General features: G+C 37.9%; 1 protein-coding gene, 1 long non-coding RNA gene and 1 pseudogene across 3 annotated transcripts; 1 reads left to right on the forward strand and 2 right to left on the reverse strand.

Moving 5' to 3' along the window:
- The first annotated feature begins 5566 nt into the window (after positions 1–5566).
- On the forward strand, positions 5567–23217 carry LOC110051496 (uncharacterized; annotated as a pseudogene). Its single transcript, XR_016204603.1, has 5 exons — positions 5567–5636; positions 15592–15702; positions 16191–16364; positions 19881–20795; positions 21617–23217. The product of XR_016204603.1 is annotated as an uncharacterized LOC110051496 (transcript).
- Positions 23218–32546: 9329 nt separating this feature from the next.
- Positions 32547–37527, reverse strand: LOC149096239 (uncharacterized). The gene is made up of 2 exons (XR_016204607.1): positions 37104–37527; positions 32547–34281 (listed from the first exon to the last, which is right to left on the reverse strand). It is a non-coding gene; the product is annotated as an uncharacterized LOC149096239 (long non-coding RNA).
- Positions 37528–60612: 23085 nt separating this feature from the next.
- LOC110051511 (uncharacterized) lies at positions 60613–68202 on the reverse strand. Its single transcript, XM_089281350.1, has 4 exons — positions 68088–68202; positions 64819–64920; positions 62674–63564; positions 60613–62594 (listed from the first exon to the last, which is right to left on the reverse strand). Exons 2-4 carry the CDS (start codon positions 64898–64900, stop codon positions 62437–62439), a joined length of 1131 nt encoding a protein of 376 aa, XP_089137476.1. The 5' UTR covers positions 64901–64920; positions 68088–68202; the 3' UTR covers positions 60613–62436.
- Between the last annotated feature and the right edge of the window lie 3887 nt (positions 68203–72089).

Consider the following 72089-nt stretch of genomic DNA (forward strand, 5'->3'; position numbering starts at 1 on the left):
AAAATAATCATAATAATTGCAAGTTTGAGTTTCGCTTGAATTGTAAGCAACGCTTAATGATTTATCAATTGAGGCCCAATAAGTGACAAGAAAGTTTATGTCTGTAGATGCTGCTCTGTTGTCGATGAATGAGAGCGCCCGCCGATGCGTGTTTTGTACAGTCAATACCACCTTTTGCTGTTCATTTACAGAAAATAAACATTCATTTGTGTCCAAATTTCTTTCTTTATGGTCAATAAACTCTCATTAACACCAATATGACCTTCATTTGCGCGTAAGGAACGTTCAAGAATAACATTTACATATGCATTAACATTCAAAATCATCAAAAGAAAAACAATACCTTCATTTGACATTCATTGACTGTAAATGTATTTTCATTTTGGTCGAAAAAAAATTCGTTGTCGCAAAACGACAATCATTTACACTTTAGGACATTCAGTTTTCAACAAAAGACTTTTAATAACACAATTTGCATGAGAACTAACATTCAATTGCATTATTAGGCAACCATATCCATGAAGGTAACAATCTTTAGTGCGGCGAGACAAACATTACAGCCATAATAACATTTATTTTTGAAAGATAGAATATCAAATTCGCTGAACGATTTATCCTTCAATTGCCTCACTATTGAGGCATCGTGGCAAATACGTTTGCATGAAACGAAACCACTGTCCACATTTAGCTACCGTAATGGTACCAATGCATATTTCGTTGTAGAGCTTGCTGCAACAGCTGCGTGCGATAATTTCACAGAGCAATTCCCTGGCGTCTCGCTTCGTCTCTCTTGACATCTTCAAAGGCCCTGACTATCCTTTCGCGGTGTTCAAATGGGATTCTACAGTATTTCTTCGTGGCATTTCTGGAGAAATCTAACTGTCATCATGACACACGTATACTGTAGTGCGCCCTCTGAGTTGTACGCAAAAAGTTTCATAAGTGGCCAAATTTACATATGTCTGGAAGGGGAGGATTGTGACAATATGTTTAAAAAAAAGTACATATGGTCCCTTGTTCTATAATCAAAATTTCGAGGAAAATTGGGCGACATATTTCTGTTCAAAAGAACTGCGCGAATGAGCGATTGTTTTCTCTTAACGTTTGGTGAAAACACGGTAATGTTTGTCTTACCGCACTAAAGATTGTTACCTTCACGGATATGGTTGCCTAATAATGCAATTGAATGTTAGTTCTCATGCAAATTGTGTTATTAAAAGTCTTTTGTTGAAAACTGAATGTCCTAAAGTGTAAATAATTGTCGTTTCGCGACAACGAATTTTTTTTTCGACCAAAATGAAAATACATTTACAGTCAATGAATGTCAAATGAAGGTATTATTTTTCTTTTGATGATTTTGAATGTTAATGCGTATGTAAATGTTATTCTTGAACGTTCCTTACGCGCAAATGAAGGTCATATTGGTGTTAATGAGAGTTTATTGACCATAAAGAAAGAAATTTGGACACAAATGAATGTTTATTTTCTGTAAATGAACAGCAAAAGGTGTAAAGTATGACAAATTGGACTTCCGCACTTTCGTGTGAAAGCGTACATCGACCTCATATAATATCTCTAGTTTTTAAATATGTTTAAGGTTGATAAATGTTTGAGAACATATTAAAAGTTCAGCTGAAAATATTTGAATACAGCGGAAACAATCAGCAAAGCTACGATGACGCTTTCTTTAATCAACTGGAATAACGATTTCGATTTTGTTGGTTGAGTTACGAAAACTTCTTGTCTATTTTATTTTCGCAGTGTAAAATTTCTCTATGTTAAAGAAACACACATGATGTTAGCAGCCTGTTGGTGTTGGTGAAAATTGCTGCAGCATCTCAGTGCAAAACTCAACGAAAGAAATCTTTGTCAAGATTTGTTGACAATTGAAAACACCGATTCTGACTTACACAATAGTTTATCATTGTGGGTCTTTTGTATAGAAAACTGGCAATGAAACTTCCAACTCTGTTCATGAATTCTGTCTAGTAATTTTCTTCAACTTCAAGAGTTTCCTTTTTCCCTTTCATCGATGTAGATCTGTTCATAGAGCGGGCAAGAAGTGTTACATTTCATGAATTGGCCCGTTAAAGTCGGCAAAACATAAAATAGAGAACACTAGAGAAGTTAGATTTCATTTGGTAGTGTACTATAAAACTACATACTATAAAACTTCCACCACATTTTACACGTTCAGTCACAATAGTTTCTTAAAATGTAGAGTTTGACCGTTTTTTGTTTTTGTTTTTTCCCTTTCATTATGACTGATCTTACCTTAAGAAATGTAAAAAGTCTTAAGCCTTTCGGCGCAGCTCTAGCTGCCCTTAGCGTCAGGCGGAGCCCCATACATAATGATAGAAACGCAAGACTTCTGGCCTCGGGAGCAGTATTTTACAATACGGACCGACCAAGGCCGGCGAATAACATATTTTATATCATAAATTCATCTAGCATCATATACTATCCCTAAAGACCTGGATGTCTAAAACATGAAACAGAAAATGTAGTTTTAAGGAAACACCATGGACCGTAAATATGAAAAAATTACGCAAAAAGGAACTAATAATTGTAGAAACTGAACCGTACGCGGCTAGAAATATTTTGCCTAAATACAAACGAAGACGAAACGAAAAGTAGAAAAATGTAACTCTCGTGGGTGCAGCGGGATTCCACGGTATATATAACTACCTGTTCAGAGCGATTCCACATAGAAGCTCATCAGCTTATGAAGAACCGAGAAGAAATGAAATAATACGCTAAGAATAAAAAGGAAAAATAACATAGTTGCCAGTGTTACCTAGCTATAGTAGCCACCAAAAAGGGAGGCAAAAACTTCAATTTTGTCTTTCTTCCTTTCCTTTAATTGCCAGCGTCTTTAATTTCTCATCCTCATCTTAATTACCTCCCTCCCTCCCTCCTCATAACAGCCAACAGCTGTATTTCTCAGTGCGCGCAATTTACTTTCGGCGTACTGTGTATATTTTAATTATATTCGTCATGTGTGTACACGAATTTATTATAAAGTGGTAGCTTTCATTGCGGATATCGTAATGTTCAGTATGAATATTTAAAAAAATCGAGCAATATAGCTTTAGTTTGCTCTGTAGATTTCTTTTTCAATATTACTAAACAGGTCTAAACAATGAGAAACAAAATTACGATCTAATCTGAAGGCATCGTCGCTTATATATCTAGTACATTTCTTCGCTACCACAGACAAACCTACTTCGCCAACCGTAACCTACAGCAGCGTTTTCAAACGCGAACGCATTAAGAGCTGTTTTGGTGTACATTATTTTAGAATATAGGTCGACGTATTTCTGCGTTTGGGAATAAAATAATGGCTGCTGGTATCCAAACGTTTAGCTGCTTATATGTCGAAGCTTGCGTGTATCTGAAAATAAATCAGCAGTTTTAGTTCCTAGTCTCAAGGTAAAAAAAAAAAAAGGGAAACAACTGGTCAGGGGTGTTTCGATTCAGGGCTACTTCGAGGATAGGCCAGCCGTTTTTAAACTTGAATTTTTACCAACCAACCCGGCTTTTTTTAGAGCATGCAGACTATCTCGTGCATCTCTTATGACAATGAAACAAGGATACATCATCCGCAGAAAATTATACTCGTCAAAGCTATAGTTAAATTTGTACTGCAAATTGCGCAATTTATCTCGAACATATCCCATCATTGCGACAGCATCCAATGCACTGCAATTACGTTTTATCACTGCTAACGGCTATAATCCTCTTTTGACAAGCAGTCGATTGACAAGCACTTACATGCATAAAACTAATAAACATAACAACGAATTTCACACCCAGAAAAAACAACCTTCACACTTTGGTTTATGAAATGTTAACGTTGAGAACAGTTAAATGTTTTGGCTTTAATCTCGCTTCCATTTGATCTCAGTTGTCGACTTCTTAACAAAAACATATAATTCAAGCTGTATCCATGCTAAGGTTCAAATTCTTCTTCTTCTTTGTCGAGTCTTGCGGTTTAAAATACTCAAGCATACAACCGATTTACCAACTCTTCAAGCGGTTGATTATGCCACTCCTGTGATGTGAAGACGACAAGTACTATCACAATAAGCTCACTGCTTGACGCACGAAAGCATATAGTTGCTGTTGAAGAATTAAGCATCATCTGCCTTACATTGGGAAGCATAGCAAGACAACTAAAAGCACTTGCCTTAGCCCTCTCCGACGGATTATGCGTTCCTAGTATAGGAAACTGCCTATCAAACTTTCAGCTTTTTTTACGTATTCAGTCTCATTAGTTTCTTAAGCTGCATAGTTTTCAATTTTTTTTTTCTCTCACTTTCTTCATAATTGATCTATTCTTGATGCATGTAGGAAATTTGGACTGGTTTTAATCATTTATTTGTGAATGCAGTCATGATTTGCGGATCATGGTTTAGTATACCTTTGGAGGATAATCATGAATTGGCGCACAATTCTAGAAACTATTGTTGAACACTAACTCACCTTAACAAGCTATTCATTGCCAAACGAGCACGATACGAGGGTTGATAGTTGAATTCTTAAGCTTAAGTTTTCAGCTATTCAAAGCACTTTTTTTTTCTTAGCTAGTTTGGTTTTATTCGTCTGTTTCTTTAGTCATTCAGTACTTCTTAGATCTTTACGAAAATCCTGTAGTTTCTCTACCAAATCAACGATGGAAAAGTCGCGATTCAAGTACATGATTCCCCGAAAATATAAAACTAAAAAACTTAATTGCGTGCAAAGAACGCCAAGAACCGCTAAGTATAGTTCACTAGGCATAACTGTCCGCAAAAACAAATACATTATAAAAGGAAGTCTTCCAGAATGTTGCCTGTACATACTGTTTGCTTATCTCATCTTTCATGTCATCAGTAACTTTGAACAGAAAATGTGATTTCCTTGGTAACCAAAGATAAATGTTTCCTTTCTGATCAAGTTTATGCTTGATTACGTGTACCAGATAATCAGTAGCTTTTCAGCACAGTTTGTTTATAACTAATGAATACCGGAAGCTCTCCATCCAGTGGAAAAATATCTCTAGTTGTGCGCTGTTTATAAAGTGTACTGGGGGCGGGAGTTCTGTTCAGTTTTCAAATAAAGCTGTAAACTAAAACTGCACCTAAAGTGTTTAATTTTAAACAAAAGATGACGAGAACTACAAGTATGCCGGGCTTGGCATAACTGTCCAGCAAAAACAAATAAATTAATAGAAGTCTCCCAGAATGTGCACACGGATAATGTTACTTACGCGTACTTTTTGTTTATCTCATCTTTTATGTGATCGGTAATGTTCAAGAGGAAATGTTATTTCCTTGGTAACCAAAGACAAATGTTTCCTTTTTGATCAAGTTCAAGTTTGATTACACATAACAGCTGATAATCAGCAGTTTTTCATCTCTGGGCATACGCTGTTTTAAAACCATTTTTGAAACAATTTGTCTTCCAGGTATCATCCGCACGTTATTAACTAATTTAACTTTTGATACCTGTCAGGTTCCCGTCTAATTAGGACACGTTAAAACACAGACAAAAAATACGGCTCTCGTTCTTTTCAGAAACGTTTTCATGAAAAGAAGATCATTCCTGTTGCAGGAGAATTTCATCTAAGTGCAGCAGAGTGAGCAAAAGGAGCAGTAAGTTTGCATCTCCTATTTGAAATTAAACTTCCTTCCGTGATTTAGTTCCTCTTGATAAAGTAAGCTGGCACTGCACCTTTATATATATTAGGATATTTTGTTCTCTAAAACGTATTCGTTATCCTCGATCAATTAACACCAGGAGCCATAATCGAGGACGGAGACCGTAAGAGCGCACCATTTCTAGTATTGGGGCTGTCCCTATGATATGGGACAATTTTTCTATCTTAGAACAAATTGCGCCATCATGTGCGGCACACGCACGTACATTCTGCGAGGATTTTTGCGGATGTAGCGCGGGGAAATGGCTTGCGAAATTCCCGAAATGTTTGATGGGTTTGGCCCACAACTCAATACGTTCATGTCTGTTGGAATTTTACTTCAGTATTTTCGTCTTAAGCTGCTCTAGTTTGAGTGAAGTAAGACAGTGTCGAATTGAGTTATGTCCCGCTTTATATCACAAATCAAGTTGTGTTCCGCTGCTTTTTTCACAAAAGCTCCACATTACTTCACTCTAAGTTTCACAGATGTTGAAGATTAACAGCTTTTCTAGAACACGGCAAAAAACTAGTTGGATATATTTGGATATAGCAGCGTTTTAGGACCTCAAAGTTTCTCTCCTCTTGCCACACGCTTGCGAGGATTTTGCCAGAGTCTATCTCGACCGAAAAGTAAAAAACAAAAAAAATAATAATTGCAAGTTTGAGTTTCGCTTGAATTGTAAGCAACGCTTAATGTTTTATCAATTAAGGCTCAATAAGTGACAAGAAAGTTTATGTCTGTAGATGGTGCTCTGTTGTCGATGAATGAGAGCGCCCGCCGATGCGTGTTTTGTACAGTCAATAAAACATGACGAATTGGACTTCCGCACTTTTGTGTGAAAACGTACATCGACCTCATATAATATCTCTAGTTTTTAAATGTTTAAGGTTGATAAATGTTTGAGAACATATTAAAAACTTAGCTGAAAATATGTGAATACAACAGAAACAATCAGCAAAGTTACAATGACGCTTTCTTTAATCAACTTGAAAAACGATTTCGATTTTGTTGGTTGAGTTATGAAAACTTCTTGTCTATTTTATTTTCGCAGTGTAAAATTTCACTATGTTGAAGAAACACACATGATGTTAGCAGCCTGTTGGCGTTGGTGAAAATTGCTGCAGCATCTCAGCGCAAACTTCAACGAAAGAAATCTTAGTGAAGATTTGTTGACAATTGAAAACACCGATTCTGACTTACACAATAGTTTATCACTGTGGGTCTTTAGTATAGAAAACTGGCAATGAAACTTCCAACTCTGTTCATGAATTCTGCCTAGTAATTTTCTTCAAATGCAAGAGTTTCCTTTTTCTCTTTCATCAATGTAGATCTCTTCATAAAGCGGGTAAGAAGTGTTACATTTCATGAATTGGCCCGTTAAAGTCGGCAAAACATAAAATAGAGAACACTAGAGAAGTTAGATTTCTTTTGGTAGTATATTATAAAACTACATACTATAAAAATTCCCCCACTTTTTACATGTTCAGTCACAATAGTTTCTTCAAATGTAGAGTTTGGCCGTTTTTTTTTTTTTTTCCCTTCATTGTAACTGATCTTACCTTAAGAAATTTAAGAAGTTTTAATCGTTTCTGCGCAGCTCTAGCTGCCCTTAGCGTCAGGCGGAGCCCAATGCATAATCATGGAAACGCAAGACTCCTGACCTCGGGCACAGCATTTTACAATACGGACCGACCAAGGCCGGCGAATAACATATTTGCTATCATAAATTCATGTAGCAGCATGATGTACTATCCCTAAAGACTTGGATTTCTAAAACATGAAACAGAAAATGTAGTTTTCAGTTAAGGAAACACCATGAACCGTAACTATGAAAAAATTACGCAAAAATGAACTAATAGTTGTAGAAACTGAACCGTACGCGGCTAGAAATATTTTGGCTAAATACAAACGAAGACGAAACAAAAAGATAGAAAAATGTATCTCTCGCGGGTGCAGCGGGATTCCACGGTATATATAACTACCTGTTCAGAGCGATTCCACATAGAAGCTCATCAGCTTGTGAAGAATGTTTAAAAAATCAAGCAATATAGCTTTAGTTTGCTCTGTAGATTTCTTTTTCAATATTACTAAACAGGTCTAAACAGTGGGAAACAAAATTACGATCTGATCTGAAGTCATTGTCACCTAAATATCTAGTACATTTCTCCGCTGCCACAGACAGACCTACTTCGCCAATCGTAACCTACTGCAGCGATTTCAAACGCGGAACGCGTTGAGAGCTGTTTTGGTGTACATTATTTTAGAATATAGGTCGACGTAATTCTGAGCTTGGGAATAAAGTAATGGCTGCTGGTATCCAAACGTTTTGCTGCTTATATGTCGAAGCTTGCGTGTATCTGAAAATAAATCAGCAGGGCTGCTTCGAGGATACTCCGGTCGCTTTTAAAATTGAATTTTTACAAACCAACCTTTTTTTAGAGCATGCAGACTATCTCGTGCATGTCTTATGACAATGAAACAAGGATACATCATCTGCAGAAAATTATCCTCGTCAAAGCTATATTAAATTTGTACTGCAAACTGGGCAATTTATCTCGAACATATCCCATCATTGCGACAGCATCCAATGCACTGCAATTACGTTTTATCACTGCTAACGGCTATAATCCTCTTTTGACAAGCAGTCGATTGACGAGCACTTACATGCATAAAACTCATAAGCATAACAATGAATTTCGCACCCAGAAAAAGCAACCTTCGCACTTTTGTTTATGAAATGTTAACGTTGAGAACAGTTAAATTTTTTGGCTCTAATTTCGCTTTCATTTGATCTCAGTTAAGGTGCTAAGGTTCAAATTATTCTTTTTTTTGTCGAGTCTTGCAGTTTAAAATACTCAAGCATACAACCGATTTACCAACTCTTCAAGCGGTTGATTATGACACTCCTGTGATGTGAAGACGACAAGTACTGTCACAATAAGCTCACTGCTTGACGCACGAAAGCAGATAGTTGCTGTTGAAGAATTAAGCATCTTCTGCCTTACATTGGGAAGCATAGCAAGACAACTAAAAGCACTTGCCTTAGCCCTCTCCGACGGATTATGCGTCCCTAGTATAGGAAACTGCCTATCAAACTTTCAGCTCTTTTCACGTATTCAGTCTCATTAGTTTCTTAAGTTGCAGAGTTTAATTTTTTTTCTCTCCCTTTCTTCATGATTGATCTATTCTTGATGCATGTAGGAAATTTGGACTGGTTTTAATCATTTATTAGTGAATGCTGTCATGATTCGCGGATCATGGTTTAGTATACCTTCGGAGGATAATCATGAATTGGCGCACAATTCTAGAAACTATTGTTGAACATTAACTCACCTTAACAAGCTATTCATTGTCAAAGAAGCACGATGCGAGGGTTGATAGTTGGATTATTAAGCTTAAGTTTTCAGGTATTCAAAGCATTTTTTTTTTTCTTAGCTAGTTTGGTTTAATTCGTCTGTTTCTTTTGTCATTCAGCACTTCGTAGATCTTTACGAAATTTCTGTAGTTTCTCTAACAAATAAACGGTGGAAAAGTCGCAATTCAAGCACATGGTTCGCCGAAAATATACAACTAGATAAATTTGATTGCATGCAAACGTTTCGCATGACAAAGCACGACACGGGCGGCATGATGACGTGGTTCGCGCATGCGCGATAGGAAATCAATCGATTGTGAGTAGAGATTTCCGCTCGGCGTAGTGTGGACTGAAAACATTTGATGCGTTTTCATGGTGAAACCTCTCTTTTGAAATTCCTCGGGCGTAATATGTATGGGCGTTAAAAAACGACAGCGCGAACGTCCACGGGTACGCAGGAATGTCAGGGAAAAGCTGAAAAGTCAACTGCGCAGGGCTGTTAAAAAACATTTTGACATTGTAAGTTAGTGTCCGAAGTGAGTGGAGTCCACTTCGCGTTGTATCAAAGCGACTGGACTCCTAGCTTTGTCAACGCTAAATAAACCGTTATTCTAAGTTCTAACAACTTAAATTATCTGTTCTGTCTTGTTATGTGAGACATTTCATGATTTTAATGATATGTTTTTTGCGAACACGTGACGGTACCGTGAAGGATGTTTTTGAAAACTTATGTGAATAAAGATACCTTACGCCGATTTTCAATCTAATTTTTTTCCTACCAAGAAGCGAGCAAATTCCTTCCCTGCCTGACAGAGTTTCCCTTCTCTTTCTGCTCGGTGAGAGACGAGAAGAAACCTCCGCTCACAATCGCTCGACCGTTTGATCACAAGGGGAAACCTATGCTCACAATCGCTCGACCGTTTGATCACAAGGGGATAGCTATGCTCACAATCGCTCGACTGTCTGATCACCAGGGGAAACCTATGCTCACAATCACTCGACCGTCTGATCACCAGGGGAAACCTATGCTCACAATCGCTCGACCGTCTGATCACCAGGGGAAACCTATGCTCAAAATCGCTCGACCGTCTGATCACCAGAGGAAACCTATGCTCAAAATCGCTCGACCGTCTGATCACCAGAGGAAACCTATGCTCAAAATCGCTCGACCGTCTGATCACCAGGGGAAACCTATGCTCAAAATCACTCGACCGTCTGATCACCAGAGGAAACCTATGCTCAAAATCACTCGACCGTCTGATCACCAGGGGAAACCTATGCTCAAAATCGCTCGACCGTCTGATCGCCAGGGACGAAAAAATTACTGTGCGGAAAGTCAAGAAGCCGTGAACATTTTAATTTGAAATCAGAAAAAAAGGAATCAAACTAACGCTCTCGATCAGTCACGAAACTACGCTTCGATCGCTTTGGTTTCGATAAAACTTTGTTACCTGGTAGTTTTCACATTACAAAACCTTGTAGCCAATGAAACAAGGATACATCATCCGCAGAAAACTATCCTCTTCATAACCACATTAAATCTTTTCCACGCTTATTTGTTTATTCCAAACTCATCGAAATATCCCTGTTCATTGAAAGCGCTGAACGCACAGTAATAATCTTTTATCACTGCTGACAGCTATCAACCGCATTGAGAAGAAGTCAAAAAAACTTCAGAAACAAAATCACGTCTTAAAATCAGAAATAGAAAACGCCCGCAATTTGGCTTATGAAATGTTAAGCGTGGGAACAGTTGAATTTTGCAGTTTTTAAGCATGCACAACTACTCCCATGTACTGGGCAAAAGATCAAGCTATCGTCTAATCATTCTTCGGGTATCGAAGCTTGGCTATCTCCTTTTGAACGTAATTTTTCACAAATAAACTTGAATTGTCACAAATAAACCTTCTCTTGGTAGAGCAGACCATTTCTTGTCTTATCAGTTAACAGTCAAAAAAAAAAAAAAACCAACCATCGTACGCTAAAAGATATAGCCTTCATTACAATGTTCAATCTCAGCTGCACTTATTTATTAATCTCAAACATATTCAATTTGATTGGCTTTTATCTTTCATTTGATTTCAATTTTCGTCTTCATGGCAAATTGTGCGACCAAGTAAAATGAGCCTTGTCTATGTCTTAGATAATTCAGTCTGCATCCATGGTAAGGTTCAAAATCTTATTCTTCTCTGTCGAGTTGTTTAGCTAGTCTGTAAAGCCCTTCGGGGATTACTCAACCACACAAGCAAGTCACCAACTCCTCAGGCAGTTAATGATGCGTCTCCAGAGGTGTGATGACGACACGTACTATCAAACTAAGCTTTCAGTTCGACGCACGAAACTAGATAGTTCCTCTTGATGAATTAACCATCTTCTGCCTTACATTGAGATGCATAACAGGACACACTAGAAGTACTTGCCAAAGTCCGCCTCGACAGACCATGGGTCTCTAGTGCAGAAATATTGTCTATGAAACTTCGAACTCTTTTCACATGTTCAGTCACATTAGTTTCTTCAACTGTAAGAGTTTTTGTTCTTTTTCTCTCTATATCTGATCTTTTCATAAAAAAATATAATTTTTTTGATCAGTTTATTCGTTTATTTTTGATTCAGAGCGAAGATACTTTCTGAATTTGTAGAATACCTTCGGGGAAGATCATAATTTGGCGCTTTAGAAGCTACAAAACATAAAGGATAGAACACTCCAGAAGGCGGCTTTCTTTTGCAAGTCAGTACCACCCTCTCAGCGATTTTTGAACCGAAACGGGGTTTCCTTTGAAAATCGCTGAACCAAACCAGCCAACCACAATTACTTGTGTTTATCATAACACTAAGCCTCTCCCAATAGTTGTAGACCACATAATTACCGCAATCTTGAGTGCTTTAGTGGATATGTTATATATACTTCTAGAAATATAAACTCGCAAACAGTCTGCTCCCAAACTCTGAGAGTCCGACATTGCCCGATTACCAAAGGTGAGTTCCATTTTGATTTTTGTTTTTGGCTATAATTGAGAGGCAGTCATAAAACACCCACAATCAAAAACAAGTTTTAGAACCAGAAGTAAAAAACGTCCGCACTTAATTTGGCTTGTGAAATGTCAAGCACGGGAACAGTTGATTTTTTTATTTTTTTTTTTATTTTGGCTCTTCTCTTTTACTTGATTTCAGTTGTCGACTTCTAAACGAAAACATGTGTTTCAGTCTGTATCCATGCTAAGGTTCAAATTCTTATTCTTCTTTGTTTAATTGTTTTGCTAGTCTGTAAATTCCCTTCAGATCTACCGTTCACACTAACCCGTCACGAAAACAGAGCTTTAAGAAACGCTCCTCAAACCGGAGGAATTTGAAAACGCCAGCTTTTCGCTTTCGTGTGGACGGAAAACATTTTGAAAAGGAACACTTTTGAACACGATGTCGTCACGATAACCATGTGATTTCCCTGACTGAGTTTTACTCAGACACAAACCCAAAATAACCGGTGATTGTTGCGTCCTTTTTTTTTGTTTTTAATTTCTTCGGTGTATTGTCGACGGTAAACATTTGACGGGTTTTCATAGTGAAACCTCTATTTTGAAATTCCTACGGCGTGGTATGGACGAAATGTCAGGAAAAAAATGAAAAGTCAACTGCGCGTGGCTGTTAGAAAACATGTTGATGTTGTAAATTCAAAGTGAGTAGAACCCACTTCGCGTTGTCTGAATGCGAGTATTCACTTTCGTTTTCTTGCTTTGTCAACGCTAAATAATTCCGTAATTTTAAGTTCGAACAACTTAAATTGTCACTTCTCTCTTGCAATGTGAGACATTTCATTTTAATGATGTTTTTTTGTTTTGTTTTGTTTTAATTTTTTTTTGTTTCGAACACGTGAATACCGTGAAGGATGTTTTTGAAAACTTATGTAAACAAATTCAAAGACACCTTACACTGATGTCGATCCAACACTTTTTCCTACAAAGAAGCGCGCAAATGTCTTCCCTGCGGGACAGAGTTTCCCTTTTCTTCCTGCTCGATCGCTGAGAGACGAGAGGAAACCTCTGCTCGCAATCGCTCGACCGTTTGATCACCACGGACGAAAAAATTATTGTGAAAGTCAAAAAGCCGTGAACACTTAAATTTGATTTTGACATGTCAATTGTGTGGCCACCACTCAGATGCGAGATAAATCGCAAAAGAGGAAACAAATTAACGCTCTCGATCAGTCATGAAACTACGCTTCGATCGCTTTGCCTTCCAAAAAACATTGTAACCCTGTAGTTTTCGAATTACAAAACCTTGTAACAAATGAAACAAGAATACATAATCCGCTGAAATTTATATTCGTCGTAACCATATAAAATATATACTGCAATTATTCGTTGTAAAATAATAGTTATAAAATCGTCTCTGTTCATTGAAAGGGATGAACGCACTGTAATCTTAGTCTTTAATCACTGCAGACGGCTAAATCAACCGCATTGAGAAGCAGTCATAAAACCCCCAAAAACAAAGACAGGTTTTAAAATCATAAAACAGAAAACGTCCGCACTTTGGCTTACGAAATGTTAAGCGTGGTAACAGTTAATTTTTTTGGCATTTCTCTTTTACTTGATTTCAGTTGTGGACTTCTAAACGATAACATATGTTTTAGTCTGCTAAGGTTGAAATTCTTACGGAGTTTTACTCAGATAAAAATCCAAAATATCCGGAAATTGTTTCGTTTTTAAATTTTCTCCGGCGTAGTGTGGATGAAAAACATTTAATGCGTTTTCAGAGTGAAACCTCCATCGTGAAATTATTACGGGGTAGTATGGACGGGGCGTTAAACAACGACAGCGCGAACGTCCATGAGTACGCAGGAATGTCAGGGAAAAGCTCTAAAGTAAACTGCGCATGACTGTTGAAAAACAAGTTGACGTTGTAAGTTCGTACCCAACGTGAGTGGAGCGCACATAGTGTTGTCTGAATGCGAGCACACTTTTTTTTATGCATAAGAACCTTTTTTTATATAAGAACGTCGAGGCTGAGATCTACCAAAATTTTAAGAACGTATTAAGAACATTCCTCGCGCTGGGCGCTGATTAAGAACGTTTATATATTGATAATCTGTATATTAGATGACAGGCATCAAATAAAGGTGCAAAAATGTAAATTGTCCCAAATACTTATGGGCATGTTTTGTAAAACTTTAACGATGGTTTTCTTATACCATGACATACATCTCGGTTTGTAATAAACAGCAGTTCTTATTTATAACTGTTTCAAAATAAATTCCACACCATCAAAGTCATCAGACGATACAAATTCTGAAGTATTATCAAGGTTTTGTGACCTTATGTTGTCTTAGCTTTGAGTTGTACTACTCAATGATACTAGTAATTGGTTCATTGAAATACTTTAGACCATGTAATTTTAAGAACATCTTAAGAACATTTTCAGCCTCAAATAGCACAAAAAAAAAAAAAAAAAAAATGTAAAAACGTTCAGCCTCAACTCCAAAATTAGACGCTCTTATATAAGAAAAGAGCGTATTCGCTTTCGTTTTCTTGCTTTGTCAATGCTAATCAAACCCGTTATTTTAACAACTTAAATTGTCTGTTCTCTCTTGCTATGTGAGACATTTCATTTTAATGGTGTGCTTTTTGTTTCTTTGTTTTATAATTTTTTTTTTTCGAACACTTGAGTACCGTGAAGGACGTTTTTTAAAACTCATGTAGATAAAGACACTTTTTACTGATTTTATCTATTTTTTCCCTACCAAAAACCGCGCAAATGTCTTCCCTGCGTGACAGAACTTCTCTTCTCTTTCTGCTCGGTGAGAAACGAGAGGAAACCTCTGCTCGCAATCGGTCGACCGTTTGATGACTAGGGACATTACTGTGAAAGTCAAAAAGCCGTGAACACTAGCTTAAATTTGATTTTGACGTGTCAATTGTGTAGCCACCAATCAGATGCGAGATGGAACTGTAAAAAAGGAAACAAATTAACGCTCTCGGTGAGTCACGAAACTACGCTTCGATCGATTTGCTTTCCAAAAAACATTGTTACCCTGTAGTTTTCACATTACAAAACCTTGTAGCCACTTTGTAATCTCAGACATATTTTCTTCTACAATGGAACTCTTCGTAGATAAACCTGGCCTGGAAACCGCCACATCAAACCGGCAAGCTACAGCTTTTTTAGTGTTACTCTGTTGATTGGAGTAGTGAACACAAAGCATGTCTGCTGTCGCGAGTTCGAGACAACTTTTTCTTTTTCATTACATACACGGCTAAATTCATCGCGCTAAAGATGAGCAAAATTACCATACATGACTGCGTCTTGTCTTCAATTTTGCGAAGTTAGTGAAGTGATAGAAAACGTGCATAAAGTAGACTGTGCGGTATGCGTACACAATACGGTAAGAGAGTCGCTACATGGCCCAGTGAAAAAAGCTCGAACACAGTAGGCTAGAGTCCAGGGCGCAAACCATACAGCGGAAAAGCTACAGCCTGTTTGGAAGTGAATATCTACATTCAGAATACTAATAATGTGATATTATTATTGAATTTCCATTTATTTTTCCTTTTTTGACAGCTGACAACCAAGCACGCGTCATGATTGCCTTGAGTTGTTTTCTTCTTTCGTTTGTGTGCCTTGCGCATTCCAGAAGTTATTATTATGGTCAATCTAACGGTGGAAACCAGGGTAAGCCATTGGAGAAACTATGTTTTTATAGAACATTGAGCGCCTTTGATTTTAAAATGTCAATGGAATTGAGAAATCCGAAACAAACAAACAAAAAACGTCATATTTTGCAACTGGACAAGGTAAAAAGGAACTAAGACACAGTGAACGAATATGTGAAAGTGAGTGAAATTTCTTGCACTGAGTCGTCATACTTGAAGCAGCACGGACTCATCTTAGCACTTCTGCCGAGAGTTTTAGAAATAATTTATAAATCAGCTTTTTACAAGTGTCCCCTTAGTCGGATCGAAGTAAAAATTACACCAGTTATAAGCAGTAGATTGAAGGTTCGTATTTTTAGGACAATCAATGTTTTCAAAAAGCCCGTTCAGTGATAAACGAAAAATTCGAAATCGGTAAAACGTTACCCAGATTTGGCATGAAAAAGCCGAAACATCAAGATCTTTAAGAATCAAATTAAACATATTTTTTGCTTTGTTTAATTTCAGGAGCTCGTTTTTGCTACGGTAAAGCTAATGGAAACTACCGAGATCCAGATAATTGTTACGGGTTCATCACCTGCTCAAACTCGATAACGTACAAAATGAACTGTCCCAGCGGCCTAAAATACAACGAGAGAACAGGCCGCTGTGATTGGCCACAGAATGTGCAATGCGGCCGAGGTGGGTTTGCTAAACCTCTTTTTTTAAAGAGATATTTTATAACATCAAGCTCCAGCTGATCCTGAGAGCTGATTAGCACTATCCACTGGCAAATCGATACCCAGTAGATAAGTGTTGGCAAAACAAATCTCACTATCCTGTAGATAGTGTGCCGTTGAGGGGACTCGCAAATGAAACGGTCGTGGATGCTCATGGTCTCACTTACGGGTATAAATCAAGTATTCTGGTCTCACTTCAAGTTTTCATGACGAAACGCCATATTTTGAGCTGTTAGAGTATCTTTAAGGGTGCACTCGAAGAAAAAGTAATAAAAAGAGTTCTTGTTTTCATTTTTAGGCTCGATTTCCGCCGGTCTTTCGAGGTCGGTCTACTAGCGCGGATTTCTTTTCCTGAACAGCGGGCTGGTAATCGAAACTTTCCTGTTTTAAGCGGTGTCTTTTAGGGATCAAATAAAGCACAAGCCACACCCGAATAGGTCTCCTTTAGGGATTTAACTTAATTTTTTTTTCGATGAGCATCCCCGACCTTTCCATACGGGAGTCCCCCCAGAATAGTGTGATATCGGGCGGACGATAGCGTTGTCTACCCTTTGGAAAGCTTGAGCTACAGTTTAAACAGGGCTTAGGCAGTTCTTAAGCATTTAATATTGTTGATATTGCAAGTGGGACTGGTAACACAACAACATGACCTAGCACCTGCAATTCCAAAGTCCGTGTCGTGTGTTTTTCACGAGTTTTTAAAAGAATACTATATTTCTTTGGCCATCGTATCCTCTATAAATATCAACTATGGTAATTACCGGTGAAAAAAAAAAAAGAAAAAAAAAAGAATGAAATTTCAGATGAATGGTCTAGCTAAGAGATTCACAAAAATATAACTTTCAGTTCAATTTGATTCGTATTTTAGCGCTAGGGCGACCAATTTGGTTTTGCCCCTCTGAGAAGGCTTTCAGCGGCCATTTTAGGGCACATTTTTAACAATTTGCCATATAAAAAAAATGTTATAAATCCCGAGAAAAAAACCATTAGTCGGGAGAAGCAAATGTTTTTTCTTTTCCTTCTTCTTCTTCTTTTTTTTTTGTTAGGTTGAGAGGCTGTTTTGGGAATTTGATCAAAATCTGAGTTTTTTATTTTTTTTACAGAATTTTAATTTTCTTTCCTTTGGAACAACTGCATGAAGCGCCTTAAACATGGCGAAATTTAAAGGAAAATATCGCCAAAAGTACGTCACTTGAGATCCCAAAACTACACTCCACTTATAGAGCAATGTCTCGCCTGTGAAAAAGATGCAATAACATTTTGGGTCGGTTAAGACTGTAACATGTCAGAGGAAGAAGTTTAATTAATCTGTAGCAGCTCTCGTAAGCTTGTAATTCTCTTCATTGTTAGCAGCTGTTACTGTTTTAGGGCTAGGGGCATTGTTTCTGTTGTTTGTTCTGTTGTTCTCTCAAAGGGTATCAAGCCATTCGCCTTAGACCTTGCGAGAGCTGCCACATCACCCTAAGCTGTGCTTTTATCAACAGAGACCGCCGTCCTAATTAATTAGCTTGATAACGTGAAAATGATATATTCCACTTACCTCGCGTCATGTCGACAACTGGATGTTACCAGCTCGATACCTCATGTTTTATTATCAGCAGGTTTCAATACAATAAGATACGATACGATTCGATACATTACCAGTTTATTGCGTAATACACTTAGCTATTCAGGTGTGAAATCACCTGATAAAATGACACACCAGCTTATTCATTTCCATTTGGAATCCATTTGTTATCACCTTATTTTACAACTTTTCGAGAATTTATTTAAGTGAAACAGGGAGAAAAAGAATCCAGAAGAAGGGCATTGCCTGCTCCTGTTTTTAAATTTCAAAGTAAATTGAAAACAAAGCCGTACTCTCTTAAGGACGTTCGCGCTAATTGTTTCTGTACATCCTTAATGCGCACGTAAATTCACACGCCACGTCAGTAAAATGAACAATGATAGGGCAGATGGCCATTGCTATAGCTTTGCTTGGATTTAACGATCTTGGACGTTCTGTGACACCTACTTTTCTTTCCAGAAACGGATTTTATTTACACTTCTCACCACATTGTCGAAAAATGAACGAAAAAATCAATGTGGGAAGTTAAAAAAATTCAAGATTTCTGTCCCCAAGACATCGAATCCTGCCATCTTGCGGTGTAAGACGCGTAAAACTATGGTCACTAAATGCGAACTTGTTCTTTAAGGAACCTCACCAGTTAACTAAATTCGCTTAATAAGTCCACTTAAACACTATTTGGCAGAGAGCATTTCACTTCAAAGATCTAATTACGATATTTTTGGGCTTACAGACACTGTGGCCTTATTCGCTAACGAAGCCCGATTTTTTCAGGGTTAGGGTATTCTTCCGGGCCTGTTCTCTCCAAAACGAAGTTGGTGACCCTAAACTTTTTTTTGACATTTCTGATATTACTAACTCGTCATCTTACAGTGGTAAAAGTCTCAGAAAAAAATCAATGTTGGAAACTTTTCGCGCGAAAGTACTTAATTAGAAATCAAATAAAAAAATAAATAAATAAATAATAATAATAACAATAATAAAATACGAAAAAAAAAAAAAAATCCGGGCGTGAAAATTGACGGTTTTTAGAAGGTTTTCGGATTTATATTATATAAAGTCAAGCCTAACAATGTTTGCGCTGAAAATCTTCGCACATCACATTTTGTTAAAACGCTTTCTTCACTTAGACAAAGTTTCCAAATTTAAATTACACAATTTGGAGTCCTGCAATCTGCATAATAATATGTCGTGGGAAATATCATTAATAGAGAGTTTAAGTGACCACGATGGCGACGCCGAGGACAGCTTGATTAAAAAAATGGCTTTATATTTTACCTACGAATCTCGCGATACTCTAAAGTTATTTACTTTGTTTATCACTGTCAAAACTTTTACGACACTGTATCTGGGACACAGCAATAAACTAGAAATAAGAATTTACAAAATTAGCTGTCGGGGTTCACGTTCTCCAGGCAAGGCAGAATTTGGTCATTTCACGTTGTTGTTTTGCCGAGTACGGTAAAAAAAAAAAATGTACCAAGGATTATAACGCACGTGCACAGCCATTGTTCTCCTCATTAAATCTTTTGTTTAGTGAAGTTCCCGTTGCTGTTGCTGTCGTGGTTTTCTTAAACTCCCTAATGCCGCCGTCGCCGTTCCCGTGTTGATCCTTTCAGCGTTTTGGTTCTTGCTGTTACCATGGTAACAGTTTTCTTTAAGTGGAAGTTGCTCTTGATGCAATTCTTACAGTGTTTTCATGATGCATGAAAAACTTTTAAGAATGACAATTTGGGACAAACGAATATATTTTTTTTCGTTATAAAGAGATATGTAGGAGTAAATACTCTTCAACCGTTATAAACGGAAGTTTTAAGAAAGACAAAAAAAAAAAGTAAGAAATAGCAGGACACGTAGATAAAGAAACGTATCTCGAAAAAATAACGTTTTATACTGTTGCTTTAATATTAGGTGTAAATGAAGGTACCGGTTGCCGAGAGGGAAGCACCTCCTATGATGAATGCGGGCAAAGATGCATCTGTGTTGGGGGCCAGTTGCAAAACTGCGTTCGAATTAGGAAGGAATTCACATCATTGACAGATGCCGAGCGAAAACGTCACATAGATACCATATTAGAAGTAACCGCAGAGGGTGGTATTTATAGGGCGGAATATGAAGAGCTCATAAATGAGCACTATGAGCTGTTCAGTACAGGAATTCATGAAAAGCGACACTTTATCCCCTGGCATCGTTATTACATACTGCAATACGAGAACCTTATGCGAAAAGCCGATTGCACTTTTACAGCGACCTACTGGGACTGGAGTCTAGATTCCAGGGAACCATTTAGCACAGGTCCAGATAACGTTTGGAACAAAGACACCGGGTTTGGAGGAGATGGTGTAGATACTGATCAAAACTGCGTGCTGGACGGTCCCTTTAGAAAGGGCGCCTGGAGCCGAGTGAGACCAGATAACCCGCCCCCTGGGCCAGACTGCTTGACACGGAGTTTCAGCGGAACTGCTCCTGCCGAGGCAGATGTGATGGAAGTCTTGAACTTTGACGATTTCACTATGTTTGAATTCGGTCTGAGAAGTACGCTGCATGACAACGTACACTGTCAAATCGGGGCCACCATGTGCACACGAGAAGCTGCTTCCGCTCCAGAGTTTTTTCTTCATCACTCTTTCATCGATAAGCTCTGGGACGACTGGCAAAAGAAAAGTATGGCCCACAAGTAGGCGTACTTCCCTATGGTTCAAGAAGACATGCCAGGAACAGATTTGAGACCTGCCCGACTGATTGACCTTTCTAACCAACCAGGAGGCGTGAGCGTTGAGTATGAGCCTTTCAAGCCAGAAGAAGAGATAAGGGCGAATTTGGCAGGTAAAAACCTTTCATGCATCTAGAACTCTGTAGTAGAGACACATTCTAATGGGCCCATATTCTATCAACTTATTTCATTTCTCCTCCCCCCCCCCCCCCCACCCTTTCTTCTTTCCCTCTTTATTTCTTTTCCTTGTCATCTTTTCCTTATTCCTTTCTTTCTTTCGTACTTTCTCTCTTTCGTTCTTTCTTCATTCTTTGTCCCTTCTTTTTTCTTTAATTCGTCTTTCACTCTGTCCCTCTGTACCAGTGTATTGGCCGAAGAACTACGTTTTAGTCCTTTTTAGTGTCTGTCAAGAATAAGGAGCAGTCAAGGAGCAGTAACGACATCACAAGGAAGAAAAACGCGCGAAATAAAACAATAAAACAAGGGGAAAAAGGAAAAAACAAAACAAAACAAAGCGAAAACAAATAATACAATCAAACTGGAAACAAACGAAGAACATGAAGAGTAGGCGGATCAAGTAGTTTATTGTAGGTAGTGTACAGTGATTAGTCTAATCTATTAAGTATTACATGTATACATTAATTATTATATTCTATGTAACGTACTGTACGTAGGTTATCGCATTGTAATTAACGTACGTAATTATTGTAAGTATTGTATTGTAACTAGTTTATTGTAATTATATATTGTAAGTGAGTTTTTTTTACTTTTCAAATCAATATAAAAAATTGCTGAAAAAAAAAAAATAAAATATATATATATATATATATATATATATATATATATATATATATATATATATTTATATATATAGCATTGAATTTATTTATTCCGCTATTCTGCGAATTAAGCTGTTTGTCTTTGTTTGCTCCAGGTTTGAGTCCTAGCCAACTGCGTCTCTCTCCGCGCCGACCTTTCACTGGCCTCAGTCAACAAGCTATCCGACTGTTCAAGATATCAGCAGCTGACGTAAAGGAGATCAGAGTGCTTGAGAAATGGCTTAATCCCAATGTGATTGAACCTAAAAATTAACACTGATTGTTTGCTGCCCTAATGATCGTAGCTCTTGTGTGCAAAGAAGTCATCCTTTGTCAGATCTCATCGCTTAGCATAACTCGTGCCAATACCTCCCATTAGCTTTACCTCAAGCCGTGATTACCTCGTTACTAAAGCGATCTTGAAAAAGTTTCATCAAAGCGAAGAAAATTAGTTAATTTCAATAACAAAGCACCGTTTCAAGTAGAACATTACATAATAAGTCAAATTATTCGCCCCGTTTGATCGGTTCTAACTTGTGATCACTTGGAAGACGTTTTGTGACCTTGTTATATTTAACATGAGACTACGTCCCTGAATTTTCTATGAACGAATTTGTCAACGAGGTGTCGCTTAGCCGAGTTATCTATCTCTCATAGGAAACGATTACGAGTTAATTATTGTCTAGTTTAGTCAATAGACACTCTAAAGCTTAGAACGTACAAATTTGTGTATTTTTACACCAAAACTTAAGAATAATTTTCATATTCAAGAGCAATGCAGTATGGTAATATGGCAACATGGCAACATCTATTTGATAATCTAAAAATTAGAGCAACACTTCTGAAATCGTGAGATCCCTCCCATTGGTAGATTCCTGGTTGTGAAAAAATATGAGAGGGGGAGGAAGAGTCAGAGTAGTTCTTTGTGATGCTCGTCTTATGGTTTATTTTCCAATTTGAGGAGTCATGAAATATGCGCACAATGAAATATGAAACGCATTTGGTACCTCTGTGACAATGTCGCAAAACGTTAAAATTACACAATCTTTTTAACACCCCTTTCACCTTTCTCTACCTTGATTGCAAAGTCGTTAATAGTATTTTGAACAAGCTAGGGATTTAAAATATAACGGATTGAAACTAACGGACAAATGGGAACTGCTCAAAGGATGTCTTGCTTGTATACTACACATTATGTGTGTAAGTTTGAAACTAATGATCGAGCTGTGGTTGATTAGAATTTAGATTTAGAAACCGTTGTTACTGATAATTAATTGGCATTTAGAACCCAGCCAGAACAGAACATTTTTGGCATGGCGAAAGTTTTATGTCTAAGCCGCAGTTGATTAAGTTTTGCGTGTGAGTTGCAGTTGACTAGAACATTTTGTAAAGGTGAAGGTTTTATGTCTGAGCTGTAGCTTAGTAGAAGTTGTAGTTTAATAAGCTGCTTTCACTTATAACTCGTTATTAGAATTCAGTTACCACAAAACAATTTGTCACGATGATTGTTATATGTCTGAGCTCGGGTAGCATTTTTTCGCTTCATAGTAAATCGTGTAAGGTTTGCCAGCTGGGGTTTTCGGTCATTTCTTGCAAGTCTCAATTATTGATTAATTGTTGCTCAACAAAACGGTAGAGAATTGTTTGAACAAATGTTATGGATTGCTAATGGGTTAGATTTAAAAATTAAAATGTGGGGTAAAATGTTTTAATCCAATTCTTATTTTGTGTATCTTGAGTTTAATAGCACCTCTCAATATTAGCAATCATTTTCTTATCCTTATCCTTATCCTTGTCCTTGTCCTTGTCCTTGTCCTTGTCCTTGTCCTTGTCCTTGTCCTTGTCCTTGTCCTTGTCCTTGTCCTTGTCCTTGTCCTTGTCCTTGTCCTTGTCCTTGTCCTTGTCCTTGTCCTTGTCCTTGTCCTTGTCCTTATCCTTATCCTTATCCTCTTCCTTATCCTTATCCTTATCCTTATCTTTATTCTTATTCTTAATATTGCTGTTGTTGTTGTTGTTATTATTATTTCCGAATGATCGCGATTTAACTCTAATTTCTATAGCATGGATTTCGAAGGGATATTGTTCCCCTCTGGAATGGATGTTACACGATGTGAGCTATCCGGTCCATCCCGCGTTATTTCAGACCTGCAATTTGCGTAATAGCTTTAAAATTACAACAGACTTGGCAAGGGTCCTCGCTGGTCACCCAAAGGGTTCTTGGTGCCATCTCCCCACCCCAACCCCCGTCTATCTCCAGAAGTATTGACCTAATATTAATCAAACTTACATTGCCAGTAAACCATTGCAATGAGTTTACCTTAGTGATAATCATGTGTCGATCATGACGCCAAAAAAGAAAGCAGTAAGCGGCTTCACACGCGTACTTAAGTCGGCAAACTCTAGTTGGGTTGCGTGAACGGCAAAAAAAAAAAAAAAAAAAAAAACAGTCGGCAAACACTTAATTAGCAAACTGTTGGCGACAAATAGAACTTGCCTTTATTCTCGCCAACCTTTTAAACAGCTTTTTAATGTTGGTAAACTCGTATTTGCAGTGTGAACGATTGGCAAACGTAACTTCGTAACTGTCAATCAATCAAAACACCCGCTCTATTCAGGTGATTTGCATGACACTGCACAAAATGGCGGGCGAACGTCAAAATGAACGTGAGGCAACTTTTCAATTTATCGAAGAGGTTCACAATTGTCTGGCTGTGTGGAACGTCTCATCTGCAACCGTCAAAGATACTAAAGACAAACTAAGGAAAATGGAAGCAAGTTTGATCCATGCGCAAAAGAGTTTTGAAGGCCGCCGCATCTTCTGTGCGAAGCTCTTGGACGAGCGTGTTGTGCATGCCAAGGGAGGGATTTCTGCCGATATACGTTTTCGTTCAAACCTTTCTATTTCCCTACCGATTTCTGTTTCTTCTCTGGCGAGTGACATAAAATAAGAACAAGTCCCAAGCATCAACTTTACCTGAGTGCCACTGCAATACGTCGGCCCCGTTTCAAATTAATTAACCTTTGGCATCTTTTTGAAGTTTGCCAACTTAAGTTTACCGTGTGAAGGCCGCTTAAAAGGTCCGCCATCTTAGATTTCAACAGTTCTTTTTTTTTTAAGAATTGCAAAGGTATTTATTATTATTATTATTATTATTATTATTATTTTTAATAAAATCTCTATCACTACCAAATACTGAAACAGACATTTTAAAAACCTTAAAGAAAACACCTGACCAATAAATTGAGACAATAACATATTTCCTGATCAACGTAAGGAAAAGTCACAAAATTTGACACAATAGCCTGGATATTATCAAAATTACGATAAAAAAAAATTGCTGACTAAAGAATTTCAAAAAGAACATCAGCTTTCGGCTGTCAATCTACAGCCTTCGACGGATAAAAATGGAATGGAAAATGAAAAAAATATATGCAAGAAAGGGCGAGATAAAAAATAAGAAGAAGAACAAAAGCAAAGTAAAAATGTGTAAATTAGGTGACTATTGTTTAAAAAGAATACTATACTGGTTTGGAATCGGCTTAGAATTATTGTCAGCATGCTTGGTAGCAAAGGTGTGCCAAGCCTCCAAAGTTTTTCTAATGCGAAAAGACCCTTTGTCGATGACACTAGAATTATCAAAATCTATGCGATGGTCGGATGACGACGTATGTTTCGCAATGTTTGATCCATTAGCACTTGTTTTGACATTCCCGATATGTTCTTTGTTACGAGATTCAAAACACCGGCCAGTTTCGCCTACATAACACCAATCACAGGGTATTTTAGAAGTCACATTCGGTTGATGTTCAGTACATGTTCCGAATTTTGGAGAAGGAAATTCTTGTTGTGAAGTCTTGAAGAGCTTATTTACAACTTGAATGTCGTGCCTTCGAAGAATTCTTGTTACTGGTTGAGTGACACCATTGATGAAGGAAAGGACAGTAAAACTGTTAGGATTCTCTTGAGGCGCAGCCCATTTAAAAAACATGTAAACCAACTCTTCAGGTGTGGGGATGTCGTGTGTGGGTGGTTTAGAAAATTTCCGCCTTAAGATATTAGAAATAACATAGGAGAGATAGTTGCTGGCTCGTAGAGCATCATGGTTGATCTCGGTATTTTTCTCCTGCGATGTACTAGGGAGTTTAATTGCGCGGTATAAGAGGGTCTCAGCTGTGCTAATCTTGGGGCGTTTCTCATGGTGAGAAGAAAAGTCTAATTATCTGTTCGTGTGGGTTGCTTTGCGATATACACCGATAGTGATCGTGTTATCCTTGTGGGAAACCAAAGTATCTAAGAAAGCGATCTGTTGGTCAGATTCCTTCTCAGTAGTGAATGAGATGTGTGGGTAGATGGAATTATGTGTAGTTTTGGTCCATCAAACATTTCTGTTAGCAAGCGATTGGTTTATACAAGTCACGTGACTGAGTATGCCCCAGCTAAAACTGGGAAATATCTTCAATTTTCAAACTTGCTCGTGTCGTAAAAAATATTCGAAAGATGATAAACACAATAGCCTCCATTTGGTGCGAAAATGCGCTCGGATATTTTTCCTTGGACATCATGTGTTTCTTAAGGCTCACTGTTTTCCTAAAGCTACGCTCTGAGTTCGCTTCTCGAAACAGATAATGTCGACGGACAAATATCCGAGCATATCGATGCGCCAAACTGAGGCTATTGTTCATGTATTCGCAAAAACATAGCCACATAATTTCCCACGTCACTGAGTAATCTTGATACAATGCCTTTCTAGGGTTAGCTTTGACAAGGCTTCTCGTGGCTCAAATAAAAGTAAAAAACTCTTCTGTATGCCTTTTGAGGCCAGGAGGACTAACCTCACGGTATTATCATTGAATCATGAATAGCAATTTAATTAAGATTGTTTTCAACACGAAATGCGAGTCTAAATCAGTACAAACGTACACCTATCAACACCCCGACGGAGAGTTGATCTGTAGCTTTCTAAAGGCATGCATTATCCTAGCGTATTCTTTAGCCTGCTCAAAACGTCTAACTGATTTCCAACTTTCTTAATAATCTGGCCAATGTGTTTGTTAAGAAAGCTGAAAATCAGTTAAATGTTTTGAGCAGGCTAAAGAACACGCTAAACTAACCACCAAAAACCTGTGCCGTATCCCAGCTAGCTATTTTCCGGGCTGAAACTTTATCACTATTGCAGTCCAACATACGTTAACTAAACCAATATCTTACAAGGTCACTTTCGAATTTTAATTTCTAGCACAGAACCCAGGGTAAAGAACCCTGTTCTAGACTAAATTATTTCTACTGGCTACTTGTCCGGTAAATTATACCCTAATCTAGGCCAAAACTATATATTCCAGACTAAATTGCTTGAAAACTACTCCCTCACAGCGGCACAAACCCATATAGCTTATATTGGGGGTCCATCCCCCTTCCCCCCTGCTAGTTTGTCAATACACAAGTAACTATACAAGTTATGACCCTCTATCTGTCTCGCAACGCTACGCTCTCCCGAAAGGGCAACGTTGCGCGACAGAGAAAGGACCAGGCAAGGTTTGTTCGAAAGGCGGATAAGTCTCTCCTCCGAATAAATCCACACTATCCAGTGGATAATGCACTTCAAGAGTTTTCATTGGCTTAGCCATCATGGGTTATAAGCCATTATACCATACTTTACAAATATGGTAAGCAAACGCGTGATTTTTTGGGACCTTTTTATTTTTTATTTTGATCTAGTCTTCTATATTTTGGGGACGTTTTAAAAACAACGGTTATACCACTCCCGCTTGTTGGATATGAGGTAATCATAGACAACTTGTTGGCTATTTACCATCTCATATCCAACGCGCCCTCACGAAACAATTGTTAATTATCCGGCGGAAGGCGTTATGGGGACCATACGAGTAACAAGTCGGGATGTTTGACTCTACAAACCCTTACCAGACGTCTTCTATACGCTTCCTTAGATCGCTACCACTTCTGGTAAGGATTTAACAAGATTTCGGTTGATACAGATTGTGCAGGGTTTTATTAAGATCTCACTTACTTGCTTATTTAATTTCAGTTGCTGCAGGAACTATTATCGAAGGTGCCGAGCTTACAATCGACCTGCTGAAAGAACTCCTAAATGCCCTTGCTAACGTAGACCGCAAATGCGCCGTTGGCGTTGAGAACAAAAGTGAATTTAGCTGGCAAGAAGGTTCTACCTACTTTTTTTTCTGGCACTGCGGATGAAAACCTGCCCTATTCTGTTGATAATGGTGAAAGTGAATTTAGCATTTACAGAGGCTCGCTAGTATAGTAGTTATCATGCTTGAACTTGACCAACACAATATGAGCAACACGACCATTTCACCCTGTTAGGCATCAAAGGAGGCAGCGTGGCTGAGTAGTTTAGGGCGCTGGTGTTGTAATCCGGAGCTCCCGGGTTCAAGGCCTCAATCCTGCCACTAGCGGGATTTGTTTTTCGATAGCCCTGAGTTCAAATACTCGGTCACGCTTTGTTGAATAGCCAGCTAGTCTGCCTCCTGCCAGTTGGGCTTTTGAACTATGCTACGTTTATTTGAGACATTTGTTTCCTTTGTTTCAGTGGCATGCCTGTAAACTAGCTAAGCTTACGGCTTGTATAGCTAAGTGCATGACCACTACAAATAATCTTTACATTTACATTACATTTTTATTTTACTTATTTATTTATTTATTTATTTATTTATTTTTCTGGCAAGACTGTCTAACAAATATTCTTCATTTTTTCGCGCCGTGCTTGTTTTGTTATATGATTTTTCAATTGATATCCTCATTTTTCAGACTTGGAGTCTCTTAAATAGGACCGAGATTTATAATTAGGAAGGAAATGAAAACCTTTGTCAACAAAGCGCCCAAGAATTAACATTTCCAACAACAATTATTGAGCTCGGTTATCGCTAAATATCGTGATTCGTCAGTGTCTCGCAGAAGAATTATTTTCCTCAGTCTTCGGCTTCGGCAAATAATTGATCTGCTCGCCACTAACAAATCATGATATTTTGCGATAACCGAGATCAATCATTTTTAATTGTTTGTCCGTTTCTTTTTTTTTTTTTTTTTTTTTTTTTCTATTTTTCTATTTTCCACAGGGTATGCCGTACTTTACGGGCCTCGCAAAACCCATGGACCAGTCGCAACGGGAGTTGTCGGAGTCCTGGCCTACTACATTCCAAGCACCGACCAAACACTTGCTGTGATGTTCTCCGTCCCGTTGTGCTATAACTGGTACGAAAACTGGCGGAATGCTAAGCTGTACCCTGGAAACAAAAGGGCTAACTATGATCAGTAGGAAGATTTGTATTATTACGCAGACCCCTTCGGGGCAAATGGTGGGCAAGGGAAATCCCTCTGTTCTGGTCTGAAATTTCAAGGCTCTATGTCCAGCTCTGGCCAAGCTACCTTGGAGATTCATGTCCTGAAAGCAGAGTAACTAGCATGTAAACGAAGAATGCTTGCCTCACTCGCACGCATAACCGGTGTTAAGAAGTAACACGCTCTATTGTGTAGTAAGCTAAAACTGGGAAATATCTTCAATTTTCAAACTTGCTCGTGTCGTAAAAAATATTCGAAAGATGATAAACACAATAGCCTCCATTTGGTGCCGATATACGTTTTCGTTCAAACCTTTCTATTTCCCTACCGATTTCTTGGCGGCTCTTGTCGTCTTTTGTTCGAAATTAAACACTTTAGGTGCAGTTTTAGTTTACAGCATTATTTGAAAACTTAACGAAACTTCCGCCCTTTGTAGACTTTGCAAATAGCGCATGACCAGGAACATTTTTCTAGGGTAGGAAAGGGCTTTTGGTGCTAATATTTATTCACTGAAATTTTTTTTTTGACCAAAATAAAAAAGCTAAGAAAAGGTAGGTTAAATAATTGCTCTCAGATCATTTTTCATGCTCCTAAAGTTAAGCAGATACAGTTGGAATATCAAAATTTCTGGTTTGTCACCAATGTTGTAAATAAAAACCGCCTTCAAAATAAATGATTTAAAACAGTGGGGAACAAAACCTTTTTGTTAAGTAGGAAGGACCGTGCAGGTTTGTCGGCTGTCACCAAGAACATAAAATCTATCTGTTAACGACGCCTTCGATTAATCTCAACTTAGAAATAAGATAAATATGTCCTACGATATGACATATTTTGGTAAACAAGAAAAACAATTAATAGCTGCCGACAAACCTATTTGCAAATATCTCTAAATAATTATGATATTAGCAATTTAGCAAAATACAGCGAAAAGTCCGATTAAAAAGCTTTATTTTAAACAAAAGACGACACGTCTTTTATAGTATGGAATCCAGTGGGGAGTTTTACTTGAACTTAAAAAATTTGGTTGCTGATATTTGTTTGTTCTCCTTGTAATGTGACAATTACAAAGTATAGAAGAATGGTTTTTTAATATAATTTAGCTATGAAACGTTAGCAACATTACCCTTGGGTACATTCTAAGAGACGTCCTTAAATTTGTTTGCTTTTCCGGATTGGTATACCAAGTCCACTATACTTCAGTGCGGTTCTAGTCATCTTTTGTTCGAAATTAAACACGTTAGGGGCAGTTTTAGTTTACAGCTTTCTTTGAAAACTGAACAGAACTTCCGCTCCCAGTAGACTTTACAAACAGGGCATGACTAGACAATAGCTACCTAGAAACAAACTGTGCTAAAAAACTTCTGATTATCTGTTACATGTAATCAAACTTAAACTTGATCAGAAAGGAAACATTTGTCTTTGGTTACCAAGGAAATCATATCTTCTATTAAAAATTACTGATGAAATGAAAGATGAGATAAACAAAGAGTACTTGTAGGTAGCATTTTCTTTGTGTTCGTTTTGGGAGACTTCCTTTAATTTATTTGTTTTGCGGGCAGTTATGCCAAGTCAACTATACTTGCGGTTCTTGTCATCTTTAGTTCGAAATTTAAAACTTTAGGTTCAGTTTTAGTTCACAGCTTTCTTTAAACCTGAACAGATTTTCCGCCCGTAGTAGACTTTGCAAACAGCGCATGACTGTTTACATTTCTCGAGGGTAGGGAAAAGTTTCTGATGATAATATCTACTCATTGAAATTTTTTGATCAAAATGAAAAACTTAAAATATGTATACATATCTGACCATTTTTCATACACCTAAAGTTGAAGCAGTTATGGTTCAAGAGCCATTGCCACACTACAAAACGCTGGTTTGTGTCAATGTTGTCAACGGAAACCGCCTTCAAAATATACGATTTGAAACAAAAAAGAACAAAATCATTTTTAAGTGGGTAGAAACATACAGGCATTTTTGGTGTTACCAAGAACATCAATGTATCTGTTAACGATGCCTTAAATGAAACTCGAGTAAGAAATAAAATAAATATGTCGTACGGTATGAAATATTTTGGTAAACAAGAAAAACAATTAATAGCTGCCGACAAACCAATTTGCAAATATATCTAAGTAATTATGATATTACCTATTTAGAAAAGTATTACCAAACGTCCGATTAAAAACCTTTATTTTAAACAAAAGACGGCACGTCTTTTATAGTATGGAATCCAGTGGGGAGTTTTTACTAAAACTTAAATAATTCGTTTGCTGATATTTGTATGTTCCCCTTGTAATGTAATAATTACAAGGAATAGAAAAATGTTTTTCAATATAATTTAGCCACTGGAAAAGTTGAAAATTTACAGAGTATGTAAATAACATGTAATTAACATGTAAATAATCAAAAAGAGACTGTAAAGATTAATTTACATGATTTTTCCCCTTTTACATGTTTTGGAGGTTTCATGTAAAAAACATGTAAATATTTCAAGTGAAACATGTAAATGATGAAGAAAACACTGTAAATGTTTCAAAGCAAAGGGCTAAGATCATGTAAATAACATGTAAACTGTGCCTGCAAATACTGTAAATAGCCTGTAAATTTCTTGCGATTCAACCTGGAAACCCGTAAATAACATGTAAATTTAATACAGGGAGGCTGCCATAATACTGTAAATAACATGTAAATAAAAAGGGGAGGCTGTAAACAACATGTAAATAAAAAAAGGGAGGCTGTAAATAACATGGAAAATGAAAACAGGAGCCTGTAAATAACATGTAAATCGAAAAAGGGAGCCTGTAAATAACGTGTAAATCGAAAAAGGGAGTCTGTAAATAACATGGAAATCAAAAAAGGAGCCCATAAAGAACATGTAAATCGAAACAGGGACCCTGTAAATAACATGTAACTCATAAAAGGGAGCCTGTAAATAACATGTAAATGGAAAAAGGGAGCCTGTAAATAACATGTAAATCGAAAAAGGGAGCCTGTAAATAACATGTAAATCGAAACAGGGAGCCTGTAAATAACATGTAAATGGAAAAAGAGAGCCTGTAAATAACATGGAAATCGAAAAAGGGAGCCTGTAAATAACATGTAAATCGAAAAAGGGAGGCTGTAAATAACTTGCAAATTGAAAAAGGGAGCCTGTAAATAGCATGTAAATGGAAAAAGAGAGCCTGTAAATAACATGGAAATCGAAAAAGGGAACCTGCAAATAACATGGAAATTGAAAAGGGGAGCCTGTAAATAACCTGTAAATTGAAAAAGAGAACCTGCAAATAACATGTAAATCGAAAAAGGGAGCCTGTAAATAACCTGGAAATTGAAAAAGGGAGCCTGTAAATAACCTGGAAATTGAAAAAGGGAGCCTGCAAATAACCTGGAAATTGAAAAAGAGAGCCTGTAAATAACATGTAAATCAAAAAAGGGAGCCTGGAAATAACCTGGAAATGTAAAAAGGGAGCCTGTAAATAACATGTAAATCGAAAAAGGGAGGCAGAAACCCTGTACGATAAATAACTTGTAAATAATTACTTGAAGAAAAATGCATGGAATGTACTGTTTTATTGTAATCAAATCTGTTGACCTTAATTATAATAGTACAAAACATGCAAATTTATACAGAATCAGAAATTTATTGCAATCACAACAAACTCAGTAAAATTCAAATAGTTTTTATATGCCACGAATAAGGTTTACAATGTACACATTGCAACAAATAAAACATGTTTTCTTTTCTTTCTATCCATAACAAGACGACTTAAATGTAATTTTGTGCATGGCCAAAATATTTTAAAATACCATGACTGAGCTCCTTTAACCAAATTCAAGCACTGTTCAAGAAGACTACTAAAATTCAAGACCTTTTCAAGATTGTGCAAAACCATGTCATATTCAACTCTATTTAATTCATAAATAGTAAAATGATTAAGAACTATACTGTTGTCAGTTACAACGAGTGAAAATTTTGCAATTTAGGCGTATTACTAAATTAAAATTGTTTGCAAATGGATACCTGTCTTAAATATATACTAAATTCACAAAGTCAAATGTAACATAATGATAATACCTTTGTCATAAAATGCATGAATAAACTGTTTTTTCTTACAAAGTAATTAACGTAGGATTAAATTAGCCTTAATAATTATTATGAATAATGTGGGAGGCATGATGGCCTCGTAGTTACATGTAGTGAGCTCAACTCCTGATCGAGCAGTCCGGGTTCAAGCCCTAGGCAGGTACATTCTGTTGTGTTGCTGGGCAACACACATTACTCTCAGTGCCTCTCCTCCCAGGTGTATAAGTGGGTACCAGCGAATTTAATGGTGGGGTAACCCTGCAATGGACTGGCATCTCATCCAGGGGGAGTAGAAATAGTCCTACAAAATGTAGTCGCTTCCTGCTACAGAAAGTGGGATAAGCTCCAGTCTGTTGGGCCACGTGGCTCATATGCAGACTTTACCTTTACCTTATTATGAAAATTACTGCAATGTAGGTGTGAAATATTGATCAACTTTTTTCATAGAGTGAATTGTTCTTTTGAAATAACAGAAAATAGGGAGAAAAAACATTTACCACAAGATAGAGATTGACATTTTAAATTCATCATAAAAACATTCATGCCAAAGGAATACTACATTGCATAACATAAAACAAGGCTTCTGACATCTTTTAGGCTATGTTTACAAAGTCACAGTTTCCTTCTTTTTCCAAAACTGTACAGAATCCAAACAGGACAAACATTTTGGACCCCTGACAAAACATTCACTGTAAACAATATTCAAAATTTTACTTTTTCTTTTTGTGATAAAAAAAAACTGTACTGTAAAAAAAAAAAAAATTCATAGGGACCTGTTGAAATTGAAAGGCCTATCTAGTACCATAGTTCCAATAACACATCATAAGTTAATAAATTATTGTTCTGGTACTACATGTATGTAAACATAGCTGTTGCTTTTTATGATGAAATCTTATAGCTGCTGTATTGAACAATAAGTATCAACCTAGCAATCTAAGATATTCAAATTTAATGCTAATTCACTAACACAGGTACAGTGTAGGTGATACTTCAAAGCATTGAAAATAATGTTTAAAGTGGTTGAATTTATGCCAGAAAGTGTTGAAGGTCACCATGTTAGACTGTAATGCACCAGGGGCCCATTTCTCGAAGGTCCCAAAAAGTTTTCGCACCCAGAAAGCCTTACCAAAATCTGAAATCTTATGCTTACAGAGCTGTTTTAATCGCTTATTAGTTTCAGGCATATACAGCTCTTAGTTTTTAGACACAGCTCAATTAAAGATGGCTTTATGGGCCCAAAACGTTTCCAGGGCCTTCAAGAAATGGACCTCGGACCCCTTATAGAGTCATAGTTACTGTAGACTTCTCAGTGGCTAATTTTTTCCTGATCAAGCATCAATGCCAAGGAGTATGCATGTATTGAGCACTCTCAATTTTACTTCATCCTACAAGTAACATAAAACATTTTGTTAAATAAGATAAGTTATGTCTGAGTATGAATCAGCAAATTCTGTGTATGATATCAATCAGCAAATTTTACACTGGAGTTATTATTTTGTTTCTTATCATTCCAATTTATACTGTGACATTTGAAATCGGACTGTAGCCGGTCATGTTAACCGGCCAAAGTAATTTTAGCTCGGTCATGTCTCATTTCTGACTGGTCAAGATATTTACGAAAAAATCAAGTACACGTAATGTGAGCTAAATTAAACCCACAAATATAGTTTGTTTGTTCCAGTCACTGCTAGACCGTTTAAAGATTGGCTTAATATTTTTCTGAACAGATTTAACCCTAGTCGTTCGAATGGCATTCCTATCGATCTTGAACGCATGACAAACAGCAAGCGAATGGTCTTTAGCCGTTCGAACAGATACATGTATGCATTGGTGTATGTTTTCATTAGAGGTCATGATAAAAAAGAGATAAAACTCTCAGATTTACAGTTGGGGATTTGATTGTTTATTCAAGAATGAACAACGTGACCGTCTCAACATGACATGACTGGTCAACATGACCGGCGAGTGAAGTTTTTGGCCAGTCAAGTCACCATTCTGGCCAGACATTGCCCGTTGACCGGCCATTATTTTGAGCCCTGAATATTCATCAATCAAACAGATCATACATCTACATCTGTAGCTACTGTGTGACAAAAAATTTGCATCTCTGATTGGAAGGCACTGAATGTCAGAGGATGTAGAAGAACTAAACTCAAAATCCATGGCAGTAACTATTCAATGTTCACTATCTCCTACATTGTAATAATCATGGACAATAAATCAAACTCCTACCAAACAATGTTTAACTAATAAGTCAAGTTATTTGCAGGCACAATTTGATTGTTTCTTACGTGCACTTATGCTCTGTTGGTGGACAAAGGTACAGATGATGTCATAAAAGTTTGTTTTTGTTTCTTTGTTATGTATTACGAAGCAGACAGATTCTATGTTGTTGTGCATCTGTTCAGTAATAGATCACAGAAGACATCAAAATGTGGTAAAAACATCAGTGACACACACCTGAAAAATTCACAGATTCTGTGACACACTCTAGTAATGGCTTATGTGACTATTTTTTGTTTTTACCACATTTTGATGTTATCTGTGATCTACTCAAGGCAGGAAAAAACCCAGGTCTGATTTCCTCAGCCAAGTAAATTTTGCTCTTGGGCAAGCGAAAATAGAAGTTCAGTGGCCCAGTGGGCAAGTGAAATTACAATGTAGCGTCAGTAGTCTTGTGAGTCTGACTAAAAATGCCAGCTTGATAAATGATAATTTCCAGTCATTCCATTTCAAAACTTAGTGTACTTCATTCGCATTTGTCCTCTGATTTCCTTACTAGCCACCACACTGGCAACTAATATTTAAGTGGGGCAAGTGAAAACTGAAATTGACTGGCCCACTGGGCAAGTGACTTACAATTTTTTTTCCTGCCCTGCTACAGATGCATGAACAGATGCATGAACAGATGCATGACACATGAAACCTACATGTATTTGGTATGAGCCCAATTTCGTACAAGTAAAATGTACAGCTGTAACAGGGCTCTAAAGTGCTGTCTGGTCATCCCAGGGTAAGGTAATCGATTGAAATCAATCCATAAATTGATATAAATCAATAAATTGACATTAATGTAAGTGTTATCAGTGCTATCGATCAATTGAAAGAAATTCGTACTCACATGCTAGAAAAGTTTCAAGTTATCAGTTTGATTTTACCAAATTTATCAGTCATTAGAGAATCAATTGAAAGTTGGTCTCTCTTTGTTAGTTCACCTACACGGTAGAAAAATTGTCCCTCAACACAGTGTTTGATTGTAACTTTTTTCATGTAGATTTCAAAGGCACTACCAAAAACCCCCAAAACATAGTCCCTGATACATGTATGCCAGCAAAATATTCTGTTTATGAGATACAATGTTATGTTTTTATGCAGTTGTATTCATGATTTCATATTTCACTTTAAATCTTTTGTTCATTTCTTTCTTATTAAATGTTGCTTAAAAGATAAGCTAGTATCAGCAAAATTGATAATGCTTATTGAAAATTTGATCACAATCGATGACTCATGACGAATCCTTTTATTGATTTCTGATATCATTGACTAATTTCTATTGATTGTTATGAAATAATCGATTGACTGTACTGTGTCATCCAAGACAAGTAGATTTTCCTGCCTGGGCAAGTTACTCTTCCTTTTTTTCAAGTCCCGTGTAGTTTTCACGACAGTTTGAGGTACATGTATACCTCTTCATAAAGTATCATAGTGTTTTTTTTGTGAAAGAAAATACCACAACATTTAACTTACTACAGTATCAGCACCAGTGGGTGCAATGTCCATGTACAGTTGTGTATAACAGCATATTGTAACTTGCATGTAGGTACAACTGTAGACACTTGAGTAACTTCAGAATACTTACTCTAGCATAAGAGAAATTTCTCTGCTGAAGATGGCACATTACATTTTAGCTTACTAGCATTCACATCAGAGGGCAACATAACCTTACAAGAGCATGCGTCAGAAAGAATCATGAGGTGCATATAAGCCAATAACAAATGTCGCATGCTCATGCTCAGTTATCGAGAACAGATAATAACAGATAATAAAGCTCTTTATGCACGGCAGGTAAACATCACCAAAGTCGATTCCACAAGCAATGTAACTTCTCCTTGATAATGACACATTCACAACCAAAGGCAAAACGAAATGTATACGTATCTTGACGTTACTTTACTCTACTCGTTCAATTTATGCAAAACTTGCTTACCTGTTGTTTTTGTTGCCTGTAATCGCTATCTTCAACTTCTGGGTAACGGTAAACTTTGCCTTGAAACCGTGCATGGTGACGAAGCGAAGGTAGAGTGGATTTTGGCCCGCTAAAACAGAGCTCGAGTTCGATGCAAGTTCCAACGAACTGCCAAACATGGCGGGAGAACCGAGAGAACCTGGTACCTAACATGAAGACCGCTGATTCCTGCTTGTTGGAGATCGGGCAATCACAAGGCTGGTATGCTCTTATAAAGGGACTGGGATAACAGTGATGGCAATGAAAGTACAAAACGGTAGAAATCACCAAAACAAAACAAAACAAAACAAAACAAAACAAAACAAAACAAAACAAAACAAAACAAAACAAAACAAAACAAAACAAAACAAAACAAAAAACAAAGAAACAGTGAACATGCAAGGGCAGACTTAGTTGTATTAATCTTACTTGTAGAATGTGCATCTTTCGGAATATTTAACGCTCTAAATCGATGATATTTCGTTCATTCTCAGCGGTTCAGGGGCACAACTGTGACCTCGAACTTTCGCGATTTGAGAAGTTTAATGTTTGTTGTTTTCGGATTGTTAAAAATGTCATTTTGGGTACCGAAAAAAAGTCGGCTATCATTTTCGGAAAGGCGATAAGACCTAACGTTTTCGGGAAATGGACAAAAAAGCCCTAATAAGTTCGAGAATACTCAAGCTCCTCTAGAATAACCGAACAGATAAATTTTTTTTGCGCAACCTAAAATTAACCTACAGAGCTTTGAAAGTACACCAGATAGCCTAAAACAGCGTTGAAAAGCATTCGAGAGGAAACGGTCGTTGGGTGTTCCTTATGGTTCCCTGCCTAACCTAACTCCGCGTCAGTTCAAACTCGGTCACCAGGGCTCTTTCCGTCTTGAACTCACTCAACACGTGACGCTTTCATGGTCCTTCATGAATAAATACGTACGTGTCCGAGAATTAATTTTTCTCTTTTCTAGAGACGTAAGCTTGGGACGCCTGCATGTGCAGTAACAATTCTAGTTTTATTTTGTCGTTGTGGATGCGCGGAAAGTTCACAAGAAGACAGCTTCGTTAGTGCGGTGTCGCACCCGTGCAACTTCTAGGTTTTCCATTTACATGGTTTTTACGTGTTTCTTACAGGCTCCCTTTCTTTCATTTACATTGTTTTTACATGTTTCTTACAGGCCCCCTTTTTTCATTTACATGCTTTTTACATGTTTCTTACAGGCCCCCTTTTTTCATTTACATGGTTTTTACATGTTTCTTACAGGCCCCCTTTTTTCATTTACATGGTTTTTACATGTTTCTTACAGGCCCCCTTTTTTCATTTACATGGTATTTACAGGGTTACAAACATAACATTTCCAGACTTTTTACAGCATTCGCTTGAATTATTTACACGTTCCTCACATGGTTTAGCAAAGCAATTTACATGTTTGTTACAAAGCCAGATACTGTAAAAGTGCGTAAAATATTTTACAAGTTTTTACATGTTCTTCGAATGATCATTGTCGACAAAGACAATGTAAATCACTATTTACAGAACATTTACATGCTGTACTAAAAGCTGTAAATTTCCTGTAATTTTATTTTACAAAACCCTAACATGTAAATTGTAATTTACAAAGAATGTAAATCAAGATTTACATACTGTAAATTACAATTGACATGTCCATGTAAATTTTCAACTTTTCCAGTGAGCTATAAAACGTTAGCAGGATTATCCTTGTATATATTTTGGGACACTTCCTTAAAGTTATTTGTTTTTTTTTCCGGACAGTTATGATATGTCAACTATACTTTCGGTTCTTGTCATCTTTAGTTCGAAATTGAACACTTTCGTTGCAGTTTTAGTTTACAGCTTCCTTTGAAAACTGAACAGATTCTCCGCCCGTAGTAGACTTTGCAAACAGCGCATGACTGTTTAAATTTCGCCAGGGTAGAAAAAGGTTTTGATGAAAATATCTACTCATTGAAATTTTTTGATCAAAATGAAAAACTTAAAATATGTATATATATCTCACCATTTTTCATACACCTAAGGTTTAAGCAGTTATAGTTCACAAGTTATCGCTACACTACAAAACGCTGGTTTGTGTCAATTTTGTCAACGGACACCGCCTTCAAAATATACGATTTGAAACAATGGAAAACAAAACCTTTTTTAAGTGGGTAGGACCATGCAGACATGGTTGCTGTTAAGCCTGGTTCTCATATGCCGCCGACATACCTGGGACATAATCGCCGGCACGGCCTGGGACACCGTTACGCCATATGAGAACATTTATCGCCGAATCATAATCCATCCCAGGTATTGACCGCCGGCTTGTCTGCGAAGTTGAGCTGAGTTCAACTTCGCAGGCAAGCCGGCGGTTGTCCGCGATGAAAATATTTTATGTGAACATCACCTGCGGACGCAACGTACTCCAGTAAGACGATTCGATCCATATTTACAGGTAAAATGGTTGAAAATTGCGCAATTCGATTTGCATTTCGCGCAAATTTGAGTACGTCGGCGATCCATCGCAGATGCGCCGGGAACCCACTGGAACAGATCGCAGAACGTTGTCAGTTATAACCGGCGACTACGTCGCAGGTAGGTCGGCGGGATATGAGAACCAGGCTTTACCGAGGACATCAGTGTATCTGTTAACGATGCCTTAGATGAAACTCAAGTCGGAAATAAGATAAATATGTCGTATGTTATGAAATATTTTGGTAAACAAGAAAAACAATTAACAGCTGCCGAAAAACCTATTTGCAAATATATCTAAGTAATTATGATATTACCAATTTAGGAAAGTACTGGGAAACGTCCGATTAAAAACATTGATTTTAAACAAAAGACGTCACGTATTTTATGGTAGGGAATCCAGTGGGGAGTTTTTACTTGAGCTTAAATAATTTGTTTCCTGATATTTGTTCGTTCCCTTTGCAATGTAATAATTACAAGACATAGAAAAATGGTTTTTCAACAGTAATTTAGCTATAAAACGTCAGCAACATTATCCTTGTGTACATTCTGGGAGACGTCCGTAAATTTATTTGTTTTTCCGGACAGTTAAGCCAAGTCCTCTATACTTGCAGTTGTTGTCATCTTTAGATGCAGTTTCAGTTTACAGCTCTATTTGAAAACTGAACAGAACTTCCGCCCGCAGTAGACTTCACAAGCAGCGTTTGCCTAGAGATATTTTTCCAGTGGGTGGAGAGCTTTTGGTGTTCAACAGCTACAAACAAACTGTGCTGAAAAACTTCTGATTATCTGTTACATGTAATCAAACTTAAACTTGATCAGAGAGGAAAAATTTTCCTTTGGTTACGAAGGTAATCACATTTTCTATTCAAAATTACCGATGACATGTATTTAACAAATAACGAAGCCTAAGCCGTGTTTTACACTTCGATAAAACACGATGGGCATTTGAGAACACGAGGAAAATATAGAAAACTAGACGCTCTAAGAGCGTTTACTCGGGCTTCGTACCACAATATCAAATCATACTTTACGAAAACGCGTATTGGACGCAATAAAAGCAAACTAAAGAATCAGGATATTTTAGGCCCGGTCCAAGCGCCGCTCCACTCATGTGCCGAACCAAACTTGATTAAGTTCGACTTTAGAGCGACTTTGGAGCGACGGCTGGTTCAGACGGCGTACTTGCGTCGAATTCAATTCGGGAAGAGAAATTATGCGTTCTGAATTCAAGAACTCTTTCCAGATAGAAAAGCCTTGATTAACATTTCGATGTTATCATGGTGTTATAGCAATATTTAGGGAAGCAAATTCAAACTCAAGGTTCAGTGTTTGTATTAAGACAGGTTTTCTCCCGGTTAAATCGACTTGTCAAAGGGAAATCTAATAAGCTGGGCTATTATCACGACGAAAAAGCAAAAAATGAATTTGCGCTCAAGAAACTCGCTCATACAGTCCCGTTTCTCATAAATCGAAAACATACTGGTATTTTGTTGTCTTTATTTTTATCGACGACTTTGAGCTTCATGCATGACTGGTCACGCCACTCAATTTTGAGCCAATCACGAGTCCCGTTATAGGAAAAATAAATTACAGTAATTTATGCAGTAGGTTCGACACATGAGGAGAACGCCGTATGCATCAGCTGCCGCTCCAACGTCGCATAGTGCGACAGACCCTGCCGAATGTAATGTTGTTTGCCGCACCAAACCTAAGCTGCCGAACCAAACTGATTCAAACGCCGCTCTTCTGCCGTACTTAACTCATCAGTTAGGTTCGGCGCATGAATGGAGCGGCGTTTGGAACGGGCCTTAGCACAAGAGTTCCGCTTAGATATTTACTATTCAAGTTGCTTCGTTTAGTATCCTCCTCATCCTATTGCAAGTTGTGAGTTTAAACCATTTTGGTTCAAGAATGAAGCACAGCTGTCTACGCATTGATGGAGAAGTTGTTTGCAAAGAATTTTCGAGGTCTTTTTACAACTTATGGCGATTACTTTGAACATGCTAGCAGAAATTGTACGAAGTTTGTTTACTGGTCTCGGCGATCCGAGTAAATTGTATAGCTGAGCATCTTTGCCGTGTTGCGATCTTAAACCCTTTTCAAGAGTCATATCTTCTTTGGAGAGCGAATAATCCCTTTCGAGAGAGCCAAAACGAATCATGATAACCTCCTTCGCGAAAACAACAGTCCTGTGACTAGGCTCAAATTGCATTGCACATAATTTGCATAAACTTTCAAGTTGTGTATTTTGCGGATAACTTCCAAGAATTTGCGACCCTTAAGGCAGTTTATGAAGAAATATTCAAGCTACACATTTTTATTGAATCAAGGCAAGAGTATTTTTTAAAAAGGACTCTCATTTATAAGGGAAGATGTGGCATTCTGTTTTGCTATTTATTTTGGTTTCATGCTCGTATATTTCAAGTCACGCAACATGATTTTCTTTTGCAGTCAGACACAGTTTTCTAAAAGAATTGGCGATTGCTAATAAAGACTGCTAAATATATTTAAACTACTAGTGAAATAACTGGCTAAACTATCGTCAATGCAGATTTTCCTTAGGACTTAGCAAGAACATTGGTTCGTCAATAATCCCGCACAATTCCCCGAACAATCGAAGGTTTAATTCTCCCGCACAATGTGCCTCCAAATTCACACGTTATTTATTTTATTTTATTTTTTTTGCCTGCACCCTACTTGAAAGCCAACTAACTTGGAGGTAAGATATTTAACTTAAGTTACCGAAAGTCTTATCTTTACAACATTTGAGATCGACATATTTTGCGCGGTGCAAGAAACAAGTCACATGTTTTTAATGAGCTACGAGTCCAAAAACGTTTTCGTATTTAGCTCGTTTTATTGCAATATGATTCGTTTTACTGTAATGTTCTAAGTAATAACAGCAGTAGCCACATACCGTCATTGACTGCCTATTTTTTGCCAGTGTTTTCGTAGATTGAACTCATACCGCAATCGGCTCAGTTAATTGTTATCTCACGAGAACGTTTCGAGCGTGAACTTTGCTTAACTGGCTGGCTTTCAAGCAATATAATTCGTGAACCGACCCTTTCTGAAAATGATCGACATCTTTGTATGTGAGATGAACGTGTAAGGCGCGATTCTCGCCAAAACTTTCTTCGCAAAACACCGCATTCTGTCACGAAGAGCGAGCAATGTCGCGTTTCTCATCCCCAGTTTCCATGGTCTACGCATGGAACGCCTGGGACCATGAACCCCCTTTTGGCGACCAAAACGCTAGCATTTTAAGGCTCGGGCTTTCCTACGGAAGCCCGAGTAACGAGAGCCGCAGGCGAGTGTTTTCTACATTTCGTGAGTGTTCTTAAATGTCCGGAATGGTTCATCACAGTATAACACACGGCTTAGGCTTCTTTATTTGCTATATTGAGGTAACGTTGCGTAAAACAATAAAACACGCTTTTTCTGTGTTTTATACTCTGATAAAACATGGGTTTTTATAAATTTGCAGAGTTCGTAGCCGTCCTCTGCAAAACAACAGCGTGAAATGACCACGACCGCTAGGTTTTCGCATTTCCTTTCCTTTCCTTTCCTATCCCGAGTTTACACATTTAATTTAAGGAAGAGAGTATAACCTAGATCATAATATCTTTTTTTGAGCAGGTTTTTAGACCGATATGTGTCCTGAAAAGATGAAGACAAATTGGAAATTCCGAAGGTAAAGATAATATTAAGCGTCACTGTCGTAAACTAGAAAAGTGGAGGAATTTTTTTTTTTTTTTTTTTTTTTTTTTTCCTTTCACGTCTACTGCCTCTGTAGGATTTCTTTTAGGGGTCAGGTCCTCCGGACGAACTTTTTTTTTTTTGTAGGGAGGGATAGGGGGGTGGGGGGAGGGGTTGGGGCGGGATTCTCTTCTGCCGCAATGTTAATCTTGGCCTCCCCACACTCTGAATGTCTGGAACAGGCTTCATATAAATACTTCTTACGTCACACATAGTCTTTTTGCTTTACTGCCAAAATATCAATGGTTTATCATTTATTAAGATGTTTTTAAGATTGTTTAGGGTTATTTAATTATCATTTACTGTTATTCTTGAATATTAGATACACTTCTTACATGACAGTTGTCTTTTTATAAAGAGAATGACTCAGATTGTGAGTTCGACATGTATGAAGAAAAACTAAGGAAAACTGAGGATATTCTTTAGGTTTCCAATGCTAGGCACAATCTTGCCGTTCAGAAGTTTTGGCTTTTTTTACATATAGACTTGAGTTTCAACTGAACTTGGAGTTTGCGTTTCATCTACATTAATTTTATAAATATAAAATTAATAGCAGAGCACCATACTCATCGGAACCAATAAATTGCTTTTCTCATGGTTATCATGGCGAGGGGTATTGCTCGTGGGCGCGTACGCACGACGACGACGGCGGCGACATAGCGTAACATGGCGGCCATACTCCAGCTATTAAATAGGTCATCCAAGGCATGAAGCCCTGGTTTATAGTGATCTGTACATCTTTGATATTGGACATCCATGTTTTAGTCAATTCACAGCTGTCAAAACAAAGTATCCGCTGACCATTATCATGTTAAAATTTCGCGGGCTCAGTTTTAGAGCTTATCGAGTGCACATGTTTTCTGAAGTTGACTACAGCCCAGGCACTGGTTTTCGAACGGATCACAGGTTCAAGTCAGGTTATTACTCTTGGGTAATAGAAGGAATTGGTACGTTCAATGGCAAATTTTAAGCACGCTTTTCTTCTAAGGTATTCCTTGCACAATCATCCCTTTGAAAGTCCCTGATATATTGCTACAACCTTGGGTATGCTTTTTTGGTTGAGTTTTACGGAGAAAAAATAGTGAAACCACACGCTCACAATGGATCAGTTGTTAAGTTTCTGGCCCAAGAAAAACAAATACTTTTTTCCTTTATGGTTAACTTATTGTAATCAGGAGCTCGCTTTTATGCTTGGCTACATCTATATATGTAATATATTATAGTATGAGAAGTTCATTTACATCATAACAAAGGACACAGACTTGCCTTTACAACAGCTTTTCACAAACGTACTCAGAATGTGATAACAAGAAGCCACTTGGTGTGGCAGGTTTCCCAATGCACTTCCCTTACAATTTCTCTCCCAGAGGCCATCATTGTGGTGCCAAACTCTATTTATCAATGTGGCCCCATTAGAATGACCTCTCCTCGAGAAAGTCAAACCACATAGGCGGTAACTGTTTGAAAAAAGCATTATATTGTTCTGTAACGTGCTGCTTAACGTGCATTGCCTCTTTATACCACACAACTCTGACATAAAAACAACGCAAACGGAAAACTTACAACACCCACCATTCATTCGACAATTCAACTCTGTCTGGAGGCTGATTGGCTTCATTTATAATTCCCTGACGGGCAAAGATGTCCGAGGATAATAGTAGGAATGGTGGAGTCCCCCTAAGAAATGTTCGCTTGGTGTTATTTCGTTTCCCACCGCAATAAGCCTGAACGGTCTGCCCGTAGAAACAATGAAAACACTGTTAACTCGTGAATGTACACTTAAGTGTCAAATGACCTCAAAAAAGTGAACAATACAATGCATTTAATTCTGTACAAAACAAGTGCCAAGGAAATCATTTGCACCCGGAGGGACTACGTTTATCCTGTGGCCACACTGAGTTGTCTATACTGATCAGAGCACATTCACTGGGTCAAAGACTCCTGAAGGAATCGTGGTGGGATTCCAGGTTTACTATTAAATTAAAGAAATGGATTGTGACATGAAGCTTTATTGCTTAATTACTCAGTGTTAAAACAATGCCCCCATATAAAATATTCTAAATTCAATGTAATACATAAAATACGAGGAGTGTTCATTGGGAAAACACTAATACTAAATTAGGAGCAGCTGGGTTTCTATTTTTAATGACTTTGAGGTGTTTGGATACCTGATGAAACACTCGATAGCTTCTCAAATCATTCAACAATTCTTGGAGAAATTCTAGGCAAAAATCCACCAGGTTTTCTGATAAATAGGATCACATTTGCAAACCTCCTACACTGTGGTGATTTCCCGTACAGTAGTAATTTCCCAAAGTGGTGTTTTCTTTTCGTGAGTTATTAATGAATGTGGGAATTACAGAAAAAAAATCATAGATAAATTAAACAATTACGTGCATGCTTTAGAAAATGATTATATAAATGTACAACTGTGTTGTAACTCTCTTGGTTCTAGCTGGACAATGGCGTGATTGGTAGTTGCTGGTATATGCTGTGTAAGATCGAAACGCCTCAAAATGGTGTTAATATGCGTTCGGTTAATTAGAGCGTATATTTCGTATTGTATCGTGCAACGTGTTGGAATGTGGCGCTTGTATCGTTACGTAATTTATTCAAATAGCCTGTGAGCAGCGCTCTTTTTTAGTTCTCGCAATGCGGATCGGAGTACAGTAGTGAAATCGAAGCATCTAGTGCAGTTGTTGTCTTATCACAGCGGCATCTCAGCCAGTTATAGCCCAGCATCGCATTACAAATGTAAGTCTGTTACTTTCTTGCTTTGTTTATGTTTGTTCTGTTCGTGTCTATTTCAGTTTTAACCACAATGAGCCGCAGTTGTTGATCGCCAGTAAATAAAGTGTGCGTTCTAAATTATATTGCTTGCTGGAGATAATGTCACGTCCTGTTGGTAGCTTTATGCTGTCTCCAAAGAAGAATAAAGTCTAGACACAAAAAGGTCTTCCTCATTCCCCCAAAGATCAACTTGGGCTGTCTGTGTTACATTAAGTCGGCCAGGAAACAGCTTCATCCATTCACACTTCCCTTCAGCGAAGCCGTCATTGTCAACATGTGGCCAATTCTGATAAGGGTTGTGCAATACGGTTCTGATGATGTCTGCATATATTGAAAGAAATTGCCATGCTTCTTCTTCAGGACATAGAAGATCAACAAGAAGTTGTCGATGGGGCTTGTATTCACAAGAATCACCTGGCCTTGACATGGCACTGTCATTGTACCACCCCAGAGGAGGACATTCAACATAAAAGGTGAGCAATCGATTTCACTCTTCTTATCCACAGCCACATGCATTTTCTGATGAGCGGCTTGCTGTGGTCTTTACTTCCTGCCAACACTTTGAAAGGAATAAAAGTGCTTCTTGATCTCCTCAATCTTATTAACCTTAGTAAACTGCTTCTTTTCACAGTCCTTACGTGAAAGTTTAAAATTTCTGAGCAGATACAGGTCAAGTTGAGAAACATAAAGATTCCGCAGTTTATTGGTGCAGATTAGCTTCTCCCAGTCTAAATCATCATATGTTTTTCCCTTTTCAGTTGCTCGGGCACTTGCATTGGCTATTCTAGAAATGAATGCCTTAACTTGTGCATTATGGCGCAATTTTATCTCATTCGCCACTGCTTTTCTGAAATCTTCACCTGTATATTTTAGGACAAACTCATTTACATTTGCTAGCATCTTGGCAAGAGTGTTACTTGCATCTACAACCGAATGGACAGACCCTGGTTCGTCTGTACACTTCTCATCCCGTAGCTGTAAGTCTGGTTGGCCACAAGAGGAAATAAGCTCTGCTAGCTGTTTTCGTGGACAGAAGTCATCTCTTTCTGTTCCAGGCACCCTAAACATGCTCTTTCTTAAGGCCAAACTTCTCTGTTATTTCTCCGGAGGAAAAGTATACCTCTTACTAACCAGTTCGAGGTCCGTACTGTAAGTTACGGACCGCGTGTCATAAACCGAAGGGGAAAAAACCAGGATCCGTAACTTTCAGTACGGACCGAGAAGGCGAGGTCAGTAAGATATTTATTATATCGCTACTGTGTGTCTGACGGGTTCGGAAACGATTTCTGTTCACGCGAACTCGGAAAGGCTTTAAATTTCTGACGCATCTTGAAAGCAAAACGAGTCAGTTGGAAACAGTTTTTAAGTCGTTCGCACGCTTTATTACATAATTTAGAGTATAAGAAAGTTTTAAACTTTCACTTGCTATAAAAGTTAAGAACACTTATCGATGAATCACGAAACAGTTTGGCAACAAAACCAACTTTAAATCTAAGCGGGCCGTACAGGAGAGTACGGCCCGCTATATTGACCAATCACAGCGTGCGTACAAACTGAGAGATATAATAATAATAGGTAATGCATAGTGGAATTCCGCTTCTTAAGAATAGTCTGGGACTGGTGGCTGAACAAGAGCTAATGGTATCCCACTCCACCCATCAGAAAACACTTCTGTATTCTTAATTGATGAGTGAAATGCACAGATTCTGCCATTCTTTGTCTGACACCCAGTTCTTATTTCTTCAAATTCATGGTCATAAAGAAAGTAGTAGTCATCAAAAAATTTCTCACAAACATATAATAATTCTTGCCTACACACTTTTCAAGTAACACTGCAGAACTTGCACTTGTACAGTTAATCATATATTGATCATCAAAGAAGAACTTTCTATAATCTTCATACCAAGGACTGAAAGCATGTACGGATGTTCCTATTCATCGTTTTCCCTGGAACCGTTTCTTTACCTCCTCAGCACAATCCTTTGCAATCTTCTTCTCCTCTTCGTTCTGTAATCTCTGTAAGTTATCATTATTTAGCTCAGTCAGTCTAAATTTGCCATCATCATCTACAATTGACGTATGAGGTACAGGCATGGACCTTCATCACCCAAACACTCATTGAGACACCGCATCACTTTCTCCACAATGTGAGATAAAGAGTAACTTGTGGCATAATGAAATCTGCTTTGAAGATCTAAGTAGTTGATCATAAAATTAAATATTCCGTCATTCGTATCTGGGCCATTTGTTTATCACTTGAAACACCTGGACCGGCAACAGAAGTTTAGATGTCAAGGGACTGTAGTAAAATAGATTCCAAACAATGTGATCATGCAACATTTTCTGGTTTTATTAGTAATATTACAACTGGAATTTGAAAGGTCAATAACAAATCAAGTCTCTTGTCAAAAAGCCCTATTCCATTATGGCTTTTAATAGAAAAAACTCTGACTCGCGAAGTTGGTCATTGCATTGAACATGGGTATAAACTTAAAATTAACAAGCTACTTTTCTTGTTAGAGCTGTCCATATATTAAAACAGCCAGGGATGTGACAGAAAAACATGGCAGAAGCAATGCTAGAAATAATAAGAAAATACTTGGAGTCCTCAGTCTCCTGTCCTGTCTTTAAACGTAGAGGTAGATATGTCTCAAAAAGCAACAGATCACTGTTACACCCAAAAGGTATACAATTCTAGCTTTAAGGTCCATGAATTAAAACCCCATTAAAATGTCAAGGCCGCAATGTACTTGGCCCACATTGTAGATTGCATTTTATATAAAAATATCTAAGTCTTTTAGTATTTGATAACAGGCCTTATCCTCAGTTACACAATAACTGTACAGCAAAGAAGACTGCTGAATTGAGTTTTAATTTAGGGATCTACCTGTGCCTAGGAAGACCAATTCTTTTCATTCCTTTACGAATGTCTTGGCAAAGTTTCTTGGCTGTCTCGTAATTAGCAAGCAGATTGTCCTACGCTTAGCTGTCAAGCTTTGATTCTAAAAGGCAAATTTGTATCCATGCTAAGACAAAATAGTCCACGGGCCAGGACCCCAAAAAATAACATTTCGGTACGATTCAGGGAGAGTAATACATACATTTTGGAAAACTGCAATTACTCTAGTTTCATGTTATGTATGATAGCAATGCTAAATGAGTAGCTTAATAGGATTTATCACGTGACAAAGTGACGTCACTCATTTCTACAGAATCATCAGGATACAAGCAATGACTGCTTAAGAGTAGTATTTCCCTGCTTAATAGCCATACGTAAAAGGTACTTTATATGTGACAATGACGGAAATTTCTGCCAGATGAATTTTTAAACACCTAGTTAAAACTTACGTGAGCTTTAAGGATTTTGTTTTCATGGAAACACTGAAAAATATTTAAATTTCAATTAAAAAAAAAAAAAAATTAAGTACCTTTTAATGCGTTGATCTCGCAGAATTTTCGCCAAACGGAAGCAGAAGAAAATAAGTGATTCACAACCAATGATTTGGTGAGATGCAATTGCTACCAAGACAGTGGTTCTGAATTAAGAGGCTGTCCGTGTTACACCCTTAACTCAGACGAAAACAACGTTTTATTAAAGCACAAACTCCGTACTTTTGGTATAATCTCCGAGCACATGTTTTTCACTCTCTAAAACCAAATCCCAGCATACATTGCGGCACGGGAGCTCATAGTCACACACTCAACATAACATGTCACGCACCCTACATCCGCCTAAGAATCGACCACTTGATTCGGATCAAAGTTTCGATTTCCTTCAAAATTTCTCCACGAAACGAGGTTTATATAAGGTAAAAGAAAATACATTTCTTTGGTTTTTATTCTTGATAATAGTCGAGATTTTGAGGAGAATGTGATCGATACCCGAAACCCTCAAATTGGGCCTTTCACGAAGCCGAAATTAGCCCTCATTGGGATGCTTGCTGCCGAGCGTATATTTATCGTACGAAGATAAGAATTACACCACCATTAGATACATCATTGCACTTAAAACAAATGGTAAAATCAAACCTGAGTATGGAAAATTACTAACATTGTAATCACTTAAACAGGACAATGTCAACGCCATTTTCAAGAAGCGGGCCAAGTGGCGTAGTGAAAAGCGATATTTCTCATAATTCTGACTTATTCGGAGAATCTATTGTATTGTTCTGAAAAGTATTAAGATAGACCCTTGAAACCATGGAATAAAATTTATTGGCACTGGAGTATATGGAAGGATAGCTACGGAGTAGATTGTCTTAAATTCACCAACTGGTCATCTGCGCAAATACGATTTAACGAAGTCGCTGGGGACCGGCCAAATTTAATCGTTAAATCGAGGGTACGTTATATCGAAATCCTCGATATAACGAATTTGAGGAGAAACGACCAAAATGCTCGTTACATCGAGGTAGTTAATAATTGATTTGTAACACAAACGACTTCTGTCACGCAATCCAATGCAATTTTCGTCACCCATAAGTGCCGCGTTTTGAGATGCAATTTATTAAGCATGGTGGCTTTCAGTATCAATTATTTTCACTTTTGAGGAGACACGCAGCTTTTGCTTACAAAAGAACGGCACTTTCTGAGTAGGGATTTAAAAATGTTGCAACATGGAGGTTATACAGAAAATTGTCTACGTAAACTAGGAAACGGGCTTTAGTGTTGTTATGTTGCAATACCAAATATTTCCAGATTTCAAAGAAGATAGAGCAGAGGTTAATTGATGTCGAAATACTATAGTGCCAATGTCTATGGCATATAATGAGCCGTTGACTGAAAGTTTGCTGTCTCCTTACCATCTGGAGTACAAGGATTTGTTGACTGTTGATCTGTTCAGCGTTTACCTTCTGTCGCGTGTTGACATTGTAATTCGTTATATCGAGGTAGATTTTACGTTTGGGCTTCCGGATTATGTTCGTTATATCGAAGAATTCGTTATATCGAGGATCGTTATTTCGAGGTTCTATTCCATACGTTTTACTGTAACTTTGGCCGGGACGTAGAATATCGTTCGTTATATCGAGGACTTCGTTAAATAGAGGTTCGTCAAATCGAGGTTCCACTGTAGCACGACCACTACGCTAAGTACATAAATTTCAATTTTTTGTCTTATTCAGAAACGAAGATGACCTGGTATCACAGCTAAGGAAGAAAATTTAAAATGTCACCTTTAAATTTCCACCGCTTTACGTTCATGGCATCATGACATGATTTTCACTTTTTCGGCTATCAGTCCATTGTTACGACCAGCACAGGAAGCAGGGTTCGATTCCTCAGTCTTGTGTGACTGTCATCTCAAAATATTCAATGTTTCTAATTAGTTCCGTGAAATGAGTGTAGGTAATCGAATCAACAATTTCTCCGGTTAACGAATGCACCGGTAGTGTCAAAAGTAAAAAGTAAATCGAGTAATTACGTTTGAAATACCAGTCGCCATGTTTGTTCGCTTCAAGAACTGCCGCTGACCGTATCAACAAACTTCGTAACTGAGCAAATCAATGGATAATCGATAAACAAAGTGCTTGCGAAGCAGTTATGCTAGCAAGATTATGTCAGTGAAGAAAACTTGCTCTTTTTCTGTGATCTTAAACGAGCATTGCGGGCCAAATACAGGCGAAGAAAATATAATTTTTCTCTGCGAATGTGTTGGAGAAATTAGTAATCACCTTCGCAGATGTCACTTGTCACGCGAGAATGTCACTGAGATCGACCTAATTCTCGCTCGGGCTGGCCTATTTGACCTCGATGCGAGCAAGGTTAAAGAAATGACTGTGTGTCCAAAACACAGAAACAACCTTGGCAGGTATTAGCAGTCCCTCAGAACCTGTCAATACCAAGAACACGCCGGGAAGTTTAAAAAAATTGAGGAAGGAATTGTAATCAGCTTGAGGACCTCGAAGGACATTTACACTTTGTTTGGCGTAAAGGCACAAGTGGGGTCCCGTAAGTATAAAATATCCTACTTTTCAAAATAAATAATTATTAAGACCTGAAAGCGTACCACTGCAGGAGCACCTAACGACACTTAAACTGGAAATTAAAGATGTGACTTCCCAAGCACTGATTCTGTGCTCCCACGTCAATTACCATTAATAATTAACTTTCCTGGGAAAAAAAATATTCACTCTTCACTGCTAGCAAGACCGACTTTATTTCATAAAACTCCCAGCCAGACATAATGAAAATTTTGAATACCGAGCTAGAGAAATGGCAATTAGCCAAGTAGCCAGCCAGCAGTAAAGAGTAACATTTGAAATGCCAGCAAGGCAATTATAGGCGAAAAAATGTTCTGGCTAGCGTATTGACCCGGATTAAAAACAAACGCATTGTTTAGGATCACTATTCAACAGCCTATTGTCTGTTGACTATTTTGCCGCCATGAGCATAATCTACACTTTGATTATGTTATCACTTAAAAACTTAACAGTACAACTTACCATCTATGTCTTAAGCGGATCGGACAAGGTGTCTCCCAACACGGTCGGCTTTTTTCCAATACTTCAGATGCCTTCCAGGTTCAGCATACGTGTGACAGTTTGGCAGTTTACGTTATGACATCTAAAATGATTCACACTAATGTTTAAAATAAGATCCCTCTAATCCTTTTAGACATTCAGAGCAAACTTGTTTTCACCAAAGAAATGCTTGTTGCAAAAATGCTTAACAAATAAAGAAGCCTCGACTCTGCTCTGTTCTGTTGTAAAGCACGCAGGAAACGGTAGAACACGAAAGAAGTGTAGAGGAAAACACGAGACGTAGTCGAGTGTTTTTTCCTACTTCTTGAGTGCTCTACCGCTTCCTAAGTGCTTTACAACAGAACAGAGCACAGTCGAGGCTTCTTTATTTGTTTTATGATAAAGAATCAGATAATTTCCCCACGCATTCGGCTGAATTTCAAACCAAACTTTATTTTCCAAACGAGTAAAAGTGGCGCCAGCCGTACACTGTTCTCTGATAAAGCACGCTAAAATAAGCCAATCACAATCCTTGTTAGAACTGTTCACATAATTTGATTGGGTAACGAAGCGACAGCTGTCAATCACAAACTGGACTTCAGCTAAGCTTTCAGTTTCGAGTAGTTTGAGCGGCTTTCGAGAGAAGAACGATGCCTTCAAAGTTCGCTTTTAAGTTAATTTTTTAAATACGGATCTAAAGGCAGGTAAAGGTTTATAGTCCAGAGGAATCCGGCCGTATTGTAGCCTATGAAAACAAGCACTTTTCCAGTGGAAATTACGAAAAGCGGAGCTCAAAGCTTGTGGATGAAAATGGGAAATGCCGAGTTGAATTGGAAAGTAGCTACAGTTATTTACGGCTTGTAGCCGCATGCAGCAAGATTGCCCGAACTAGCGTAAAAGTTAGAAGGACTTAACGGCTCCCACTGGTTCTACTCCGAGCACAGAAGAGAATATTAGAGCAAGTTTTGCACTGACCGCTCGTCGGTTTACTTCGCTGAGATGACCGGAGAACGAGCGTTACTACACTGCATGTAAGTGTTGTTTGCGCAAATGAGCATTTTTAATTGTAAATTTACAAAAATAAAGCTTCTCATCATAAACAGAGACAGTTCAATTGTTGCTTTCTGTCGTTGTTTTACTTCTTAGTATAATTTCTGCCTTCGCAACAAATAAAATGTCTTTATCGAAGCACTGTTTAGGTTGAGAATTTGTTTATTTCGCTACAGCTGTACATGTTTTGTCGGCGGGAATCTAGCGAAACTTGTTATTTTAGTACAGTTTTAACACTACTGTTGCTAACAATGGTCTCTGTGAGCCATATTTACTGCAGAAAAATAGCTCGCTTCCACTGCGCTTGTCTGAGTCACAGGTGATGTTTAATTTGGGTCAAATTAGTCAAAATTCCGAAGCAAAAATTTGGAAGCCAACTTACTGTCATCAACACGTGCTCTGTTCTCTGATAAAGCACGCTGTTTCAGCCAATCAGAACGCGCGTTATATGGAAACTTTATTATAATAAACAAGTAGAATTTACGAAATCTCTTGTAGTATATTTTGATGAAAACTTAACTTCGAACGTACATATCAAACATATTTCTAAAAAACTGCCTCCTGCATTGGCATCTTGAAGAGAAGCAGGTCTTTTGTTCCTTTTGAAACACTCCTATGCATCTATAATGCTTTAGTTCAACCTCATTTCGATTACTGTAGTGTCGTATGGCGGAATTGCGATAAATCTCTTTTCATTAAACTACATAAACTACAGAATCGCGCTGCGCGTATTTTGACCTCTTCTTCATGTGATGCCAATGCAGATGATCTCTTTGTTAGACTTGGCTGGCAAAAACTTAATCTTCAACGAGAATTAAAAACAGCCATAATCGTCTATAAATCTCTTAATGGTCTCGCCCCTGATTATCTCGAATCAATGTTTACTGATCGGAGTGCAATATCTACCAATTCTCTTAGGAATTGTGAGGGCAAACTAGCTGCTCAACTCCCCCGCACCAATTTTCTAAAACAAAAAACAGTTTCAGCTATAGTGGTGCGGTGCTGTGGAACAGCTTACCTACCAATCTGCGGCAAGCACAAAATCTTACTAGTTTTAAATCCGGCTGCAGGGGTTTAAATAAGTAAATTAATCACACGGCATTCATGGAAAGCGGGCACTTCGTTATTGTTTTCACTTTTGTGGTTATTAGATTTAATTAGCAGTAGATTAGTATCTTAACAATGTAATTAATGTAATTTTAGTATTTACTTTAAGTCCTGATGTTTTACCCGTGTATAAATAAAGTTAAATAAATAAATAAATGCATTTAATTCAACGCCGAGTTCGTTTTAATCATCTCGTATCCAACACGTACGAAAGAATTTTTTTTTTGTCTAAATTCTTCAACCGACTGGGTGATGTGGACATTTTCAGTAAGATCTAAAGAAAGAGATGGTATGAAAAGGCGGCAAAATTTGACGAACGTTGTTCACTTTCTGAGTTGAATGAAACATATCACGAAAGCAAGCGAAACAGAGTTTTCCTCCGAAATGGTAATCGCCGACAATCACCTCCAAAGTTGTCTACATCCTGCATGATTCTGGAAAAGTGTGATAAACGACCAAAAGTTGGAAGGAGGATCCGTAGGTAGTGGTGTTGCTGAAAATTTTTCGCCTAGTGTGTACAAGTCAAATGAAGCAAGGGTTGACTTGTTTGCGGAGCTTTCATAATCGAGGTTACAAATTGTGTCACTCAGAATTTAGGTCTAAAAGGGCAAGACCCAAATGTTAGGTAATAATTCAAACTTAAGAGGTGCCCTCTGTAATTTTCAACTATGGCCATTTGGACCAGAAAAAATCAAATTCCTCAAACTTTCTCAGATGAATGGTCTAGATAAGTGATTCACAAAAATATAACTTTCAGCTCAATTTGATTCGTATTTTAGCGCTGGGGCCACCATCTTGGTTTTGCCCCTCTGAGAGGGCTTTCAGCGGCCATTTTAGGGCACATTTTTAACAATTTGCCATACAAAGAAAACGATCTAAATCCGGGTAAAAACCCTTTATTCGAGACAAGCAAATGTTTCTTGTTACATTGAGAGGCTGTTTTGGCAATTTGTCGTGTATTAAAAAAAAAAAGAAAAAAGAAAACGATAGACAGTATCAGGTCAAAAGATTATGATCTGTGTATCTTGATCAGCTTTATCAGTTCATCACTGAGGCCAGTGAGGCCTTATTAGGGGTTTTCAGGATACTGGATATTTGGGTAAAAAGTTAATGGAATGCAAGAAATTTAGGAGAAATATTAATGGGGTAGAGCATGTTTAGATCAGATAAAACAGGACATTAATTGAGTAGGAAATCGTTGAGCTGGATGTAACAGTATACAAGATATTTAGGACAAAAATTAACAGGATAAGGGGTACACCGACACCCTCCCCCCCCCCTCCCCCCACAATGGGCCCTCAACAATGGTCAGCTATTTAGAATGAAATAAATGTATGTCAACTGCTATAGGCATTTACTCTGGACTCTTAGTACTTATATCACGGTGGAATATGAAAGTTTTGTATCAGATTTTAGGGGTTTTAAGGTTAGGTAACGCAGCTCCTTGTTAGTAATTTCGAAGCCCACACTTGTTACACTGAATAGATAGATAAAGACGAGGCTGGAGAAATAAACAGAGAATGAAATTTGTCAGGAATTCTGTACCGTTTAACACGAATTTCTTACATGGCAACCTTTGTGTCTGCAAAGAGATCGAGGCACAACATTCCACACTATATTTGTAAACAACTATCCTAATCTCATTGACAGCCATTAGTTTTTGACGAGGATTTTCATTTATTACCAATAGAATACGGATAGAACTCCAATAAAAAGCCTCTTCCTTGTGTTTTTTTTGTTCAGCATTATACTTGTGTCTTTCGCTGCCCGAAATGCCATCAAATGCTCTGAAAGGCAACAGACTGACAAGCAGTGCGCAAGAAACGTTTTTCTCAGGTCAGGAAACGGCCATAAAAGTCGAAGCAATTACTGTAGCACAAAAGATGAGGCGCTCAAAAGGTGAGGCCAGAATTAGGCGGTTCACCTGTGATGAGTTCCTGACTCCTTGCCACGTTTAATCCTTCCTCTCGAGAATGGCTTCAAAGCTTAGAAACAGACAGGAGAAGGTCCTCCAAGAAGACACAACAACCGCTGAGAATCAAGCTGCAGATATTTTTGACAAGTGTCAGTTAATTCATCCAATTGCTTATGACTCATTCAACTTGTGTGCCTTAAACGCATCTATAATGTCTTTAAAAGGCTAAGCGTCAACATTAGTGCTTCGCTTGATAGATGCGGGCATTTTAAAGCGTCCTGCATAGGGTTGAAAACTAGTCCTGTGCAGACATGCAACTGTGCTCCATCACAGAACTGAACGACATTAGCGGCTGTGGGTGCCTCAGGCTCATAACGAATGGTGCCTACAAAATACAAACGTATTTCCGCCAGATTAAGACAACGTGGAAAAAGTACATCTTAGCCAGGGTTATTAGAATCCACAAAGAAAACTGGGGGTAGTCATCAATTTTTCTGAGATAATTAGCTACTGCTGACGGTAGCATTTTTCTGAAAAAAAGGTAAAGATATTTCTTCACAGATTTTCCTAAGGTTCGCCTTTACATGCAGAAAACTAAACATATTAAAAAACATCTTTAAACTACGTGGTAAGTGGTAACATAAAAACCACTTTTGATATGTATTTAATAACAGAATCGTCGCAACAGCACTCCTCTGGCTTAGCCAAAATACAGTCTACATAACTTTTCCTCACAGCCAAAAACTAATGCATTGTCGAATAGGCTTGCCACTTCCAATTCATACCATAAAATGTAGCTGTAATCACCCCTTTGTTAAAAGTTAAAGGAGTTGTTTCATCCTTTAGAAAACTTTGTCGGTGTCCGTTACTTTTTTTCCTGTTACTTTCCAAGTAAGTTAAACATTGACGTCTCTCGCAGTTGTTTTGCGCGTGCATTATGCCATCTACAGTCGAATTTCAGTATGATTTTTTCTACGGATACGATAAAAGGTAGTTTTTCAGCTGGAAGCCGTTCACAGTTAGTGCTTCGCGATATGCTGCTTTTCTGGTAATCCCGGTTTTAGTACAGGCTCGTAATTTTAGTGCGAAATTTGTTTCGGCCACAATAGAATTTTTTTTAAGTCGCACGCTTGGTAGGGTAGTTAATTACGTCACTAGTTCCAACCTAAGCGCGCGCCTGGCGTTTAAACCATGCCTAACAAAGAAGGTACCGTCCTTAACTGCCCTTCAGTAATTTTCTGTGCATTTTCTTTTCTGATGGAAAAGTGACACGGCTAAGAAAATGTAAGAAGTTTCAATAAAACGTCGCTTCTCATTACTTCCTGCGCACTATTCGTCAGTCTGTTGTCTTTTGCAAAATTTGATGGCACTTCCGGCAGCGAAAGATCGACACAACTGTCCCGCTTTATCTGATCTAAACATGCTCTACCGCATTAATTTTTCTCGTAAATTTCTTGCATCCTGTTAATTTTTTACCCAAATATCCAGTATCCTGAAAACCCCTAATAGGGCCTAACTGATGAACTGATAAAGCTGATCAAAATACACAGATCATAATCTTTTGACGTGGTACTGTCCATCGTTTTCTTTTTTTCTTTTTTTTTTTTTCAATACAAGACCCTCCCCCCCCCCCCCCCCCCATCCTGCAAAAATAACCTAGAAAATACCTGCAAGCAGAAGCTCATGTTCAAATCATTCTGGGAAAGCCAGTAACTAGTTTAACCACAGAAATGCGTAAAATGGCTTTAATGTCGGTTACATTTTCATTCCCTACCCACCCTACCCACCCTACCCCTACCCATTGGAATGCGCACTTGTCTGTGGAATGATGGCGGGTGCACAACAGATCAAAACAGAACTGAGCTTAAACGAGTTCTTGATGAGAATCCTCGATTAAGAGGAGGATTTTAAAGGCTGCTAACAGACTTCTGGGTCAGTTAGGATCTCAGCAAATTGTTAAACTTCTTGTAAACAGCGGCTTATGAGGCAAAAGACAAATAATATTGATAGATGTTATGAAGCGGGCCTCGGAGAGTTGAAATCTGCTTAACTGTGGCGATGTCTGAGAGTGATATCGTACACTAATCACCGAAAATGCGGCTGAAACATATTGGAAATAATTATAACATGAGGCATCGTGGAACATCCAGTTGTCGACATGTCGCGAGGTAAGTGGAATATATCATTATTTTCTCTGTGTATCGTTATTTTCACGTTATTATGCTAATTAGGACGGCGGTCTTTGTTGACAAAAACACAGCTTAAATTTCTTCTTCTAACATTTTACAGTTTTAACTGCCCCAAAATTTTATTGTATGTTTCTACAGGTGAGACATTGCTCTTTAGGTGGAGGGTAGTTTTGGGATCTCAAGTGATGTACTTTTGGCGATATTTTCCTTTAAACTTTGCCTTTTTTGTGGCGCTTCATGAGTAGTCCGAAAGGGAAGAAATTTAAAATTCTGTAGAAAAATCAGGTGATGATCAAATTGCCAAAACAGCCTCTCAATGTAATAAGAAACATTTGATTGTCTCGAATAAAGGGTTTTTACCCGGATTTAGATCGTTTTCTTTGTATGGCAAATTGTTAAAAATGTGCCCTAAAATGGCCGCTGAAAGCCCTCTCAGAGGGGCAAAACCAAGATGGTGGCCCCAGCGCTAAAATACGAATCGAATTGAACTGAAAGTTATATTTTTGTGAATCACTTATCTAGACCATTCATCTGAGAAAGTTTGAGGAATTTGATTTTTTCTGGTCCAAATGGCCATAGTTGAAAATTACAGAGGGCGCCTCTTAATGTTCAGCCGAAATTGAAACTGTTTTCACTAAACTGCACCATATTGTGTCGGTATTTTCTGCTGTTCTTCTTCACCCAGTCACCTTTGTTGCACATTTGCAAAACTCTAGCTAGTTAGGTTAATTGTGACTTTTTGTGGCTGTCTAGTTAACTCGAGTTTTGATTGGTTCACTGTATTTTCTCTCGTCTTTTGTGATTGGTTAGAGCGGTTGCTTTGGTTGTGGTTTTACAGCACTCAAGCTCAATTCAAAACCATTCTTGACCTTAAAAATCTCGACTTGCTGAGTTGCAGCAGTCTCCATCCAAAGTAACAATTTATCAAAAAAAAGTGTAGACCTGAAATGACACTGATGGAAGAAAAAGTAAAAATGGAAAGACCAGTAAGGAGATTTTGAATAGGGCAAGAATGTAATTTGATAAGTAAACGTTTAAAGTTGTTCTTCAATAATATTTTGGGTAATCAAATAGACGATTCTATAAAGGCCTTGAGCTACTTTATTCTTTTTGATATTAGGCATAGTCAGAGATTTAGGTGACACTAATAATTAAATAGTATAATAAGGACAATGAATTGTCCAAATGTGGCGATGGTAACACACCATAACATAGAATATCGCTATAATGGGTAGTAGCGAGAAAGAATGTACGCACTTAATTCATGATAAAAGACCTTTTAGACTGCTTAGATCTTTTGTTCTCACTACTGAGCGCAACCACTCATCAGCGATTTTCTATGTTATCGTGTGTTACCATCGCCACATTTTGTACAACTCATAGTTCTTATAACACAATCTAATTATCCATGTCACTTAAATCGCTTTTTTTTATATATCTCGCACTGTGGAATATTTTCTTTACATTTCCTGATGATGTTGTAAATCGGCGAAACCTTGGAGTAAGTAGGAATTCAGCAGCTCAAAGGCCTCAATCGAATCGTCTATGTAACTTGATAAATATGGTGTAACGTTATGCTGCTTGTTGCTCTACAACAAGCCAATCCCCCTTCAATGCAACATTATAATTAATCAGGAACTGAAAGGTACCTTGCTAACTACGGCGAAACAAAGTTGCGACAACAGGCACAATAAATCGGGGTAATAAAAGAGAACAGTACAACTGCCGCTAAGAAATAACTCTTTCCAGTTCAGTCACCTTAATAGCATCAAGACTTTATTTCACTACAACAACAAATTGTCATCAACTTCGACTGAGTTAAAAGCTCTTTGTAGCTAGCAAATAGACCAAGAGTGACTTATTCAACAATAAAAAGAAGAAGAAGAAAAAGAAGACGAAAAAAAATTAAGAAGAAGAAGAATTTCATAACTTCTAGAGCGCTATTTACATTTACTGATCAACAGCGTTGCACAACTTTAAATACTACAATAAACAACCCTTGGACTGCATACTATACGTTGATGATACTTACATAATATACTAACACAGATAACATGATGCACCGTAACAGAATTCCGAAGCAAACCGTTGGCAAGCAGTAGCTAACTATGCTCGGAATCTAACAAACTTACTGGTAGGTAATATTAACTTGGCCCATTATCCATGTGCTATTGCGAAATTACATCTTATGAACGATATTCACCCAATGTCATAACCCAATTACATGTAGAGATGTTTTTTCATTCCAGTTATACATCTTTTCACTCATTTGTAATAGATAATGTTGGCTCTAATAATCCCCGAGTATGCAATGTCCCTCCTAAAAATTGCTTCTAAGGTTTTTATTTTCTTTGTCGCCCGCTGATGGCTGTAATTTACTTACGCTAAACAATGCACCAGGAAAAAAACCAACGTCCTGGTTGCTGCTGCTGTAGGTAAATTTCATTCGTTGTTGTTGTTTTTTTCTCATTCTTTGATGAACTCCCCCAAAAAATCCAATCAATTTTTTCAGATGACATTGTACTAGCAAATCAATGAAAAACCGTTATTCCATTGGTGGCATAATAAAATATTAATACAGATATTCCTATACTAGTCTCTAATTGTTGATGGTTAAAGACAAAACGTTTACAAATATTCTACTTGCTATGTTTATCATTTAGGTAAAATTTTCAACTACACCTGTCTTGAACCCCCTAAATGTTTATTCTAAAACAACACGTCCGTTACCAGGTGTGGCGAATGGTACAAAGAAAATTTGGGGTGTCAAAAACTTGTGTTCTGATCTTGAAATCTTGGAAGATTTTTCAATAAGTCGCGAGATACTTTTTCTGAGTTTCATTACTACGAGTCTAAAATCATTTAAGACTCTCAGTTTCACATTTCCAAAGAAGGATCTAGAAATTTTAACCAATCCTCATCTATCAGTTACCTGTTTAACAAATCTATGGTTATTTTCAATTCGGGGTCTCCAGATAAATGATAGTTCTCTTTCAACTTGCCAACGCTAGATAGTTTTGGGTGCTATATACTGTAGAAATGTGTCAACACATTTACGGTAAAGGTAATTAGAAAATAGACTAAAACAAATACGCGCGCGGAGTGGTTTACAATCGATCGTGTTTCCATTAAACAATTAGATTATGGGCTTGAGATTTCTATCGGGTGATAGTTGAAGAGGGCGTAGCCCGAGTCAGCTATCACGCATATAAATCGAGAGCGAATAATCTAATTGTTTTAGTGTAAATCTACTTGTCGTTCAAAACTTTATCGAAATCCTCTTCACAGACACTTCGAAAACGCCGAGAAGCGGCCGTTGTTTTGTTAGCAAGGGCACACTGCTACGCTACTCACTATCTATTACAGAATAGATAGTGGTTGGCGTAGCCAATCAGAGAGCGGCATTCGTGATAGAACGCTAGCAGATTCATACTAAAACTCGGTAGAAGCACAGAATCATCACGAAAATTTTTTTCCGAATTGAAATAACGGCAGACGAACTAGGATGGGTTTGGGACGTTTAATAATTTCAAGGGGTTTGATCGTTCTTGGCAACTGTAAACAATGATTAGATGTACTTAATCCTTCGGCTCAATCACATGGGGGTCAAGCCACTTTTCGATCTCCCTCACTCTCTTTACTTCAGCTTTCGTTAACTGAAACAATTCGATAGCCATTTTGGTGAGGCCTTGGAATGCTCTGCGCCTCATCTTACGTAGTTTAGCAATACTCTCACCTGGAAAAGCAAAAGTAAATAGATCATTATGGATTCATGAGGTGAAATAGAGGATATAGAGAGCCCATTAACCTCTTACCTTTAATTTTATCGATCAAGTTTTCTTCTCTTTGGAATGGTTCATACTCCACTCGAATGCCTCCAGGTTGCTTGGAAAGATCAATCAGTTTGGAAGGCTTTAATTTCGTACCTGGCATGTTCTCCTTAATGCTCGGGAAGTACGCGTACTTGTTTTTGTGGCTTTTCTTTTGCCAGTCGTCCCAGATCTTGTCGACGAAACCGTGATGAAGGAAAAATTCTGGAGCCGATGCAGATTCTAACGTGCACATTGTTCCATTAATGTTACAATGCACGCCATTATGGAGTACAAGTCTAAGTGTTTCTTCGAAGTCATGGAAGCTGTCGTTTTTTAAGACCTCCTCCACATCCACCTCTTCAGGAGGTTCCCCGTAGAAATCCCTTACTAAGCAGTGTGGACCAGGTCCCGCAGAAGGTGGTCTCACTCGGCTCCATACGGCCTGTCTGAAAGGACCTGTCTGTACGCAGTGGTCCTTTCCCACCCCATTCCCTCCATAACCGAGAACGTGCCAAACGTCTTCCGGATTGGTCGTGCTGAATGGCTCTCGTGTGTCTAGGCTCCAGTCCCACCAGGCCACGGTAAACGTGCAATCGACTTTCCGTATCAGGTTTTCGTAACGTAGTACAAAGTATCGATGCCAGGGAAGAAAGTGTTGCTTCTGGTGGATTAGAGTGCGGAACAGTGTGTAGTGCTCATTTATGAAGTCTTCGTATTCTGGCCTGGATTTTGGATCCGTGGTATATTTTATTATAGCTTTTATGTGACGCGTTCGCTCGATAGGGCTCAATGTTGTGAATTCCTTCCTTATTCGAACGCACTGCACCAAACGGCCACCAATACACTTGCATCTTTGCCCACACTGGTCAAATTGGGTGCTTCCTTCTTGGCAAACTAGCATCAAAACAGCATTTTTTCAGTAAGTGGAAAACACCTTTTTTTTTATCGCTGTTTTTGTTTTTACAAGTGAACATATGAAAGATCGTATATTTGGACTAACGATGGGAGATATCAAGACATGATTGATCATGGAAGTCATATAAACAACTTAAGCAGTTGTGAAATTAAAGCCTGAAAATCGTTCAGGCCTGTACGGGATAACTTGTTCGCAGGAAGTTGTTTAAACAAAATAATTCCCAAAGAATATCATAGGATTAAATAAATGTCAATTCACTTGGGAAGAGTTGCTTTTTCTCTTTGTTTTTGTTTTGTTTCTTTGTTTGTTTGTTTTTGGCTGTTGTTGTTGCTGTTGTTTTCAGGGGAGAGGGTTACTTAACCTTCTGACGCTTTTATGCAACTATTGCCCAATATATTTACATTTAAGTAATCCTAAGGTAGTCTTTGAAAACTATTTCATTTAAACAACTGATTCATCCCAAATTTTCCAAGCGTAAACCATGGAAACACTACAATTTAAGACTATGACCACACCCAACAACAAAAGGTAAGGTTTGCGACACCGGAGACGGCATCTGCGGCCTCATAAATTAATTATTTCTAATTTCTGTGGCTGTCTGCACTTTTTTTGTCATTAAAAAAAAAATAGTACAAGATAGGTACATACTGGCATTCTCCAGCTTGGTAATACATCTAAAATTAATGCAAATCTACTAGCGTTCTATCATAGATGCGGTGAGCGGATTAGCAGGTTCCACTGTATTTCTGTAATCAACAAGTTACTTCAAGGTTGGTGCCACTCTGTATGTCGGTGGCGGACCTAGGGGAGGGGCCCGGGGGACCCGGCCCCCCTCCCCCCGCCTTATTTTGGGTAAAAAAAGAAGAAATCACAGAAGGAAGAAAAGCCGGCAGGGCAAGCAAACAAAACCGCCCCCCTCCCCCCCGCCCCCCCCCCCCCGCCCCTTCCTTAGCTCAATGTCTGGATCGGCCACTGCACGTAGATATCCTACAATCTCGCTGTGAAGAAACACTTACCCATGCGCTTTGTTTTTGTTTTTGAAATTTCCCTCAAACTTTTCATAAAGCACGTGCTATCCAGCCATAATGTAAGTTTTGTCTTTAAGGTTCATTTGTTATATATTTGAACATTTTTGAACTTGAACGATATCCCTACCGCCTGCAATCCCCCCGATCCTGCCCCAGCCATCCCATAAGAATGTAGCTTGGACAAGAGATTGGAAAATAACTGACCTTGCTTCCGAAATTGATGACGATGGCTTCTGGAAGATGCCAGGCATACAAACGCCAAAAGAAAACCGCTCAATACAATCATTGTGCGTGTTTAGTTGGCAGCTGTTGAAAGAAGAAAGGCGAAATGAACATCGCCATACATGCATACCGTATATTCTGAATCTGAGCTCATTTATCGTGTTTCTACCTATGTGATAAATAATTCATCGACACCAACCATTTCGTTGTCAGGCCCTTGTTGTTCAGATTCAAAAACAGAATTTCCAGAAATGGTTGTCATGTAAACACGTATTTAGGCTGAATTATCAGACTCGAGAGAGCAGCGCAAATCGAGTCTATCATGCATTCTGCATCGTTCCCTTTCAATCCTTCAGTCAATTCAATGACTTCTTCTTCGACGATGCCGTTCAGCGACGAAATCACTCACACATTCGCGTTCGGGTTAGAGGAGGATAACTTTGCCAAACAAAACAATTGATAAATAAAGCCCTTTCGGAAGCCTATCGGCAGGATCCCAAGAACATCAAGGCCTGCGAGACATAATTCCAACGCTTCGATTCTTCCGTTTTCGAAGCTTTCTATTTTCGGAAAGCGATATAAACATTCCAGCAAGACGTCGCCAATACGTTGGCCTAGCATACACCAATCATATTTTTGCGTTCTTGCATTTTTTGATGTTTTTCCAAACCATCTCGCCTTGTTGGTCGTCCATCCTTTTGAGCGCTTCTCACCATCAGGATTTCGAGTGGCCATTTTTTTTCATCCAGGTTTTCTCTCGCGTCACGCACGAAGGGTTAAGCGGAAGAGGGACTACTCCTAGTTTATGACGCTCGCGGCTAAGTTTTTCTCCGACATGTTGTACTCATATTTGATGTTCAGTTAGGATTGGCAGCCTCTTACAAAATTTTGCCAAGTAAACGTTCCGGAATGTTTATTCCCTTTATTAAATCCATTTTGAAATCATTGGTTATCCTTGCAATCTGATTGGCTCTCAGTGGTGCGATTTATTCACGAATCGCACTATTTTTTGCTCTAAATCGCATCTTTTTCCCAGCCAATGAGAATGGGCCGGTAAAACAAAACAACCAACCAGATTTCAAGATTAGTTTAAAGTAATCAATAAAATTTCAGGAAAATGAAAGGCAAAAAGCCGCTGTGTGGAGAATTTTGCAAATACTATTGCCAAAACTTTGTTGTTATTGTAGCTTTTTTCCAAAAAAAATTGACGAATTTAATTAATTACAGTTTCTGAATGACGATTATGAGCTCCTTTAGGCTGAAGACCTACTTTAATGGAAGTTCCCAACTTTCAGTGTCCATTTTGACGAATAGTTTGGCGATTTTTCTTCAACATCTGCTCAAGATCCGTATGATACTGAGTCCAGTAAAACATAAACAAACGAAAACCACACAACAACAAATTCAGAGTCATCTCAAGAAGGTAGATGTTTCCAGGTTTCCGGTAGTTTCAAACGAAGCAACAAAACAGCTGAACTCTGTTGCTGTGAATAAACATAGTCAAAATACGCCACACTGCCGGTGCCAGTCTCGCCATCTTGGAAATATCTTAAAACAAATGGCACTGCAAGAACTTGACAAGGTCCTGAGTATTGAGTCCTACGCCGAGGTTACAAAAAGAAACGGAGATGATAACGAGCTGGACCCCTTAAAATCATGCCATTGAACGGTATTTAAAAGAAAAAAACGTACTATCCACTGGGCATCGTGCACTCGAGGGAGTTTCACAACTCAAAAGAAATCGATCGCAGAATTACACAGGATATGCACCTTCAAATTCCTTCTCCAAAGACAATGAAAAGTCTCAGCCTCAACAACAGAAGAAAGGTAAGCCTTCCATAATTGATTCAGGCGACGAGAATTGCACTTTTACACCTGAAGTAGACTATTTTCGACTTCAGATCAGAACTGCTTGTTTCTTTGTCATGCTCGAATGAGTTTTCGTCAAATGACATCGTTTTGCATACTAAATTAGACGTAAAGGCGTTTCCGGTTCCGCTTTTTTTAACAAACCGGCTACTGGAACAATACACCAAAAATCTAAAATTTAAGGCGATAAAATGGTGCGATTTCAAAATGGATCTAATAAAGTGGTAATTGAACTTCGTGTCGTGCAATTTTGGTCTGAAATCATACTTGTGATTTCAAATCGAACTCGCGCTGCGCGCTCGTTCGATTTTGAAATCACGCTTACGATTTCAGACCAAATTGCACTTCACTCAGTTCAATTACCATTATAAATTGATAATAAAACCAGGTTTTCAATTTAAAAACGAAAGGCGACAATATGGAGAAGAGAAAGAAATGAAAGGGGGGAAGGGAGGAAGGGGGAAAGAAATAAAAGGGAGAAAGACAAGACAAGACAAGACAAGGCAAGACAAGAGGAAGAGAAGAAAAGAGAAGAGGAAGAGAAGAGAAGAGAAGAGAAGAGAGGAGAATTAAGAGAAGAGAAGAGAGGACAAGGCAAGAGAGGACTGAGAGAAGATAATTATAATCTTATTGCTATCTGGTTTAACCATTTACGCCATTAATTTTATATCGCTCGTGATCATGGGTGCTACAAAAGTTTGTGAATGTGACATAACTTTAATTACTGTAAAAAGTACTTTTCTGGAGAATTGGATGTTGATTGTAGCCTCTAAATTAGGATATCTCAATAATCCATCGGTAGTTATGCCCTTTGCAAAATTTGTATAATTGTCATTAAATAATTCGGCAAGTTCGCTTTAAATATCTTTCTTTCGTTATAAAAGGGCTCTTTTTAATTTTAATTTAGTTTTTTGCATTATCAGTTTCTGTTTTTGTAGATCACCCACGAAGGCATCAAATTACCTTGAGTCTTTAAGCGCTTGGAAGACACTGCTTCTATAAATGTTTCTCTAAAATCAGGGCACATTTTTTTTTATTTTCAACTTTAACAGGAGACAAATAGTTCATTGTTGTTATTGTTCGTACATGATGGTATTTGTACTTTGTTATTTTCTTTTCTTTGGTATTTTTTATCAAAACTCTCTCTATCCGTTGGAATGAAGCTTTACAAAAATTTGTAGATAAAGGATGGGGCGGTAGAGGCTAGCGACGTGGTCGTTTCTGTCTTAAGGCCTAATATGGCTGTTCACAAGTAATGATAAAACGCTTCTGAGAAAGAAATAATAATTTCCATGTTATTCTAGGCGTATGGTATTGGCCTACGCTATCATGAGGAACTTAAACCCCAAGCGGATATATTCAGATACAAAATAGAAACTTACCGGGCTGAAACTTTCTTGCCTGCTTTGTTCTTTGCTGAGACTCTCCTGCGGCAGTTGTACCTTCTTGACGATTCGAGTTTTGCTTGAGAATGGAAGGATAGCTTTGGGTTCTTTCCTTTAATTTTTTAGTCCTTATTAGACAACTGAAACTTATAGCTGACAAGTGTTAAATTAAGAACTAACGTTCAAGTCATCTGTGGGCATGTTTCCTGGCAGCGGAGAAGCCTCGAGACAGCTTATACCTTGTGACAGGTTTATAGTAGAGGGAGGGTTTCTCTGTTCAATAGCTACTACGTGAAAACGAATGAGGAGATAACAACTATAAAATCACCAGTTATCAATCTATGTTATCAAATTTCAAGTTAACTGGAAACTATTGCCACGTTTATTAACCTAGATTTAGGCGAAAGTAAAGGAAAGGGATTTGCTTTCAAGGGCAAACGTTTCAAGACATATATGAGGCAAACAGGTGTAACAAAGTTACAAAGAAGACATCATGTCACCTGGTTAAATAATTTGGAGAGACCAGCACATGCCAACAAACCTAATATCTGTAATTTTCGGAAACTACTTTGAGTTATTATATTTGTTTTGATGAAAAGTAATTTACGGAGACCTTCTTATATTGATACCACAAAGACAAGTGTCATTGAATTACAATTATTGAACTCGACGGAATTTTTTGGTGTCGATAAGGTAGGCCTTCGAAACAGAGAACGCTTCATAACACTTACCCGGAGAGGATAGGAAAACGAAGAGTACTCTTAAGATCTGCCATTTCAAACAAAATATGTACCTCCAAAGCGGGCAAGATCAGCTAGATTTTTCAGCTGATACCATGGAAATCAATCTATCAGTTCACGATGCCTTAGATGAAATTCCAGTTTCAAAAAGACAAAATGTCAAGGTATGAAATGTTTTGATGAATGAGTAAAAATAAATATAGAAATAAAACGCCATTCCTGACAGTCTTATTGTTGTGAAACTGCCAGCAATTACTAATTGTTGGAAACTTTTGCAAACAAATACCGACCTTCAAGTTATTACAGAAAATATTAGCAAACATTCTTGCTGGCGCCAAAAGATCTTAGAAACAATGCCTACCTTAGTGGGAAAGTTATTTATGGAATGGAGATTTCAGACCTTAATCGACATTTACTTAATGAACAAAATCGTAGACGTGAAAAATCGCACTTATTTTGGAACAAGTTTTACTATGGTATAGTCAAAATAAAGTTGTTTGTTAAATTGTTACCAGGGAAACCGATCTTTGAGTTGACGACGCCTTAAAAAAAACCCTACGTCATAAAGAAGACAAAAGATGCTGAACGGGCAAGATGTGAACTGTCAACAACAACAAGCAAATGTTAGAACGAGCAATAACAGTACTGTTACAGCTGAGTATGTCAATCTGAAATTTCCTGACAATTGCGACTGCACAAGCAAACATTCTGAAACTAGTAACGTTATTAATTCGTAGGTGAAAATGGAATTATTACATACTGGAAGTATATTTTTCACAGCGAATGAAAGGGTTTCTGCAACAATGTTCACGTAATTAATAGAAACTTTTCGTCGACTTCAGAAACTAGCAACGTTTTTTTTTTTTTTCTCTCTGACCTATTGTATACATTTTAACACACCCGTATAAAAAGAATATAATGTAAAACCCGGCAGCCATTTTCACGGCTACTTTCAACGTTGCCTTTGGACTGATTTTGTTGGTCGGGCTCCTAAGGATATCAACCAAGTTGGATCAAGGCCCCGTCCACGTTGGAGGAATTTAAAAACGCAACAATCACTGGCACGCGATCATTTTGGATTTGTCTTAGAAAAAAAGGTACACGGCCAGGGAAATAACACGATTACCGTTTCACCATCATTTTCGAAAAACTCAGTTTTCAAAATGTTTTCCTGCCACACGTAAACGAAAAGCCGACATTTTCAAATTCCTCCGTTTGAAGAGCGTTTTCGAAAAGCTCCGTTTTCGCGACGGATTAGTGTGAACTGTGGGCCTAACCTTAGAAATAAAGCTACGTTTTCAAATTTCTTCGGAGTAGTGTGGACGCTGCCCAAGACGATTTGTCTCCTGTTACTAAGGAAATCGATCTGAACATCAATCTCCATGATATCCCAGAACTTCATCCTGGTTTCGAAGAAAACAAAGCATCAAAGTGTGAAATGATTTAGTAAAAGGTTCAATTCAACAAACGTGTCGGTATTTTCGGAAATGATTTCAGTATTATAATATTTCGTTTGGTGTATGTTATTTTATGGAAGCCTTGCGGTATTATTAATAACATGAAACAAACAAATATCGGACAGAGACCTTGAGAGAATTGAGGGGACTTTCAGTACTGATCAAGTAAATAGTGCATACGTTAAAACGTCTTTCCAAGGGAGGGGGAGTATTCCATATTTTGCACATAAAGTTTTATGCTAACCAAGACCCAAAGCCAATCCCACCCTTTCAAATAATACTCTGGCTTTGACAATTGTTACAAATAAAATTATTTTCAACTCTGGCAAATTCTGACATTTCTAATTTCAAACATTAAGGCCATCGAGCTGAGTGGGTTGGACCGATGTAAAGCAGGGCAAACCATTTGTTTACCGGGCCTAAAATAACTTGGTAAATAATTATACATTTGAGCTTTGGAAAAGCGCATGTCTGCTTGCTTTTCTTCTGTGATAGGGAATTGTGGTATCTTACGTTTCCATTGACGTACACCGAAAGTCTTGATATAGGTAAGAAAATTAACGGTAAAACTGTTATAAAAACGCAAGCAGGATTGACCAGGCTAACGATTGTCTCGCGTTTTAAGCTTGCATTTAGGTAATGTGACGACAATAGCCTCTAAAAGGGAAGTACAAAACAAATTTCAAATGTTGTTTGTTATCAAGGAATAGATCTTTCATACCAGGATGCCTAGAACTTAAAACTTCCATGAGTTCCATAGGCAAAACTTGGGGTTCGGAAATGGTTTGAAGAAAAAAAAGCCAACATTTTGTTCACGTCCGATGTTGCCACCAGCGATATTATCAGACATAGAAAAAAAAACGTTGAATACAGTTGGGTTCCCTATCAAAGGTCTCTTCTTTTATTTTATTTTATTCATTTTTTTCCTGTCAAGTTAATATGTTTTGGTGCAAGAAGGTTCGTATACACACAAGCATCTTTTACATTGTAAGACGCTCCAAAATAGTGGTTAATTTAGATAAACAGTTGGTGATTTAAAACGTTACTGCAGTGATGTTATATAAGTTTGTACATAACGAACCACTAAATGACAATGTATTATAAGGAAGGAATATTTCGTTAATGTAAATTGGATCCTACTATCGCATTCGTCTCACCGAGTATTAGGTGAAAAAAAAAAAAAAAAAAAAAAAAAACTAAGCGTTAATATCCTTTCGGCGTGACCACAAATTGGGCCTTAAAAATCAATGTTATCCTTCCAGCAATATTTTTCAGAGACTTCAGAAGAACAACACCACCTGTCAATGTTGGTGAACAATGATAATGAGGATATTGATGGAGTGTTTTTCAGTCTTCCATATTAGTTCTTTTCGCCACCAACTTCCTATTCTTGATTCACTGGTTGGAATATTTCTTAATACTTAAGTATGATGTATCGGTGTAGTCGCATATCGGTTCTTTGCCTGGTTGTGCTGGCTGCTATGTTGGATGTCCTTTCGAAAATACCTTTTTGTTTTGTGTTGGCTAATCTGATCCAATAAAGAAACATTGCTGTGCTTTAATTGCACACGCTTGCTTGACACGGTGTGGTATAAGGCTAGATCTTTGGATTAAAACAGCCCTGGCCACTTGTTTTTCCTCACAGAAAGCGGTTTTTTTTTGTTTTTGTTTTTGTTTTTGTTTTTGTTTTTGTTTTTGTTTTTGTTTTTGTTTTTGTTTTTGTTTTTGTTTTTGTTTTTGTTTTTGTTTTTGTTTTTGTTTTTGTTTTTGTTTTTGTTTTTGTTTTTGTTTTTGTTTTTGTT

Source organism: Orbicella faveolata, unplaced genomic scaffold, assembly GCF_042242905.1.
Source record: "Orbicella faveolata isolate gen_17 unplaced genomic scaffold, um_ofav_v1 contig_48, whole genome shotgun sequence".
In the NCBI taxonomy this organism is placed as follows: Eukaryota; Metazoa; Cnidaria; class Anthozoa; order Scleractinia; family Merulinidae; genus Orbicella; species Orbicella faveolata.

Bases quoted from the DNA above. Each gene is read 5' to 3' on its own strand.
- LOC110051511 (XM_089281350.1), bottom strand. From the start codon at position 64,900: ATGATTGTATTGAGCGGTTTTCTTTTGGCGTTTGTATGCCTGGCATCT. The intron at 63,565-64,818 runs GTCAGTTATTTT...TTTTGATGCTAG, and splicing joins TCATCAATTTCGGAAGCAAG to TTTGCCAAGAAGGAAGCACC. The intron at 62,595-62,673 runs GTAAGAGGTTAA...TTGCTTTTCCAG, and splicing joins CTTGATCGATAAAATTAAAG to GTGAGAGTATTGCTAAACTA.